The 72,089-nt window shown below is 40.5% G+C and overlaps 1 protein-coding gene across 1 annotated transcript; it reads left to right on the forward strand.

Moving 5' to 3' along the window:
• The first annotated feature begins 310 nt into the window (after positions 1 to 310).
• On the forward strand, positions 311 to 40,589 carry TRMT2B (tRNA methyltransferase 2 homolog B). The gene is given in 17 exon segments (XM_054572289.1): positions 311 to 362; positions 4,541 to 4,627; positions 4,630 to 4,792; positions 5,507 to 5,564; positions 7,621 to 7,647; positions 7,649 to 7,699; positions 7,701 to 7,725; positions 8,141 to 8,211; positions 23,863 to 24,008; positions 25,238 to 25,333; positions 25,669 to 25,887; positions 26,046 to 26,146; positions 26,914 to 26,961; positions 26,964 to 27,032; positions 30,705 to 30,804; positions 34,813 to 34,835; positions 40,327 to 40,589. Coding segments are annotated over 17 exon segments (1,446 nt in total). The 3' UTR covers positions 40,437 to 40,589.
• Positions 40,590 to 72,089: the final 31,500 nt, after the last annotated feature.

Below are 72,089 nucleotides of genomic sequence, written 5' to 3' on the forward strand. Positions count from 1 at the left end.
ATCTCCAGTCCATTGTGGATCTGATGCCTGCAATTCTACCATTAAATCTATTCTTTTGGTTGAAAGAGTTAAACTACAAGCACCCAGGAGAAGGTATTAACACTTTCTTGCGAATTCTTTGTGACTTTTGAGGCTTAACTAGATCCACCAACGGCACACTGCGGAGAGCAGGGGTGGGCTGGGTCGCGGGGAGGGTGGAGAATGTGGGAGGGAAGAGAAGGGGAATGGGGCAAGGAATGCTTCAGAAAGTCCCTAGAGAAGCGCCTCCTGCAGAGTAGAGAGACAGGCTCCAAGAGACTAGCAGCCCGAGATGGCCCGGCGGGCACCTGGGTGGAGCCGCGCGTCTCACTGCCCCCTCCCGGGTTGGTTGCCTGTGCCTTCAGATGCCCTGCGCACCAGGAAGTGACATCTCCAGCGGCAGCGTTCTAGGACATTCACTGGTTTTTCCGTTTACCGCCTGACATCTGTAAGAGGATTTATTGGTTACGAAGGTAAGGGGTTACAGGAAGAGCCTGGAAATCCCGATTTAACTGTTACTGTACTGAAAAATGCTGAGTGTGCCAAATGCCCGCAGAGCGGGGAATTGAGAAGGCTGGCACGGGTGGCGACTGGGACGGGACCCGACTCTCTGCTGGCTGCACAAGGTCGCCCGTAACCTTGAGTCCGCCTGTTCTCTGACTTCCTCTCCAACTCCTCCGTCCGGCTCTTCCAGACGTCCTGGGGCCCTGCACCCAGCCCAAGTTCAGTGGCAGCCTTTCCTAGTGAACCCTTCCAACAGACGGTGGGCAGAACTTGCCCAAAGGAGAGGCGAGTGGAGAGACTATAAAGGGTCTGGTGGGGAAAGGAAGGGCCTGATTGATTGCACGTGGGCTGCAGTCAAGACCAAGCAGTAAACACATCTGCCTGTTTGCGTTAGGTGGAACCTTGTCTGGGCACAGCCCAACTGAAGGACTTTGCCTATACTTGAACGTTTTGCTCCAAGGAGATCCTTGGCCCTGTTCAGATCTGCTTACCACATAGTCTCTGATTTGAACTTCTTTGAGCATTTCAGGCAGGTTAGCCATTCAAGCCCTAGAGAGTTAGCCTGTCTTTCTAACTAGCATCTCTGGACTCTGGGTCCCTTTCAGATTCCTGAAGCAGAAATAGAGCAGTTATCACACACTTTTTAAAAATATCCAAGTATTTATTTAAAACAGGAAACACTATTGTCAACAAATGCACCCTCTGACATGAAATAAAGAAACATAACTCACTTTGACTAGTATTACTCTCCTGCCTTGAAAAATGTATTTCACTACAGAATTTACTAAATATGATGAAAGGCCCTTTACTGGGAAAGATGGCTGGTTGGCACCCTAAAAAAATGGGATCCTATTTTAGATGATATCTGATAATTTGGAGGAAGAAACCTATGTTGAAAAGGGACCTTCTGCTGGGGTACAGGACAAGTAGAGTCTCATGGTAGCACTCACCAGTGAGAGGACCCACGCACTCACAAGAAAGTCTAAAAGTCTAAATGCAGCTGCCTCCACATTCCTCAGTTCCCCTGTCCCTTCTTTGCCAACCCCCAGATAGGCCTGGAGCTCCCCTCATCCTTCCCTGACAGCTGGAGGGACAGGGCCCTTTTCCTGGATCAGAACCACTCGCTCCCCCTTCAGTCTGGGCCTTCTTACCTGCAGTCAGCCCTCCCAAAAGAAACAACATTCTTTATTCTTTGTCTCCTGCCTCTTCACTCATTTCCTCTCTGGACTTTTTTTTTTTTTAATATTAAGTACGTACATTTGTCTCACTTGAGGAAAATGTCTATCACAGGTCACACTCTTTTGATAGTATCAACAGGTGGTCCCGGCAAGGCCTGAAGCTTACTATATTCCAGCGGACACTAGTGCAGAAGGTTAGGAAAGGGGTGTGTGTGTGTGTTGTTTTTTAAAGTTTCCCATATAATTGTACTTATCTTTGTACCACTTGCATACATTATTACATCTCTCCAGTTTTGCAGGTTGGACACGTTGAGGCACAAAGAAGTCAAGTGACATGCTTCAAATCAGAGTCTAAGGAAGGGCAGCGACACATGTTGAATGCTTTCCTTGTTAAACACAGTCTGAGCACTTTGTATATATGACCTTGTTTACTTCTCACCACAATCCTGAAAGGTAGGTGTTATCAGTCCTATTTTTATAGATTATCTCACTGAGATTCATAGTGCTTAAGCAACTTGCACAAAGTCACAGAGCTAGTGAGAAGCAGAGCTGGGATTACAACATGGCCTCAAAGTCCATGTTTTTAATGACTTGCCTCTTCCTGGGAGTTGGGTGAAGGATGCTATCACTAACATCTGAACTCTGGGACAGCTTAAATTTATTCTGTTCGAAATTTGAAATCCCCCCAAATGCTTTCATAGTATGATATTACTTTCTTAAGTACTTTTCAAACATACAAAATGGTGTATAGGCTAAATATTACAGCACTCATGTCTGCATTCTCTGTTACCTAGAGATCATGGCACACTAATTTAACAATAATAGAGGGAGCTATGGAAAATTTTTAGTTAATAAATCTATTACTTATATTGGACTTTTGAACAGATATTCTGAATTAAGGTATGACTTATATTGAGATGAAATCAGGTAGAGGGCAAGGGCAAAAGGCAGTGTCACATCAGATCAGTAAGGTATTTGGTCAAATCCATTCATATGTCCTGGGTACTCAAAAAAGTTCTGCAGCAATGAGTGGTCAGGCAACATAAGGTAAATGGGCTCTACAACACAGAATCCTGTGCTGGAGGAAGAGGGATTCCTTTTTTTCAAAGTGCCCCCTGCCCCTGTTCTAACTCTTCTAGCTTTTTCCTTAGTTATTCCCACTATTCCTTCCCCCTACTGTCCTTCAATATTGCCACTGCCACTCAGTCCCATATTGTCTTTAAACATCATGACGGTACTGAGTTTTTGCTAGGTACTGGACACTGCTCAGAGCTTTACAAACATTATTTTGATTTAATCTTCTGCTAAGTACTTTTTATTAATTATCCCTTATTTAACTCTTAAAACCAACATATGAAATAGTTACTGTTATTATCTCCATATTACAGATGAAAAAAAGAAGATGAGACAGAATGATTAACTTTTTAAAGTCCACCTAGCTAGTAAGTGGAGGAGCCAGGGAACTGACTGCCCAAGTCTGCCTGACTTCAGGGCCTGCATGCCTGAGATCTGAAAACTCATTTGTCCCTACTGTCTGCCACTCCCTGTTGCCTTACTTCCCTTCTTTCTTTGGCCTCAAGACTTACTAGATGTGTCAGTGCCTTCCTGAAAGACATCTCCCTTGGACTCCAAGCTCTACACTCTCCTGCTTCTGAGTCACCAGCATCTCTTTTTGCTTCCCAAATATTGCCTTTTTCCAGGTTTAGTCATTGATCTTTTGATATTCTCTTAAAAACTCTTTAAAAATCTTAGAAGTTGTCCTTCTTATAGACACTTGACCAAATCTCTAGCTCTGACTTCTCTCCTGACATGCAGTATTGCTTCTCTACTTATTAGATATTTCCATTTGGTTGTTTCCCTACCATTTCAAACACATGCCTCAAACATGAATTTGCTTTTTATTAACCTCCCTATTTTATCTTTAGTTCTATACATAAAGCCTCCATCAACTCACAAGAAAGTCTATATTTTATTCAGGCATTAAACTTCTTCCAGCCCTGGCCGGGTAGCTTAGCTGGTTAGAGCGTCATCTTGATACACCAAGGTTGCAGGTTCAACCTCTGGTCAGGGCACATACGAGAAGCAACCAATGAATGCATCAATAAGTAGAACAACAAATTGATGTTTTCCTCTCTCTCCCTCCCTCCCTCCCTCCCTTTCTTTTTCTCTCCAAAAATAGAAATAAAAATATTAAACAAAGTTCTTCCAGATCTTGCTCTCATGTAACTTTTCAGTCTTATTTTATCTATTCCCTAAAATAACTACCATTTTTGCCAGATCAGTCTAAGCCACTGTCCTCCAAATATCTGATTCACCTCCCTGCTATACCATAAGACCTGGTCCAAGGCTTCTTGCTCTGGGAGCCTTTCCTGAGCACTTATCAGGAACCAAGAATATGGTGTTAATTATAGTTTTTCCTGGGTCTACACTTGCTCTCCTCAATTAGATTGTAACCGTTATAAACTACTTCAGTATCTAGTGTGGTACAGTGCCTGGCATATAATAAGCACTTCCTGCATATTAGTTGATTGGTTGGTTGATGGGTGGGAGGGTAGAATATGGAGCGAGACTGGCCATAGGAGTATATCTAGAGAGTTGAACACTTTCCTGGAGGACAAAGATTATATTTTCCTCATCTTCTTATTTTGGAAGTCTAAGTGCCTAGCCTTCAGCAGTTCAGTTCTGCTAAGCAGGCCTGTTTTTACTGAGCATTGACTGTGCTAGGCACTCTGCTAGGAGCTGAGCTTGCATAAGGGTTTGTAAATGAATGAAGGGGTTTGGAAGTGGTGCATCTATTTCCCAGCTTCTGTTTGTTCACCGTTCATGCAAGTGAATCTCAGTGTTTTTGTGGTTGGCAGGTATAAAGAGAAGAGTCCCAGTACACAACCTGAGATGATTTCTCTCCAGAGTGGGTTTCTTCTCCAAACTTTACTGCTCTCCTGGTGTTCCAAAAAACCTCCAAGTTGGTCATAGCTCTTCTTGGGCTCATATGAGGGAAACTTCACTCATGTGATCACCTAAAAGTGTCAAAGAGGACAGAAAAGTCAGAAGAAACCAAGCCATCTTGGACCACTAGATAGTTCCTGGCAGGAAAGCTAAGACCCAAACTGATTTTCTTCCTCCTTAGCAAATCTGAATCTCTGGGTCTACTGAAATTCTGTATTCTGGATGTAACTAATATAGTATGGCAAGAATTCAAAGGGGTGCCTCAGGTAAGATACCCAGGACAAGCTTGAAGATATCCGAGGAATGTTGGGAGAAATGCTTTGGGATTACAGAAAATATTCTCCTTGCCTTTAGGTGTGGTTTTCGCAGGAAGGAGATATTAAACTGCGACCTTGTCTCTAAAAAGATCCATGGTGAGTGTACTAAAAACCAGGGACCCAGAGAGAGATTAGATGGACTGGAAATGAATAGTCCCATCACACTCATGCAAGCACACAAATATGCCTTATTTTATGCAATGAATGTATTTTCTAAGTCAAATTGTATTCTAAAAGCATTAGGGAGGTAGGCTATTTAAAGGAACTCAACAGCAAAGCCTTTTGTAATATGATTAATTATCTCCTGATAAATCTTGATTTTTTTTCTTATTTCTTATAGGTTTGCCCATCTGTTCTGCTTTGTTAAGTAGACAGCACAAAAATGGTCTCATCTCCCAGACTGTCTCCTCAGGGGCATGAGAGTTAGGTCTTCTGAATGACAAGAAAAATGCCGGAGAAAATGGTGGCAGGAAGTACTGATGCATAGTGTAGGTACATAATACATATTTATATAATGAACTAAGTGCATGAATTATTTTATTCAAGGCTGGCCGATGTTGTGACATCACTCTAGAGGCTGAGCTATGAAGAACAGCTCAAGGTTGGTATCCAGCTTCAGTCTTCACTCCTCTGTTCCATCAGGTGAATGGTGTTAGACTTGTAGGAAGATTGACTGGACAGCTCTGCCCAGACACCCCAAGGAGTCCTTAAACTCAATATACTAACTACTCTACCATTTTAACTTTAGGCCACTTATGTCTTCCAAACTCTAGAGCCATATATAAATGCTTGTTTCCTTTCTTCTTTGCTTTTTTTTTTTTTTGTGATTATTCTGACAGCTTTAGCTACATGTGGCTATTTAAATTTAAGTAAATCAATTCTGCTATAATACTTGCTTTGAAAATAGAAATTTGTTCCAACAGATTGATATATTAGGAAACAATTTGGACATAATACAAAGTTCACATTTGTTTAGAAGTGATTTCATCTGTGAGAAACACCAGACGAAAGAAGGAAAGTGCACCCAGCTGAACTGAGTTGCAAGAAAATACATAAAATGAACACACGCACACACCTCAGATATCTGCTGCTCTCTGAGTTCGCTGAGTGTGTTATGAGCCACACCCATTCACATCTGCTGTTGGAAATTTCCATTCCACTCACACAACCCTTCTTTCACTACCTCATGATAACTCACAGGTGGGCAGCTACTTCCACAAGCAAACTTCAGGTTTTTGTCAGGGCAAAGTGCCATCCTGTTATAGTTATTTATTCACTTTTTAGATATTTAACATGTAAAACACTATTTTTTTTTAGGTTCCTGTATTTCCTGTGTGTATTACTCACAGTTTTGGAATGTATGTGCCCAACCCTACTTTCCCCATGAACCCTGCCATTTCTTTTGTGTGATTTTGCATGGTATGCTGTAGGAACACTTATTGTCATATTATAGCATAGCTGACTGTATTGTTAATTAAAATTAAATAAGATTAAAAATTTAGTTCTTCAGTCACATGAGCCACATTTCAAGTGTTCAATAGCCACAGGTGGCTAATGACTATCATATTATGTAGAACAGAACACCAAAATAGAATATTTCCATTACTATAGCAAGTTCTATTTGACGGCACTTGTGTAGCATGAGTGTTCAGCCTGAAAGGTCAGAGGAAAAGATGAGCTTACGCAAGAGCTCACTCTTGATCTTTCCCCAATACCTTATTAGGTCTTTTGCTTTTCCATCATTCTGGATTCCTTACCTGCTGAGGCCATGACCCAAAATCCTGTGGGACAGCCTTCTCTTATCCTATTTGTTTTCCATTCTTTGAGGTATGTTGCAAAAGTCTTTTGTTTTATTGCGTTTCTTCTTTTGCAGGTGAAAATTGAAGCTCAGAAGAATATTTTACAAAGACTGGAGTGTTACCTGTGAATGATCAACGGACGCAAAATGACAACAGCCAGATGAAAATCGGAGGGGTTTTGTTGTCTTCTCCACCCTATTATACCCTCTGTAAGCCCTCACCTCCTCGTCTGTTGCTGGGGACCAGATCACCTGCTAAGTGATTAGTATGTATTAGTGTTTTGCTTACTGTTTACAGTCACTCTGGGGGTAAGCACTATCATTTTACAGATGAAGACATTGAGGCTCAGAGAGATTAAGTAATTTGCCCAAGGACACAAATCTAGAATGTACCAGAGCTGAGATTTACGCTTAGACCTATCTGATGTGAAACCCACTTTCAAAACCCACCTTAGGCCATTATCTGTCTTGCTGCTTGATTTTGTAAATAAAGTTTTATTGGAACAGCCAAGCTCCTTTGTTTATGCATTGTCTCTGGCCACTTTCACACTACAATGGCAGAGTTGAGTAGTTGTGACAGGAACCATATGGCCTGAAAAGCCTAAAATTATTTACCATCTGGCTCTTACTGAAAAAGTTTGCTGACTCCTGCTTTATGGCGAGATTGGAACTCCTTTCTACCATGAAGTGTCTATGGAGTATCTTGATCTTCTCAGCCATGGATTTTCACCTATGCCATACTTTCCAAGAAAACATCATTTATTTGTCCTTATCCAGAGAACAGTGTTTCATTCCCTGTATTATTGTCCTCATTGGTTTCATTTGACCTGTTTCCCCTTTCCTGTCCTGCCTCCTACAGCCTGTCATCAATGGGTACTGAAATAAGTCCATCCACCTTTTCTGTGAACCAAGTTCCAGATGGCAATCCAAAGATGGTGGGGTTACTACCTGGGAACTTAGAGAGGTCAGTTGATGACCATGGCTAGTAAAAATAGTAAACCAAGGATTGAGGGGAAAGGGAAGGGTGCAGAATTAAATGGATATATGACATTAGCATGCTATTATTCAGTAACAAAAAAACCCCAACAAATCCCATTATATTTTATTTCCTTTTGAAAATCTAAACAGAAAGTAGATATCATCATATTGCTTATCTATAGCATGAGGTAAAATATTGCATACTAGCTCAGAATAAGCTTCTTAATGGCTAAACTAAGAAACAGGCTGTCTCTTAAAAATGAGGTTAAAATAGGTACTTTGCTTCTCTGTATCTGTATATGCCTCTTTGAAAGAGGGAATTTGAGTTGTCAGACATTTTCTTTTAAATGATCTTTTCAGAAAAAAAAAACATATAAATCAAATTATTTTTCTTTCCATAGATGGAAACATCACCTGTGTACGGTCTAACCATCTGAAAAACATCCCCAAGAAACACAGTGAAGTGGCACAGGTAATAAGGAACAAGGGTTGGTTGAAGATGACCTGAGTCTTCCCTGATATTTTGATAATTGAGCTACTTCAGGGAGAGTGGGGCTCTGTTATGAAAGCATACCTCTTAATGTAGAGAGACCACTGTTGACATTTCATTTCACAGAGGGTGGAGAGGAGAAGAGCAACTGCATCTATTACCGCAATGTCAGGCATCCAAGGAATTTTAATAGGAGGAAAGTATTAGGAAAGAGAGGTACTGCTGAGGGCAGTAGAGCAAGTTGCAGGTATCTGAAATATTTGGGAGCCTAGTATTTTTGGCAGAACATATCGAGAGATGTAGGAGTGATGGTAAGGCATCTACATCATGAGGCTGGCTTCTGAGACATTTTTATATCCTTCTGTTTCATACGCCCACTATTTATTGAGTGCCTACTATGTGTCAGGCACAGTGCTTGTTGCTGGGGATCCAATGGTTTCCCAAATAGACAAGATGCCTGCCCTCATGGAACTTAAAAAAAGCAAAGAAAGCCTTACTTGTGAGGACTGATCAGAGCTCCCAGCTAACATTCTTATTACCTGTTTCTTATCAGCACCCATGCTCCTAATCATGCAGGTTTCTGATACTTGGGTGGTGCCTTCTGCTATGACCCCTTGTGATTTCCAAGATTTCCTTGCTAGGACATAGCTCCCTTCACAAGGTCATTTTTCAGAAATCTTCCTACCTGGCCCATGCCAGCTGCTTCTCCCATTATCTTCAGTGACTCTTCTAAATTCTCACCTCTCCCCAAATTTCTTACCCATTGCCTTTACCCATGCTTTTGGCAGATGACCATTCCTGGGTCTTCACTGGAAAATTAAGGCCATTCTATCTTACTGCAGCCTGAGGCTGGCCTATTTCTAGAATGCCCTCAGTTTTCTTTGCCCGGCTTCTACTTATGATCTAAGATTCATTTTAGAACATCAGATCCTGTAGAAAATCTTATCTGACTCCTCAGTCTGATTAGGGATTCCCCTCTTCTGCATTCCTGTGTCTACCTTTGCGTATCTCCTGTTGTAGCACTTGTTATACCATATTGCATTGTTGTGCATTGGTGCTTCCCACACTGGATTAGCAACTATGTATTATTCAACTTTGTAGCCTAGCATTTAACACAGATTCAAACACATAGTTGGTGCTTATCAAGTGTTTGGTGAATGAAGACCTACCTCTTTGCAATATTTACCCAAGTTTCTAGCCCTCTCAGCTTCTGTTGGGCAAATTTCTACCCTCTACATCCATCCAGAAGAATTCCTCCTTCCTGCAAAATTTGTTCTGGACCTTAGATCCAACCCAGTAGATATTCAAATACAGGCCAGATGCCTACTGTAATGACAATATGTATCAGTAGATACTACTGATACTATTATCAGTAGATAATGTGAGTAGAAACTAACAATAAATAGACAACACATGCGGGGCTATTCTCTGTTTATACATTTGTTTCTCTTTCCCTACTACTGGTGGTGTCATTCCATTCCATTAAGATGACAGAACAACCCTAGTCTGCCCCAATTTGAGGTTTAAACATCTACTCAAGGCATAAGTCAAAATGTGAATTTTATGAGGGCTGTCATCCAGAGCACCAACACCTAAGAAGGGAATCTTAAATATTATCAAAGAAATACAGGTACTTAGTTTTAAAAGTCAAATAGTACTACTAGGTTAGTAAGGAAAAATGGTGCTCCTTTGCCCCACCCCTCCTTATGCTTGAGTCTTGCTCCCCAGAAACAATAGCAATTGTAGCTATTTCTTCTGGTATTCCATATTTTGAAATAGTACATTATTCTGACATATTTTGATTTATCAAATTTACCTAATTATATATTGGCTTCAAGGTATGGCATATAAGAATTTCTATTTCTTATTTTGTCTCCCCTATGAAACTACCTGTATTATATGTTGATAGCACAATTTTTGGTTAAATTAATATTGAGTGTTTATATGGTTATGAATATGTGTATATTCACTCCCGATCCACAGAGATGTAGTAAAGTTTTACTTTCCTTTACTGTACACTTTTTTAAAAAGACTTTATTTATTTGTTTGTTTATATTTAGAGAGAGGGGAAGGGAGGGGTAAAGAGAGGGAGAGAAACATCAGTGTGAGAGAGAAACATTGATTGGTTACCTCTTGTACACACCCTGACTGAGGATGGAACCTGCAATCCAGGCATGTGCCCTGACCACGAATTGAACCAGTGATATTTTGCTTTGCAGGACAATGTCCAACCAGCTCAGAAACACTGGTCATGGCTGTACAATTTTTTCTTTCATTTTATATCATGGAAAATTCCAAACATATTTAAGTAGAGGGTGGTATAACAAACCAAATGTACCCATTACCAGTTTCAACAACATATCAATATGCATCCAATCTTATTTTATCTATATTCTCATACAGTTTCCACCAACTCCTTTGAATTAGTTTGAGGCAAATTCCAGACATTATATTATAAAAATGTAAATACTTGACTGTGAGTTCTAAAAAAAAGGATGGAATTTTTTTAATTTTTAAAATTTTTAAATCGTTTATTCTATTACAGTTGTCTCATTTTTTCCCCCTTTACCCCCTTCCATCCACCCTTGCCTCATTCCCGCAGTCAATTCCCACTCTGTTGTCCATGTCCATGTGTCTTTCGTACATGTTCTTTGGCTTGTCCCTTCCCCTTCTTTCCTCATCCTCTTTGCCCATCCCCTCTGGTCACTTTCAGTCTGCTCCATGTTTCCATGCCTGTGGTTTATTTTGTTCCTTAGTTTATTTTGTTGAATAGATTCCACTGATAGGTGAGATTATATGGTATTTGTCTTTCACTGAATGGCTTATTTCACTTAGCTTAATATTCTCCAGTTCCATCCATGTTGTCGCAAAAGGAAGGAATTCCATTTCCTTCCTTCCTTCCTTCCTCCCTTCCTTCCTCTTTCTTTCTTTCTTTCTTTCTTTCTTTCTTTCTTTCTTTCTTTCTTTCTTTCTTTCTTTCCTTCTTTCTTTCTTAAATGCAGACTAATTTTATTTTTTTTTACTGTCAAAGTCAATGATAAAATATTAAAAAATTTAAAACCTTTATAAAATCTCAGTAATTAAAACAACATGACACCAGCACAGAAATAATCAAGTAGATCAATGAAATATAATAGCATTCTAGAAACAAACATATATATCTGCCCAACAATGTAATATATGATTAAATTGATATTTCAGATCAATAAGGCATATTAAATTGATATTTCAGAATAAGGCTTATTCAAATAAGGTACATGGTCCACTATTACTTGAAATAAAACAAATATAGAGCCCTATTTCATGTATTATACAAGAAATATTCAGGTGAGTTAAATATCAATATGTGGAATCTAAGGAGTTTTAGGAGAAAATACAAACTAATATTTTTCTTACCCTGAAGTAAAATATTCAAACCCAGAAGCTATAAAGTAAAATATTGACAATATGACTATATTAAATATTTAAGACTATATAGTACTATACATATAAAAATAGTTAAAGGACAAGTAATAGAATGGAAAAGTATTTGCCACACATCTAAAAAAGGGCTAATATATTTTTTTTGTTATTTTAGGGGAAAAAATTCTACAACCTTTAATCAATAAATGGATAAAGAATACCGAAAGTCATTTAAAGCTTTTTAAAAATAATATAAATAGGCAAGAAATAAGAAAAAGGTTTAATTTCAACAAATAATAAAGGAAAAATTAAAATATCATTGTCAAAATCAGATTAATACACATTAAAATATTGGTAATATCAAGTATCGGTCACTCTGAAAGGAACTGGGTATTCATAAACTCTTTTTTCTTGATCTTAAAGCAGTCCCTTTAGCATATTTTGCAATGTTGCTTTGGTGGAGGTGTATTCTTTTAGCCTTCATTAGTCTGGGAAACTCCTTATTTCACATTCCATTTTAATTTAGAGCCTTGCTGGGTAGAGCAGTCTTGGTTGCACACCTTTGCTTTTCATTACTTAGAATGTTTTTTGCCATTCCCATCTGGCTTGCAGTGTTTCTGTTGGGAAGTCAGATGCTAGACTTATTGAGGCTCCTTTATATGTTACTACCTCTTTCTCCCTTGGTTCCTTTAGGATTCTCTGTTTGTCTTTGATATTTGCCATTTTCACGATGATGTGTCTTGGAGTGGGCCTCACTGGGTTCCTCTTGAATGGGACTGTCTGCACTTTCTGGACTTGTGTGATTTTTTTCTCTCCTCAAACTAGGGATGTTTTCCATCACTAGTTTTTCAAACAGGATCTCTATCCCTTGCTCCTATTCTTCTCCTGCTTTCTCTATTATACAGATATTATTACGTTGCAGGTTGTCCTACATTTTGCTAAAGGCCCCTTCATTCTTTTTAAGTCTTTCTTTTCATTATCTTGCTCTTTCTGGGAGCTTTTTTCTGCCTTATCCTCCAGCTCGCTGATTCGATCCTCAGCTTCATCTAGCCTGCTTTTGATTCCTTCTACTGTGTTCTTCAATTTAGAAATTGTATTCTTTATTTCCTGTTGTCTCTTATTGATAATTTCTATGTCCTTTTTTTATCGTGATATAGTTTGGAGTAATTTCCTCATAGTTTCCCTGTAGTTTTTTGTAATTCTCTCTGAGCTCATTGAGCTTCCCTAGAACCATTGTTTGGAACTCAGTATCTGATAGTTGACTTGCCTCTATTTCATTTTGTTCTCTTTCTGGGGATTCCTCCTTTCCCTTCAATTGGTAGGTATTTCTTTGTCTTTCCATTATGTCTGAGACTCTCCTTTTTTGCTTCTGCTTCTTCAATTGATCTGTCTTGATTTCCTGACTTTGTGGTGTGAAGTTCTATGGTAGGAGACATCTGTTTTTTCTTTCTGGACCTGCCTCTGATGATGTCACCTGTTGACCCTGTCTGATCTTAGGCAGTCTGTTCCAGACTTACAAGAATCTATTCTCTGTGCTTTCTCCTTGAGTTGTTAATCTAATCACTCTGCACTCAGCAGGCTGGCTTAGGCAGCTCAGATCAGGGCTATTGGATCCCCTCATGCTGCTGCCGCTCAGGGGAGTGGTCTCTGCCTGAGCAATATGGCTGCTGCTGTATGGGGGAGGAATCAGCACTGGGATCCTGCTGGCTTCTCTTCGTTCTCTCCCCGAAGGCTCCATCCTCAGTCTCTCCTCAGGTGTCTCTAGCCTACTCTGCCCCACCTTTTCCAAACACCATGGTAAGTGGCTGCAAAGAAAAATGTATACATTGGCCTATAAATGGCTCTTTGTATCTCCAGCTGCCCGTCTTTGGCGGAGAGCAACCCTGCCACTTTTCGCAGATAGTTGTTATCTGTGTGCTTTTTGGACTCTAGTACTGTAGGATGGAGATCCCTGCTTTTGGTTTAGACCCCGCTCTTCTCAGAGGGATCCAACTGACCCTTGCAGTATCCTCTGGTGCTGCCGACACCCAAACCCATGTGGATAAGAATTTGGGAGGGATATCTCAGGAGTGAGGAGTCCCAGACCCATACCAGGGCCCCCAGCCCAGGATTCCAGTGCCAGGAAGATAAGTCCCTACAATTTCTGGTGCAAAAACCAGTGGTGTTTGAGTCAGTGGAGAAGGCTTTGGAGCTTTAAGCAGTTCCTCTTGGAGAACCCACATATGGACTCACTCAGATTCTCTACCTCTGAGCTCCAGCACTGGGGTGGCAGCTTGGAGGGCAACAGTGGTATAGAGGGAGAGACTGAAGTGTTTGGCCTCAGGGCAAGTATAGGCAATATTTCCTTTGCTGAGCCTCCCCCCAACCACCAACACAGCCAATAAGCTGGTGCCATATCTGAGACTCCATCAACCTGGCTAACACTGTGTGACCCACCTTGGAGATCCACATAGTCTCCGTCCCACCCAATTTACCAGCTCACCCAAGCTGCTTTTCCATAAGAGTAGCTGGTTTTAGCTCCTGAATCCTATCAAACAAGCAACAGCTGGCTTCAGTGAGCCCTAGCGGCAGCCAGATTATAGTCACAGCTTGGCTTCACCCGGAAATCCCCAAGCCCAGCACAAGTAGCAGCCATCTCAGGTTGCTTTACAGCTCAGGCAGTGTGCCCTGGGCAAAACACAGGTGGGGGCTGACCTTATCCTGCACCATTCAGGGAGCTCCATGGCCAGTGCATCCCATGGACAGCTACAGACCATGTTGGAACACCACCACCCTACCCCTGCACTGCTGATCCTCCATGGAAGGAGGAGGTTGGTGCTCAGTTGTCCCATCCAGTTTCTGCAGCTGACTGGCCTGGGTAAATCCTTCCTATTGATCTGCCAGCAGCAACCAAGGCTCAACTACAAGAGGAAGGTGTACTCAGCCCACAGAAAGGGTACACCCTGAGTACTAAGCTTGTATTGTAGGGAAGGCTGTGTCACTGGACAATACAGGATACCTATGACATTAGGCCATGCTCCCAAGACAGGGAGTCAAAGAAGCTCTACCATAGAAGCTCTACCTAATACATAGAAACAAACACAGGAAGGCTGCCAAAATGAGGAGACAAAGAAACATGGCCCAAATAAAAGAACAGATCAAAACTCCAGAAAGAGAGCTAAATGAAATGGAGATAAGCAATCTGTCAGCTGCAGAGTTCAAAACACTGTTTTAACGATGCTCAAGGAATTTAGTGAGGACCTCAGCAGTATAAAAAATACCCAGTCAGAAATGAAAGATACACTAATTGAAATAAAGAACAATTTACAGGGAAACAACAGTATAGTGGATGAAGCTGAGAATCAAATCACTGATTTGGAACATAAGGAACCAAAAACCAAACACGCAGAACAAGAAGAAAAAATCATCCAAAAAATGGGGATAGTGTAAACAGCCTCTGGGACAACTTTTAGGAGGTTCAACATTCACCTCATAGGGGTGACAGAAGGAGAAGAAAAAGAGCAAGAAGATGGAAATCTAGCTGAAAAAAATAGTGAAAGAAAACCTCCCTAATTTGGTGAAGGAAATAGACATTGCAAGTCCAAGAAGTACAGAGAGTCCCAATTCTGTTTGTAAAGAAGCCCACTCCAAGAAACATCATTATTAAAAAGCCAAAGGTTAAAGATAAAGAAAGACTCTTAAAAGCAAGAGAAAAGAAGTTAGTTACCAGAAGATTGCTAGATGGGAGGGAGGACAGGGAGAATGGGTAAAGAGGTGAGGTGATTAAGAAGTACAAATAGGTAGTTACAGAATAGCCATAGGGATGTAAAGTACAGTATGGAAATAGAGAGAACTTATATGCATGACGCATGAACATGAACAATGGTGAGGGGATTGCCGGAGGAGTGGGGGGTGCTGGGTGGAGGGGAGGCAACGGGGAAAAAATCAGGACAACTGTAATAGCATAATCAATAAAATATAATTAAAAAATAAAATAAGGAAGAAGAGAGAAGATGGTAGAGGAGTGAATGGGAGTCACGCTGACCTCCTCCCAAGACCAAACTGGAATTGCGACTAAATAGTGGAGTAATCACCTGGAAAACAATGGAATGATGGTGGGAGAGGAGCCTTGGAGCCACGGACAGTGGATTCGACTCTCACACATCCCAACGGGTGAGAAGTGCGGAAGAGGCTCGAGAGGGTGGGCTGGGTGCCCATGGGCACTAGCACCAGAGGGACATTGAAACGGCCAGTTAGCTTCCCCCAAGAAGAATGGGGTCTGAATCATAAACAGGGACCCCTAAACTATAGCAGCTAAAACCAAGAAAATACAGACAAAACGCAACCCCGAAAACCTCAGGGGCGCTCTCTGCCAGAGACAGGTGGCTGGGGATGCAAAGAGACATTTAAAGGACCAACGCAAAAATTGCAGTGGCAGCCACCCTCTTTGATCTCTGGGTAGAGGCGGCAGCAGGTTGGGCTGGTACCTGGGAAAAGACTGGTGAGGAAAACTCTGTGAAGAGAACTGACATGGTGGTCGGTCGAGCCCAGGTGATAACGCACTTCCCACTCTGCAGCTATCATCTCACTCAGGCATAAGGGAATCAATTAACCTGCCTTTTGTGCGCTCTGCACACAGCTTCTACGCGTGTGAGCTGCGGTGCAGAGTGCAGACTGGCTGGGAGAGCCTTGAGGAGAGACTGGAGATGGACGCATTGGGGAAAGAACGGGAGGAGGAACCGGGGAGTCCCGACTCCCTCCCCGTTCGGTAGTCTCCATTGTGGGCTGGAAGGGCGCGACCCCAAAGAGGCAGAAGCGGGGCTCACATGAATGAGATTGCCTGCGATTGAAACGCAGTCCACACAGGGGGTGGATCCTTGGCTGAAGGGGTCATGGAACTGCCCAGAGACCCCTGAGGAGAGACTAGAAATGGAGGCATAGGGGAAAGAACGGGAGGAGTAACCGGGGTGTCCTGACTCCTTCTCCTTGCCATAGTCTCCATTGCATGGGAAGAGGCCACACCCCCAAAGAGACAAAAGCTGAAAAGCAAACATACACGCCCCAAAAACACCCAGTACAGGCGCGCGCACTTGTGCCGAGTGACCGGTGAGAGTTGGCGAGCATGTGTGTGACCCGCGCGGGCTGGCGAACGCTTACACTGGCTGGCAGGCCTCCCACAGATTGGCAACAATATGGCCTGCAAGGGAGTGTACAGAGCGGCAAGGGCAGGCGTAAATTGGCCCGCCTGCCCGCGATAGCGGAGTGGCCCCCAAAATTAGTAGAGCTGCCCAGAGTCCCTGGAGGACAGACCAGAGACAGGATTAATTGGAGAGTCCTGGAGCTGACTTCCTCCCATTTCCGTAGTCCCCATTTGGCGAGGGCAAGCAATGCACCCAAAGAGCCAAAAGTGGAGAAAACACATAGTAGAACACCCTAAACTGACCAGTGCCAGGGAGCTGGCCGGCCAGGGGAGGCAGATGTGTACGTGAGGTGGCGAATAAGCCCCCTGGTCTGGGGCAAGCACATGCGAGCCCAGGCAGGCGGGGGATCCTGCCGCGCCATGAGCACGCTCAAAGAGCCAGCGGGAGAGTGCAGAGAGATCCCAAAAAATAGCCCAGCCTGACCCAAGGGGTCACAGACCTGGCCCAAGCAGTAGTCAGACACAGACAATATACTCCTGGAAGGCTCAAACAAACAACCCAAGGTCATATAGGGTCAACAACTGACATCATCAGAGGCAGGCCCAGAAAGAAAAGTAAAGGACAAAAATACTTAACAGACTCTCACAAAAGTGGGAGGAAAAAGAAGGTCCCCCCAAATGAGTGGAAAAGGGGACTCCCCACAGAGAGAGCTCAATGAAATAGAGGCAAGGGAACTATCAGATACTGAATTCAAAACAATGGTTCTAAGGAAGCTCCATGAGCTCAGCCAGCTCAAAGAGAACTATGAGAAACTGCAGAGAAACTATCAGGATCTTACAGCAAACTATATCAGCCTGGAAAAGGACATAGAAACTATCAAGAAGATACAAGAGGATATGAAGAATACCATTTCTGCAGGGAAGAACATAGTAGAAGGAATCCAAAGCAGGCTGGATGAAGCCGAGGATCGAATCAGTGAGATGGAGGATAAGGTAGAAAGAAGCTCCCAGGAAGAAAAAGAAATGTAAAAAGGACTCAAAAGGAATGAAGAAGCATTTAGGGAAATGCAGGACAACCTGAAACGCAATAATATCCATATAATAGGGATACCAGAAGGAGAAGAAGAGGAGCATGGGATAGAGAAATTCCTCAAAAAAGTAATGATGGAAAATTTCCCTAATTTGAGGAGAGAAAGGCTCTCATGGATCCAGGAGGCACAGAGGACCCCACTCAAGAGGGAATCAAGGAGGTCCACTCCAAGACACATCATCATTAAAATGGCAAATGTCAAAGACAAAGAGAGAATCCTCAAGGCAGCAAGGGAGAAGGAGAAAGTAACATACAAGGGGGCCCCGATACGCCTAGGAGCTGACTTCTCAACAAAATCACTACAAGCCAGAAGGGAATGGCAACAAATATTCCAAGCCATGAAAAGCAAGGGCCTACAGCCAATGCTGCTCTACCCAGCTAGGCTCTCCATTAAAATAGAAGGGGAAATATGGAGTTTCCCAGACAAAAGAAAGCTAAAAGAATACATCTCTACTAAACCAGCACTCCAAGATATGCTAAGGGGACTGGTTTAAGCAGATGAAGGAAAAGAATGAGAGAGAGAGGAACACCGGAACAAAGAGAAAAGATGAGTAAGTTTCTATCAGTAATATCTCTCAGTGTGAATGGACTAAATGCCCAAATCAAAAGACACAGGGTAGCTGAATGGATAAGAAAACATGACCCACACATATGCTGCCTACAAGAGACCCAACTCAGGGCAAGAGACCTACACACATTGAAAATAAAGGGATGAAAAAAATATTCCAAGCCAATGGGCATGAGAAAAAGGCCAGGGTTGCCATCCTTGTATCAGTCAAAGTAGATTTCAAAACAAAGTCCATAAAGAGAGACCCAGAGTGGCACTTCATAATACTTAACGGAAGAATCTATCAAGAAGACATCAACATTGTAAACTTATATGGTCCCAATATAGGAGCCCCCAAGTGTATAAAAAATTGTTGGATGACTTCAAAACAGATATAGACAGCAACACACTGATAGTAGGGGATTTCAACACCCCACTGTCAAAAATGGACAGATCCTCCAAACAAAACATTAATAAACATATTGTGGCACTGAATGACCCACAGAATCAAAGAGACATAACTGACATATATAGAACCTTACATCCCAAAGAAGAAAAATGCACATTCTTTTCAAATGCTCATGGCAGTTTTTCAAAGATAGACCACATGATAGATCACAAAGCAAGCCTCAGCAAATTCGGGAAAATTGAAATAATACCAAAATTTTTCTCGGACCACAAGGGATTGAAACTGGAAATCAACCTCAAAGAGAAACTTCAAAAACTTGCAAACTCATGGAGATTGTACAGTAGACTATAAAACAATGAATGGGTCAATAATGAGATAAGGGAAGAAATGAAAAAATTTCTGGAAACAAATGAAAATGAACAGACAACAGTCCAAAACCTATTGGACACTGCAAAGGCGGTCCTGAGGGGGAAGTTCATAGCAATACAGGCTTACCTTAAAAAGATAGAAACATTTCAAATAAAACCTAACACTACAACTTCAAGAACTGGAGAAACAACAACAAATAAATCCCAGAGCCAGTAGAAGGAAGGAAATAGTTAAGATTAGAGCAGAACTGAATGACATAGAGACAAAAATAAATAAACAATTCAGAGGATCAACCAATCCACAAGTTGGTTCTTTGAAAAGATAAATAAAATTGACAAGCCTTTAAGCAGACTCATCAAGAAAAAAAAGGAGAGGACCCAAATTAATATCAGAAATGAAAGAGGAGAAATAACCAGTGATACCACAGAAATACAAAGGATCGTCAGAAATTACTATGGACAGTTATATGCCAAGAAATTTGAAAATCTTGATGAAATGGACAAATTTTTAGACAGTGTAATTTTCCAACACTGAAGGAGGAAGAAACAGAAAGCTTGAACGGACCAATAACAGCTGGGGAAATGGAAGCAATAATCAAGAAACTCCAGACACACAAAAGCCCAGGGCCGGACAGTTTCACAGGAGAATTTTACAAAACATTTAAGGAAGAGCTAACCCCTGTCCTTCTCAGACTATTACAAAAAATCCAAGAGGAGGGAAGACTCCCAGACTCTTTCTATGAGGCCAGCATCACCCTGATCCCAAAACCAGATAAAGGCCCTAAAAAGAAAGAAAACTACAGGCCAATTTCGCTGATGAACATAGACGCTAAAATCCTCAACAAAATATTGGCAAACCGCATCCAGCAATACATTCAAAAGATTATCCACCACGATCAAGTGGGATTCATCCCAGGGATGCAGGGATGTTTCAATATACACAAATCAGAAACGTGATACGTCACATAAATAAAAGAAAAGACAAAAACCACATGATCATCTCGATAGATGCAGAAAAAGCATTTGATAAGGTACAGCACCCATTTATGATCAAAACACTCAGCAAAATGGGAATAAATGGGGCATTCCTCAACATAATAAGGGCCATATATGAAAAACCTACAGCCAATATCATACTCAATGGGCAAAAACTGAAAGCTTTCCCCCTAAGATCGGGAACAGGATAAGCATGTCCCCTCTCACCGCTTCTTTTCAACATCGTATTGGAAGTCCTAGCCACAGCAGTCAGACAAGAGAAAGAGATAAAAAGCATCCAAATAGGAAAGGAGGAAGTAAAGCTATCATTGTTTGCACATGACATGGTAGTGTACATAGAGAACCCTGTAGACTCTACCAAAAAACTCCTCCACCTAATAAGTGAATTTGGCAAAACAGCAGGATAGAAAGTGAACATTCAGAAATCAAAGGCATTTTTGTATACCAGCAATGCAATAGAAGAAGAAAAAATCAGAAAAAAAAGTACCAATCGATATAGCAAGAAGAAAAATAAAGTACCTAGGCATAAATTTAACCAAAGACGTAAAAGTCCTGTACACAGAAAACTATACAGCATTGAAAAAAGAAATTAAGTAAGACACAAATCAATAGAAGCATATACCGTGCTCATGGATTGGAAGATTTAATATCATCAAAATGTCCAACTACCCAAAGCAATTTATAGATTCAATGCAATCCCTATTAAGATACCAATGACGTATTTCACAGAAATAGAACAGACATTTCAAAAATTTATATGGACCATAAAGGACCCCAAATAGCCACAGCAATTTTGCGAAAGGAAAACAAAGTAGGAGGGATCACAATACCGGACATCAAACTCTACTACAAAGCCACTATACTCAAAACAATCTGGTACTGGCAGAAGAACAGACCCATAGACCAGTGGAACAGAATAAGCCCAGGTCTCTTTGGGCATCTAATATTTGACAAAGGGGGCAGAAGCATAAAATGGAGCAATAATAGCCTCTTCAACAAATGGTGTTGGGAGAGCTGGATGGCTACATGCAAAAAATTGAAATTGGATCCTCAGCTGACACCATACACAAAAATAAAATAAAGATGGATAAAAGACTTGCATATACGTCACAACACCATCAAAGTCCTAGAGGAGAACATTGGCAGGGAACTCTCAGATATCCCACGCAGCAATTTTTTCACTGATATGTCTTCTATAGCAAAGGATATAAAGTAAAGAATAAACAAGTGGGACCTCATCAAAATAAGAAGCTTCTGCACGGCTAAAGAAAACATCAGGAAAATGAAAAGGGAGCCCACCATATGGGAAAATATATTCGCTAATGATACATCAGATAGAGGTTTGATCTCCAAGATATATAAAGAACTCACTCGACTCCACTCCAAGAAGACAAAAGATCCAATGAAAAAATGGGCAAAGGACCTGGGCAGATGCTTTTCGAAGGAGGAGATACAGAGGGCCCAGAGGCATTTGGAAGGATGCTTAGCATCACTAGCCATCAGAGAAATGCAGATCAAAACCACCATGAGGTACCACCTCACACCAGTCAGAATGGCCATGATAAACAGATCCACAAACAACAGGTGCTGGCGAGGCTGTGGAGAAAAGGGAATCCTAGTAAACTGTTGGTGGGAATGCAGACTGGTGCAGCCACTGTGGAAAGCAGTGTGGAATTTCCTCAAACAGCTAAAAATGGACCTGCCTTTTGATCCAGTGATTCCCCTGCTGGGACTATACCCTAAGAACACCAAAACGCCAATACAAAAGAACCTATGCACCCCAATGTTCATAGCAGCACAATTGACAATAGCCAAGTGTTGGAAACAACCTATATGCCCATCAGTAGATGATTGGATCAAACAGTTATGGTACATAGACACAATGGAATACTATGCAGCAGAAAAAAGAAGAACTACTAAACTTCGCGACAGCATGGATGGAACTGGAGAGCATTATGCCAAGCGAAATAAGCCAGTGGGAGAAAGACAAATACCATATTATCTCACCTATAAGCGGAACCTATCCAACAATACAAAGATGCAAGGAAAAGAAGACCAGCAACACTGAAAGGTAAAGAAATCAACAGAGACAAGAGGGAAGGAGTGGGGGCAGGGGAAAAGGAAGGGAAAGGGAAAGTCAAGGAACACATAGGAATGACTCATGGACAAAACCAAAGGAGAGGAGCTGAGGGAGGGAAGGAGGGAGGGGGCAAGGGAAAGTGGTGGGGGTTAGGCAGAGACATATGTATTTGAAAAAAATAAACTAAAATTAAATTAAAAAAGAATAAAAAATAAAATAAGAATGCAAAAAAAAAACCTGAACAAATTCTTATATAAAAAAGAAAATCATAAGGACGAAAAAATACATTTACAGTACTGTACATACTTACTGAAATGAATGTGTGTATAAGTGGACCTGTGCAGTTCAAACTTACCCATTATTTTCCAGGTATGGCTCAGTTTTTCAATTTCCCATCCTTCCAGGAATTCAGTGATATTTGAGTCTTGTTTCCAAGAAACATTCTTTGCCCACCAGCCAGTAGAACCAGTTTTTCTTTAAATCACCAATCTCAAAATTTCAAAAATATATTCAGTATAGTTAGGCATATCTAATATTGCATTTGTGTGAAATTATAGCTAAATTGATCAAGTGTAACCTTAATTGATTTTACCCTCGAAGGCAGCACTATTTTTTGCTGTAACTCCCTCTTCTATGTGTAATTTTGGGATTGTTTGAAAATACAGTGGACCTAGATTATGTATTATAAAAACAATGGGACCTAGGAAATCAGACAGGGTGTTGTTGTGGTAGCAACAAGCTCGTGTGTGAATAAATCAGGATTTCATTTGACTTGTGTTCACCAGGAGGAAAAGACAGAACTGACTGAACTATGCTATAGTTGGCACCTGGTTATATGAAGAAATATAGACAAGATGGGCTTATATCATGAAGTTATAGGTAGGAATAGAATCATAGCAACTGAGTAGTATATTAGGTATTGCTGCCAGGAGAAATTCACAGAAATGGAAGATTATTGTCTTCCATACTATATATATAATAACCTGAGATTGTACATACAAATAAAATACCTTTTCTGTTCATTTATGCCTTCTTTCAAAGATAATTATTGGGCAACTATTATGTGCCAGACTAAGGATATAGCTCTAAACCTTCATGCAATCTGTAAGGTCAAAGGGCAGGGGAAATGTTTCTCATATTTCTGTATTAGTCTTCTAAGGCTGCCATAACAAAATACCACAGACTAGGTGGCTTAAACAACATAAATTTATTTTCTCACAGTTCTATGGGCAACGTCCAAGATCAAGATGTTGGCATCTTGATTTCTTCTGAGGCCTCTCTCCTTAGCTTGGAGACAGCCATAATCTCAGTGTGTTTTCACATCATTTTTCCTCTGTGTATGCATCCTATTGTATCTTTGTGTGTCGAAATTTATTTTTCTTACAAGGATACCAGTCAGATTAGATTAGGGCCCACCCTAATGACCTCATTTGACTTAATCATCTCTTTAAAGACCTTATCTCCAATTGCAGTCACATTCTGAGGAACTGGGGCTTAGAGTGTGATTATATGAATTTTGGGGGGTAGTAGGTACAATACAGCCCATAACAATCACCCAGCATGGATAATCAACTGTGGAACTTGTTACTTTTGCCTGTGTAAGAATATTGTTTTCTTCTTAGTACTATGAATTATTCCTTTGACAGTCTGCAATGGAGCCCTGCCTCCTGTTTCACGAAGGTGGACACTGGCGTGAGCTCACTGTCCACACTAATAGCCAAGGGTACACAATGACCATCATTATTTTCCATCCCCTGGAATTAAAGCAGATGAGACTCACAGGATGCTAAGGAGCAGCTTCAGTAGCAACCATTCGTATTACCATGCTAGAGTGATTTTTGAAAGTTTCAGGACAGATAGGCGAATCTACACTTCCACTGAATATCTGTATGGGATGGGAAGAGGGGTTGGGGGTGAAAGGGAGGAAATGGCAAGGATACTCTTTAACCATGCTGCTGGCATAATCAAACCACAGATACTGAGGTGACATTACCAAGTTAATTATCCTGTGAGGACCCTTAAGTATTTTCACAAGAACTTTGTCCATGGAAGTTAATGCGTGCTCTACTAAATCCAAAAACCAATTTAATAGAGATTAGGATGTACGTCAGAATTTAATAACCCAAATACTACTTGACATTTGTAATGCATATGGAGCTATCAAACATTCACACATTAAATCATTTCTATACTTATGTGATCATCTCAACAAACTTGTGAAGTAGATGGGAGAAGGAGAGGTATTGTCATCCTCATTTCACAGATGGGTAAATGGAGGCCTAGAAGTATCCAAGGTTAAATAACCAGGATATAGCAAAGCTAAGGCTTGAATCCTGGCCTTTTAACTCTATAGTTACAACATAGTTTACTTTGATATATCCCTGCATCAAGCTAATGGTCACGCTTTCTGTAGTAATGTAGGAATTTTAAAAATACTCATTCTCTTCCTAGGACTTTTCATCTAGCACTTGTGTCCTGTGAGGTGGTGTTTGGGTGGGTGGGTGGGATATTTGAAGTGGATAAATATGAAGGGAATTGAAATGTTATTGCTTCCTCATGATGGGACAAAAGCTTAGTTTAGCTTCTGTTTAGAACAAGAATAACACATTTTCTTTAGAGAATGTGCCTTCTTTTTTTTTCTATCCTCACCTGAGGGTATACTTTTAAATTGATTTTAGAAAGAGTGGAAGGTGAGGGGAGAGAAAGAGAGACAGAGAGAGAGAGAAAGAGAGGTGTGAGACAAAAACATCTACCAATTGCCTCCCATACATGCCCCAGCTGGGGACTGAACTCACAACCTAGGTATGTGCTCTGACTGGGCATCAAACCAGCAACCTTTTTGTATATGGGATGATGTTCCAACCAACTGAGCCACCTGGGCAGGGCAGACATGTGCTTTCTTATTTGACTACTGCAGGGCTGATTACTGTAGAGCTAGGAGAGAAAATTTGTCACAGATGAGTCTTTGCTTGACTCCTGCATTTTGTGGTCTGGGCCAGAGGAGCTCTGTGTTCAGAAGGAGGCTGTAAAGGAGTTTTTAATCAAAGGGCCAGAAGTAGTTTGTGACTTGACATCACTTTACTTTCAGAAAAGGTAAACCTGGGACAGTCAAACAGCAAGCAGGAAGCTGATGGCTTGCCATAGTCTGGGCCATGGATTGGTGAGGTAGGGATGGTGTTTATGGAGGACCTGTGCTAAATGGGATTGGCCCTCATACACTACCCATATTCAGGAACACAGGCCAGGCGGTAGATGAGAGAATATCTGCATGTACCTCCATCCCCTGGGAAGTCCTTCAGAGTTCTCAGGGCCATTCCATAGATGCTGTGTCTCCCAGATGAGATGCTGGGACCTCTCTGTCCAACCAACCACTAGAGATAGAATGGTTTGTCATTGCAAGATGCTTTCTTCTTTTATTCTTTTTCCAGCACCATGACTCATTGTATCCATCACCAGCCCACCTTCCAGCTCCTGTGTGGGGAACCTCATATCTTCTAAGAATTCTTGGGCTTGAAGATCGGCATCTCTTCAGATGCCTTTTTCCAGATTAACACTGCTGGTGCAGAGATGCTGTGTTGGACTGTGGAGAAGCTGAGTGGAGTGAACTCTAACATCATCCTCCTTGACATCTGCTGTAGAACTGGGAAGTAGCACTCCAGGGCTGAATCTATGTGTTGCTTAGCTCCCAGATTCCATTCACCCAGCAGATAGAGTCCTGGATGGGGAGGTGATGGTAGTGGTGCAGGCATAACCTCATCAGCTTAAAACCCTAAAATATCCTCTTTTTTCCTCTTACTGCTCCAAGTGTTGTTGGTCTTCCTCTGGCTCAGTATACCTCCAAGGTCCTTGGACTTGAGTTGGTAGAGCCGGTGGTAGAGGATGCCAGGTGGACTGTAGCCTTCAATGGCACATTGCTCACCGTCTGGGGAGAAATCAAGAGCTGCAGTTGTTTCTGAGCTATGAACAGGGTTTGTGTGGGAAATGGCATCCACTATATCCATGACCTGTGGGGAGGAAGGGATCGTGTTCTGGAGTGGTCAGAGGTGAGTCCATGGTTTTCTGAAAGAGATCCAAATAGCTATTTTTTTTTTTTCCTATCCAGAAGCAAAGCCTGAGGGAGGAAATGAGTGTAATTGATAGGCAGGGAACTTGGCAAAACTTTGGATAATATAGAAGAACCTTCTTGACATTGGTCTCGTGAAGCATCATAGGATAATACAATATGATAGGTTTCAAACTATTTTTAGCAACCTTTTCTTCAAACAAAATCTCATGTCAAATTGCAATGTAGAGAACAGATCCCTTTGTCCCTCCACCTCAAACTACTTCTGAGGCTCTGGGTGAAAACCTTCAATGTAACAGAAAGCACTTGAATAAAAGTCAAAATTCTCTTCTTGGTGTAGGTACTAATGTGATGTGTGAGTCACAAGGTTGTAAAATAACACTGTCTAGCCTCTCAAGCTAAAAGGCCTACTGAGATATTGCAAAGGAAAGCACGCTGGAAAAATGAAGCAGTTCCAAAAGCATTTCTTTCATTGTTATTCAGAGGTATGATATATCTAAAGGAAGATGACAGAGCCCTGGCTCCTGAACATTTCTATGAGGCTGAAGCTCCCTGTACCCCACTGTTGGTATGAGTTTTCATTTATGTCACGTGGGTCTCTCTTTTGCAGGCATCACCAACTGTGAATTCTGTGCTGTTCAAGCAGAGAAGATTATGCCACATTGCTCAAGTCAAAGGCAGATGAGCAGCTAATTGTTGCTGTGGTGAACCCAGCCCAGGTGGGACTGTGTAAGGATGAATAGTTTTCCTGCTATAGAGCCAGCTGGGTATCCACGTGATGTCCCCCTACTTTAATCCCATTCCCGCACCATGCTAAGGGTTCTCCCAATGGACTGGCTCTGAACCTGTTTCTCTTCTATTCCTCACAAATCCTAGATGCTGGCCAGTAGGAAGTTTGTGATAACCCAGATCATGATAATTTAATTACATCAAAACAATACCTTTCTTCTTCTTCTTCTTCTTCTTCTTCTTCTTCTTCTTCTTCTTCTTCTTCTTCTTCTGCTATTTTTTAATATTTCTTTATTTACTTATTTTTATTTTAAAATCATGCTTATTCTATTACAATTGTCTCAATTTTTCTGCCTTTGGCCTCCACACTCATCCCACCCCGCCCCCTTTGCCTACAGTCAATTCCTACACTGTTGTCCATGTCCATGGGTCATTCATACACGTTCTTTCTTTAGTCCCTTCTTCTTTCCATCATTGTCCTCCTTCCCCATCCCCTCTGGTCACTTTCAGTCTGCTCCATGTTTCCTTGCCTGTGGTTTATTTTCTGGAATAGATCCCACATATAGGTGAGATCATATGGTATATGTCTTTCACCGAGTGGCTTATTTCACTGAGCTTAACATTCTCCAGTTCCATCCATGTTGTCACAAAAGGTAGAAGTTCTTTCTTTCTTTCTTTCTTTCTTTCTTTCTTTCTTTCTTTCTTTCTTTCTTTCTTTCTTTCTAATGCAGATTTTATTTATTTATTTATTTATTTATTTTAAATGTCAAGATCCATTATAAAATATTAAAAAATTTAAGTCCATTATAAAGTCTCAGCAATTAAAACACCATGACACCAGCACAGAAATAATCAAGTAGATAAATGAAATATAATAGCACTTTAGAAACAAATGTATATATCTGCCTAACAATGTAATATATGATTAAATTGATATTTCAAATCAATGAGGAAAATAAGGCTTATTCAATAAATGAGGTGCCTGGGCCACTATTACTTGAAATAAAACAAATAGAGTCCTATATGACACATTATACAAAAGATATTCAGATGAGGTAAAAATCAATATGTAAAATCTAAGGAGTTTTAGGAGAAAATACAAACTAATATTTTTCTTACCCTGAAGTAAATATTCAAACCCAGAAGCTAGAATGTAAGATATTGACAATATGACCATATTAAACATTTAAGACTATACAGTAATATACATATAAAAAAGTTAAAAGACAAGTAATAGAATGGGCAAGTATTTGCCACACATCTAAAAAGGGTTAATAGTTTTTTTTTTTCTTTTTTTAGGGAAAATATTCTAAAAACATTTAAAAAATGGATAAAGAATACCAAAAAATCATTTAAAACTTTTTAAAAATAATATAAATAGGCAAGAAATATACAAAAACAGGTTTAGTTTCAACAAATAATAAAGGGAAAATTAAAATAACATATCATTGTCACAATCAGATTAAGAATTGAAAATATTGGTAATACCAAGTATTGGTAATTGTGAAAGGAAGTGGATATTCATAGACTCTTTTTCTTCATCTTCTTAACAGACCCTTTAGCATATTTTGCAGTGCTGGTTTGGTGGAGGTGTATTCTTTTAGCCTTCATTTGTCTTGAAAACTCCTTATTTCACCTTCGATTTTAATTGAGAGCTTTGCTTGGTAGAGCACTCTTGTTTGCATGCTTTTGCTTTTTATGACTTGGAATATTTCTTGCCATTCCCTTCTGTCTTGTAGTGTTTTTGTCGGGAAGTCAGCTGACAGCCATATTGGGGCTCCCTTGTATGTTACTACCTCTTTCTCCCTTGGTTCCTTTAGGATTCTCTGCTTGTCTTTGATATTTGCCATTTTCACGATGATGTGTCTTGGAGTGGGCCTCACTGGGTTCCTCTTGAATGGGACCGTCTGTGCTTTCTGGACTTGTGTGATTTTTTTCTCTCCTCAAACTAGGGAAGTTTTCCATCACTAGTTTTTCAAACAGGATCTCTATCCCTTGTTCCTATTCTTCTCCTTCTGGTATCCCTATTATACGGATATTATTACGTTGCAGGTTGTCCTGCACTTTGCTAAAAGCCCCTTCATTCTTTTTGAGTCTTTTTTCATTTTCTTGCTCTTTCTGGGAGCTTTTTTCTGCCTTATCCTCCAGCTCGCTGATTTGATCCTTGGCTTCATCTAGCCTGCTTTTGATTCCTTCTACTGTGTTCTTCAATTCAGAAATGGTATTCTTCCTTTCCTCTTGTCGCTTATTGTTAGTTTTTATGTCCTTTTTCATGGTGATATGGTTTGCAGCTAGTTCCTCGTAGTTTCCCTGTAGTCTTTGGTAATTCTCTCTGAGCTCCCTGAGCTCATTGAGCTTCCTTAGAACCATTGTTTGGAACTCAGTGTCTGATAGTTTAATTGCCTCTTTCATTTAATTCTCTTTCTGGGGATTCATCCTTTCCCTTCGAGTGGGGTGTATTTCTTTGTCTTGCCATTGTTTGTGAGATTCATTTTTTTGTTTGTTTTTGCTTCTGCTTCTTAAATTGATCTGTCTTGATTTCCTGACTTTCTGGTGTGAACTTCTATGGTAGGAGACTGCTTCTTTTCTTTTTCTTTCTGGATCTGCCTCTGATGATGTCAGATGTTGACCTGTCTGACCTCAGGCACTCTGTTCCAGACTTCCAGGAATCTACTGTCTGTGGCTGCCTCCTTCAGCTGTTAATGTAGTCACTCTGCACTCAGCAGACCACTTAGAGACAGCGCAGGGTGGGGTCAACACCCTCCTGGGGGCGGGGTTAATGGGTCCTGTCAAGATACTGCTGCTCAGGGGCGTGGTCTGCCTGAACCAGATGGCTGCTGCCCTATGGGGGAGGAGTCAGCACCGGAATCTGGCCAGCTACTCTCTCCATTCTCTCCCCAAAGTCTCCATCTCCAGTCTCTCCTCCACAGTCTCTAGACCACTCTGCACCCCTTTTAGCCAGGGATCTACTCTCTGTGGTTGCCAGTGTGTATACTCAGCAGGGCGGAGTCCCTCCTGGCGGCAGGGCTATTGTGTCCTCCCACTTTGTTTGCACTCAGGGGTGTGGTCTGCCTGAGCAAGATGGCTGCTGCCAAAGGGAGAATGAGTCAGCACTGGGATTCCGTCAGCTAATCTCTCAGTTCTTTCTCCAAAGCCTCCTTCCCCAGTCTCTCCTCAGGCGTCTCTAGTCCACTCTGCCCCTGCCTTTGCTGGAGACCAGGGTAAGTGGCTGCAAATAAAAATTTATGCGTTGGCCCTTTAAATGACTCTTTGTGTCTCCAGCCGCCTGTCTCTAGCTGAGAGCAACCCTGATGTTTTTTGCAGTTGGCTGTGATCTGCGTACTTTTTGGGCTCTGGTGCTATACGCTGGAGATCCCCACTTATGGTTTAGACCCTGCTCTTCTCAGGGGGATCCAACTAATCATCTGGTGCTGCCACCCGTGGGTGCCCCGCCTACCTTCTCGAGTCTTTATCGCACTCCTTACAAGTTAGGTTGTGCTAAAGCTGATTCTTCTGTTAGTTGGAGGTTATAAGGCTCCTCTCTCTCGCTATAGTTTAATTGTTTGTTCCAGGTGATTTCTCCACAATTTAGTTGTAATTCCAGATTGGTCCTGGGAGGAGGTCAGTGTGACTTCCACTCCCTCCTCCATCATCTTGATTTCTCCTCTTCTGATTACAAGGTGGATCAAGCCATTTGAAACTCCAGGGCCTTCTGCACATTAATTTTTACTTCCTGTAAGCCTCATAGTGAAACAACAAAGAACAACTTTGAGTAAGTCTTGATGTATTTTCTAAATTATTTTTTCCTGATGATCAAAGTAATTGATACTTATTGGTAGAATTTGGAAAATGCAGAGAAATATAAAGAAATAGAAAAAAGTCATTACACTGCCACAAAGAGTCAATCATAGGGCTCTATCTTGGGTGAGGCAAGTAAAGCAACTCACTTTGGGTGTAAAATTAAAGGAGTACCCAAAAGCTCAGTAATCAAGACACATTTTAAAGCAGTATTTTCAAAGCTCAAAATCAGTACAAAAATCTAGAACAAAATATTAAGATTGTTTAGAAAGATGAGATCCACTCCTGCGCTTGTTAAACCTTGCCTCATTCACCTTACCCTAATCCTGGCCCTGGTTCCAATAAAACTTTATTTACAAAAGTAGCAGCTAGCCTGAAGGCCATAGTTTTCAAATTTGATATTCCAAAGTAAGGTATCCAAATATTATGTGTCTTGATTACTGAGATTTTTTTTTTTTTTGGCATCCGCTTAAATTTTGCATCCAAAGTGAATGCCTCTTGCTTCATCTCAGTTATGGCACTGATCAATTCTTTTGGCTTTTGAAACATTTTCTTTTTGTAATCAATCTCTCTCTCTCTCACTCTCCCTGTCTCTTTCTCCCTTTCTCCTCTCTCTTTTTCTTTTTCTATAAATAATACAATTTATTTGTAATATTTAAATCACGTAGAATAAAGTACAGACGATATGACTGGATAAAACAAATGAGATTTAAAAGTAAATGAATTGATGGGATTAAGCAAAAAACCCCAAAAAACCCTCATAAACACAGACAACAATATGGTGATTATCAGAGGGAAAAGGGATGGGGAGGTAGAAGAGGGTAAAGGGGGGATAAATGGTGATGGATGGAGACTTGACCCAGGGTAATTAAATCACAATACAATATATAGATGATGTTATTAATATTATAGAATTGTACACCTGAAACATAATTTTATTAACCAATGTTACCCCAGTGAATTCAATAAACAATAATTTAAAACCAAAAATAAAAGAAAAGTAAATGAGCCCTGGCTGGTTGGTCTGGCTCAGTGGGTTGGGCATTGTCCCTGAAAATGAAAGGTCGCTGGTTCGATTCCAATCAGGGCACATTCCTGGGTCACTGTCCAGGTTCCCAGTTGGGGGCGTGCGAGAGGCAACCAATTGATGTTTCTCTTGCACACCAATGTTTCTCTCCCTCTCTTTCTCCCTCCCTTCCCCTCTCTAAAAATAAATAAAATCTTTAAAAAGATTTAAAAATAAAAATAAATGAATTGAGCTTTCAAGTCAATGAACTAGAAAAAGAACAATAAACCTAAAAGAAAGTGAAGGAAATCAATAATGTTAAAAAAATTCAGAAATTAATGAACTAAAAAAAATACAAAACAAAAACCTGTAGACTTGACAAATAAACAAGAAGGTGTTATTGGAAGAAGAAAATAAAATAGGTATATAAACCTAATAAAGATTATAAAGGAATAAAATGTAAAAATATAAAGTCTTGAATGAGAAAATGAGCATAACTACAAATATGAAGACATTTTTAAAAATGAGCAGAAAGTACTTTGTAGAATTCCCTTGCAATACATTTGCAAACCTAGATGAATGTTTTTGTGGGAACATTAAAATGGCTAATACTAATTTTAGAAGATATAGTAAACCTAAATTAGACCAGTAACCATGGAAACAAAATTGAGGAAGTTGTGAAAGATCTCCTTCTACCCAAAATAATAGCATGAGGCCAATTTGTTTTCAGAGTCTTATTACTTTGTCTATCCTTGCACATTTATGCTTCCATTTGTACTTATTTTACTTTATTATCCTGTTTATATTTTTTTGAATATATGATGAAATTGGAACCTCAGATCAATGGGAAAAAGATGGACTATTCAATAAATGACAATGGACAGCTGGGTAGCCATAGTGAAAATAAAAGTTAGATTTGTATCTCACACTGTATACTAGGATATATTATAAAGAAGTCAAAGATTTAAATGTAAAAAGGGAAAACCGTAAATGTACCTCAGGAAATCATCAAGTTTCTTTATAATCTTGGGGTGCAGAAGCCCTTTCTAATTATGAAAATTCAGAAACCATATAATAAAATGTTGTTAAATTTGGCTACATATAGAATAATATTTCCCTTCATTATACCATGTACAGAAATGAATTCAAAATGAATCATAGAATTAAATGTAAGCACTAAAACATAGGAGTGAGTCATTGTAACCTTGGGTTAGGCAAAGCTTTCTTAGATATGACATTACAAACCCAGACAATAACAACAAATAAATAAAAACAAGCATAAGTTTGTGTGTGTGTGTAATTGAACATCATCAAAGTTAAAGAAACTTGTGCCACAAAAACTTTTATGGTTTATAAACACATTTATAATATTTTCTTTTCATATCATTCTGTATATTTTTCTTTTGGGCTGTTCTTTTTTCCTTTTTATCGATTTCTAGGAGTTTGTTATAAATTAAGGAAAAAGGCTTTGTCTATGATATGAACTGCAAATTTATTTCCAGTGTGTATGTTGTCTCCTGCTTTGAGTATTAGTGCTTTTTAATCACACAAGTTATCAATTTTTTAAACTGAGATATAATTCACATATCATATAGATCACCCATTTATATAGCTCATTGGTTTTTAGTATATTTATGGAATTGTGCAGCTATCACAATAATAAATTGTGGGACATATTCATTAACACAAGAAGACATCAGGCACTCCATTTCTCCCCAAACCCCACATCCTCAGCTCTAAGCAACTACAAATCTACTTTCTGTCTCCACTGAATTGTCTAGTCTGAACATTTCCCATAAATGGAATCCTATGGTATGTGACCTTTCGTGTCTGGCTTCTAGTTACCAGTCCCTTATCAGATAAATAATTTGCAAATATTTTCTCCCATTCTGTGGGTTGTCTGTTCACTTTCTTGACGGTGTCCTTTGAAGCCCAAGAATATTTAATTTTGAATATGTCCAGACTACTTTTTTCTTCTGTGGCTTGTGATTTTGGTTCTAAGGTATATAACTAAGTGGAAATAGCCAAGTGTACAAAAATTGTTTATATTTTAGTAAACTATCTTTGCAAAAAAAAGTACAAAGGATGAGAATATAGATTTTTGTATAGCTATAGAGAAACTGTTAAGTTATATAAGAAACTGATGACAGTAGTTATCTCTGGTAGTGGAAAACTGCAGAGGTGGGAGTCACAGGTGGGAAGGAGATTCACCATATACCTTTTTATGTTACTTCATTTTAGAAAAAAATGAAAATATTCATTATGCAAAACAAGAGTAAACCTAGGATTCTAACATTCATACTGCATGAAACAGTAAACATGCAATATGTTTCCTCAAAAAGGCAATAATATTTATTTTGACAAGACAGTATATGCATACGGTAGAAAAAATACAAACAGAACAAGAGTGAGCAGTACATAATGAGTCTCCTTCTTATTCCTGACCCCTAGTCCTTCAGATTTCACCACTCTTAACCCGGTTCTTGTGTAGCCTGCCAGAGATATTCTGTGACTATACAAGTGTGTGTGTACACATGTACATGTGTGTGTACATATCACACACAGACTATTAAAATACAATAAAATACAAACAGACTATTAACACTGTTGTGCACCATGCTTTTCAGTCAACAATAGATTTTGGAGATTGGCCTACGATGATGTAGAATCTGCATTAATGCTTTTAAGCCTACTTGATTTTTTAAATGGACTATATAGTGTTTTTTCTCAAAAAGTCCAACACACGCAGGAAATTTTATTGAAAAGAATAAAATACAGAAACACTAGATTCTCATTTTAAAGTAAAATTCACAGTATTTTCCAGAACTATCCTTGTACTATACCATTCTTTTTTTCTTTTTTTATATTTTTATTTTTTTATAAATTTATAAATCATGTTTATTCTATTAGAGTTGTCTCAATTTTTACCACTTTACCTCCCTCCACCCATCCCACTCTCATGCCCCATTCCCACAGTCAATTCCCACTCTGTTGTCCATGTCCATAGGTCATTCATACATGTTCTTTGTCTAGTCCCTTCCCCTTCTTTCCACCATTGTCCTCTTTCCCCATCCCCTCTGGTCACTTTCAGTCTGCTCTATGTTTCCATGCCTGTGGTTTACTTTCTTTGTTAGTTTATTTTGTTGAATAGAGCCCACTTATATGTGAGATCATATGGTATTTGTCTTTCATCAACTGGCTTATGTCATTTAGCTTAATGTTCTCCAGTTCCATCCATGTTGTCACAAAAGGTAGCAGTTCCATCTCTCTTTCTCTTTCTTTCTTTCTTAAATGCAGATTGATTTTATTTATGTTTTAAATGTCAAAGTTAATTATAAAATATTAAAAAAATTTAAAACCATTATAAGGCCTCAGCAATTAAACCAGCATGACATCAGCACAGAAATAATCAGGTAGATCAATGAAATAAAATGAGCATTATAGAGACAAATGTATATATCTGTCTAACAATATAATATATGATTAAGTTGATATTTCAAATAATGGGTAAAATAAGGCTTATTCAACAAATAAGGTGCATGGCCCACTATTACATGAAATAAAACAAATATAGAGCCCTATTTCACACATTATAAAAGAAATATTCAGGTGAGTTAAAAACCAATATGTAGAACCTAAAGAATTTTAGAAGAAAATAGAACTAATATTTTCCATGACCTGCAGTAAAATATTCAAACCCAGAAGGTATAAAGTTAAATATTGACAATATGACTATATTAAACATTTAAGACTATATAGTAATATACATATTAAAAAAGTTAAAGGACAAGGAATAGAATAGGAAAACATTTGCAACACATCTAAAACATGGTTAATAGGTTTTTTTGGGGGGGTTTCTACAAACATTTAATCCAAAAATGGGTAAAGAATACCAGAAAGTCATTTAAAGCTTTTTCAAAAATAATACAAACAGGCAAGAAATATACAAAAACAGGTTTAATTTCAACAAATAACAAAGGAACAATTAAAATAACATAATTGTCACAATAAGATTAATGAGTATTAAAAATATTGGTGATATCAAGTATTGGCAACTCTGAAAGGAACTGGGTATTCATAGAAACATTTTCTTCATTTTAAAGCAGTCCCTTTAGCATATTTTGCAGTGCTGGTGTGGTGGAGGTATATTCTTTTAGCCTTCTCTTGTCTGGAAAACTCCTTATTTCGCCTTCCATTTTTATTGAGAGCCTTGCCGGGTAGAGCAGTCTTGGCTGCACACCTTTGCTTTTCATGACTTGGGATATTTTTTTTGCCATTCCCTTCTGGCTTGCAGTGTTTCTGTTGGGAAGTCAGCTTCTAGACATATTAGGGCTCCCTTATATGTTACTACCTCTTTCTGCCTCGCTTCCTTTATGGTTCTCTGTTTGTCTTTGATATTTGCCATTTTCATGATGATGTGTCTTGGAGTGGGCCTCACTGGGTTTCTCTTGAGTGGGACCCTATGTGCTTCCTGGACTTGTGTGACTTTTTCTCTCCTTAAATGAAGTAAGTTTTCCATCATTACTTTTTCAAACAGGTTCTCTATCCTTTCCTCATCCTCTTCTCCTTCTGGTATCCCTATTATATGGATATTATTACGTTTCAGGTTGTCCTGCATTTCCCTCAATGCCCCTTCATTCTTTTTGAGTCTTTTTTCATTTTCTTGCTCTTTCTGGGAGCTTTTTTCTATATTGTCCTCCAACTTGCTAACTCGGTCCTCAGCTTCATCTAGCCTCCTTTGGATTCCTTCTACTGTGTTCTTCAATTCAGAAATCGTATTCTTCATTTCTTCTTCTCTGTTATTGATAGTTTCTATGTCCTTTTTCATGCAGATATCATTTGCAGTAAGTTCCTCGTAGTTTCCCTGTAGTTTTTTGTAATTTTCTCTGAGCTCACTGAGCTCACTGAGCTTCCTTAGAACCCTTGTTTGGAACTCAGTAACTGATAGTTGTCTTACCTCTATTTTATTTAGTTGTCCTTGTGGGGATTCCTCCTTTCCCTTCTAGTGGGGGATATTTCTTTGTCTTCCCATTATTTGTGAGACCCTTCTCTTTTGCTTCTGCTTCTTAAATTGATGTGTCTTGATTTCATCTCTTTGTGGTATGAACTTCTATGGTTGCAGAGTGCTGTTTTTAATTTCTGGACCTGCCTCTGATGATGTCAGATGTCATCCTTGTTTGACGTTAGGTAGTCTGTCTGAGACTTCCAGGAATCTACTGTTTATGGCTGTCTCCTTCAGCTGTTAATCTAGTAACTCTGCACTCAGCAGGCCCCCTTAGACAGCTCAGGGCAGGGCTGAGTCCCTCCTAGGGGCGGGGTTATTGGGTCCTCCCATGCTGCTACCCTATTGGGGAGGAGTCTGCACTAGGATCCTGACAGCTACTCTCTCTGTTCTCTCCCCAAAGCCTCCATCCCCAGTCTCTCCTCAATTGTTTCCAGACCTCTCTGTGCCCCCTTTAGCCAGGGATCTGCTGTCTTTTCCTGCCACTTTGCACTCAGCAGATGGCTTACACAGCACAGGGCGGGGTGGAGTCCTACTTGGGGGAGGGGCTATTGGGTCTGCTGATGCTGGTGCTGCTCAGGGAGAGTGGTCTCTGCCTGAGCAAGATGGCTGCTGCTGCATGGGGGATGAATCAGCACCGAGATCCCACCAGCTACTCTCTCAGTTCTCTCCCCAAAGCTTCCTTCCACAGTCTCTCCTGAGGTGTCTTAAGCCTACTCTGCCCCTGACTTTGCCAGAGACCAGGGTAAGTGGCTGCAAATACAAATTAATGTGTTGGCTCTGTAAATGGCCCTTTAAATGATCCTTTGCATCTCCAGCTGCCTGTGTCTGGCAGAGAACAACCCTGCCCGTTTTTGCAGTTGGCTGTTTTCTGTGTACTTTTTTGGGCTCTGGTTTTTGGGCTAGAGATCCGTGCTTTTGGTTTAGACCATGCTCTTCTCTGGTGCATCCAACTGGCCCTTTCAATATCCTTCTGGTGCTGCCACCTGTGGGTGCCCCGCCCGCCTTCTCGAATCTATACTGCACTCCTTACCAGTTAGATTGCTCTCAAACCAATTCTTCTGTCTCTGAGGTTATAAGGCTTCTATCTCGCTATTGTTCACTTGTTTGTTCCAGGTGATTTCTCCACAATTTAGTTGTAATTTCAGGTTGTTCCTGGGAGGAGGTCAGTGTGACTACCACTCACTGCTCCGCCATCTTGTTTCTCCCTCCCATTCTTTTCACTATTAAAAAACAAAACCAAGTTCCAGATCTAAAATAATGAAATTGCTTGTAAACATTCTCCTCATAAATGTCATTTTATTAGGCCCATACTAATGAGTTTTAACGTTGTTTGTACTCTATTGTTACAGCAGTTTTGTTGTCAATATCCTTATACATATATATTTGCACATATGTGCAATGTTATTTATATGTGATGAATAACTGTATGTGATAGTATATATATTAGGTGAATCCCTGATATGGAATTGCTGGGTTAAGGGATATATATGCTTTTAACATGTCCATGTATTTTCTAAGAGCTCTAGAATCAACTTATCAAAAATAGTCTTTTGGGATTGTGATTAAAAGTATACTGAATTTATTATTTAATTTAGGGAGAATTGAAATCTTTACAATATTTTTTTTTCTGTCTAGATATGTGGTACATTTCTTCAGTTACTCTAGTTTTATGTAAAATTCTCTAGAGATACATACACGTATGTACATATATATAATTTCCAATATTGGTCTTTCTTTTAAGGTTAATATAAGATATTGTAAAGCTTTTATTGCTATTATAAATGGGACCTCTTCATGATATTTTCTTTTTTAAGATTTTATTTATCCACCTTTAGAGATGGGGGAGGGAGAGAGAGAGAGAGAAAGAAACATTCACTGGTTGCCTCTCACACACACTTTGACCTGGGACCAAACCTGCAACCCTGGTATGTGCCCTGACCGGAAATTGAACCAGTGACCTTTCACTTTGCAGAATGACGTCCAACCAACTGAGCCACACCTGTCAGGGCTTCATGACATTTTCTGACTGATTATTGTCAATCTTATGTCTGGCTACCTTACTATTTTATTAGGTTTATTTTTTTTTCCAGTTGATTCTCTTGCATTTTCTTGGTAGCTGGTCATATGATTACAATATAAAAACAGTTTTATTTTCTTCTGATTTTTTTCCTTATCATATTGGATAAAACAAACATTCTATTGTAGGAGTGACAGTGAAAATCTTGTTTTGTTCCTGATTTTTAAAGTTTTTCTTTTACTTTTTGTAAATCAATAGGCTTTATTTTTACAGTAGTCTTAGATTTACAGATAAACTAAGCAAAAAGTGCAAAATAATTCCCATATATTCCCCCCACTATGCCACAGTTCCTCCACATTGGTGGTTACATTTGATAAAATTATATAAATCAATATTGCTACATTATTATTAACTAAAGTCCAAAGTTTACCTTAGAGTTCACTTTTTAAAATTAAATTTATTGAGGTAATATTTGTTAATAACATTATAAAAGTAACAACCTTAAAAAAATTGATCCTTATTTTAATGGGACAGTGCTATTTAAACTATTGGTTGCTAGCCAGGGAAATAACTATTCTGCTTTGTTGGTTTGAGTGTAACTTGTTACAACCTTTATGGAACAATTTAATGGTACATTTATTAGGGCCTTAAAAACATATAGTCCCTTCAACTCAGCAGTTATACTAAATAATTAAAATGTGTGGAAATATATAACTATAAGAATATTTATGAAGGGACTCTTTGAAATAACCAAAAGATAGAAACAGCTTAAATTTCCAATAGCAAGTAATTAGTTAACTAAATTGTGTTCCATTTACTTAATGAAATACTATATAGCCAATAAAAGCTATACACATAATGTAGTGAGGAAATGCTCATAATGTATTATTAACTGAAGAAACTGGTTGTAAAGCAGTATGTACAATGTACACAGTGTGACTCCATTTTAAGAAACCAATTTAAATATACACTTTTGGAAAGATATATTCTGAAAATTAGCAGTGGTTTTCCTCTGAATGGTGAGTTATAGGTAAATTGCTGTTTTCATTTTTGCTTGACTGCCTTTGAAATAAGTGAAAAAGATAATCTACTTTGAAACATTTTAATAGAATAATTTAATTCAATAATATTATTTATTAATTACCTATTGTGTGCAAATCATACAGAAAAGTGTGACCTATTTCCCTTGCTCCATTCACTATCAAACCCCTACTCTGTGTCATACAATGGGAACACAGAGATGAATAATAAGCAGGTTTTGTCTCATTTATACCTTCAAAAAGATTATACTCCAGTGAGGAAGATGGTTAAATAAACAGGTAGTTACATTAACTATGATAAATGCTGTTAAAGGAAGAAACACAGGGGGCTGTGGGAACACAGAGGCAGGGCCTAAAATGTAAGAAATTGTGTTCCTGGAGGTTCTTGGTTTCGAGGAACTGATGTTATGATATTTTTTTTTTTACAGGAAATTCAGCTAAGAAGCTTCTTGGTGAGCCTTTTGTGCTGAGACAAGCTGTGCCTGTGGATCTGTTCCCCCATACCCCACACAGCGAGCTGGTGTTCTTTCCTCAATAATCAGCCTGCTACAAGACAGTAGGCTCTTTTTTAAGGCTGAAATTTCATTAATTTCCAGGTTGGGCACATTGTTACATTCCAGATCCTGAGAGCATTGCTGGGGAAACCGATCTTTGGATCATGAGCAGGAAGAATATAGTAGGCCTTCCTACATGGGCCAGATCCATAACCTTAGTTTTCAGGTTCCCTTGACCTCATATGTGTTTTCTGTAACCACTCCTTGGCCCTGTTTCTGGACTGGATTGCTCCTTCCTTCTGTTACCAACCTGTCAGGTTCCCTTGGTCCTAGTTTCTAGTCTCGTTTCCTCTGTCTGACTCTGCCTGTAGTGTGGTGACAACTAAGCTTTTCTCAGCAGCTGATAATAATTTCACATTGCCTCTGGTCTCTGTATTTGCCCAGAGACTTTGTAAGATATGTTTTGTGGTCATGAGGTAGCCAAGAATTAGAACTAGAAAAAGGTCTAGCCTTTTTTTTTTTTTTTAAAAAAGCAGATTAAGCAATAAAGTGATTGCAGAGTGATTGCATGAACTCAGTAGAGCTTCATCTGTTTGAATTTTCTAGGCTTTGAGGCTTCTACAATACCCTTTAAAAATCTGGTTACTCCTAGGAGCAATAGCACCAATTAGTTCTCACCTGTGGAGGGAGAATTGGTCAGAGTAGAGATCCTATGGGAAAGGAGATCTTCAGAGAAGAGACTACCTATAATTTTGCTGTGTAGTATGGTGGCAGAAAGGTCCAGAACCCCCTAAAGATCCAGTATATGTTATATTAAACTGTATATTGAAACAGACATTCTCTGGTACATGATTACTTTATTCAACTCTGTAGTTGTTCTTGGATACTTACACAACAGTTTAGATTGTTCTCAAACTTTTAATAGCCTCAGGATGTGTAACTTAGCAAACACTGTCTGATATACAAAATTATATCATGCCAATTAGTATTTTAAATTCTTCTCAATCCTAAATACTTCTAGAGAAGCCTCCTTCTCAGAAAAACAGTTTACTAAAGCTAATATATAAATATCCATTTAAAAATATTAGAGAAAATAATAGGAAGTGTTGATACATGGTAGCTACATAGATTTTATTTCCATTTCTCTATATTTCATTTTCTGTAATGGGGTTACTTCATAACTTAAAATATTTAAATGTAAAGTGATTGTTATTTTCTCTTCCTTTTTTCCCCTTATCTGTAAGTGGCAATCCCATCTATTAGTTATCTAAGTTGGACCCAGAGTTATCTTTCTCATTCCTGTATCCAACTGCCTACAAGGTTTATTCCAACTGGATATATTCTAGCTCCTAGTTTGGTATTCCAAACTCAACATATCTCATGCTGAATGTTTTACATCTTTTCTCCAAATCTGTTCTTGCTCTCATATTTCCAATCTGGATGAATATACCAATCTACGCAGTCACTCAAGCCAGAAGCCTGGGAATTCTGAGTCCTGATCTTCTATACCCCCACCAACATCTAGTGTATCACAGAGTCTCCATCCCTGCAGGTTACCATAATCTCACCTGATTATTATTGAAAAGGCCATCTTCCGAACTGCTGCTGCTCTCTCCACTCTGGCTCCAATCCATTTCATTACCTACAACCAGAGTGAGTTTTCTAAAATGCCAATCTCATTGTGTTTCTCCAATTCTTAATATTCATCTCACATTGGCTTTTTATTGCTTTTAAAATAAAGTCCCAAGTTCTTTCATTTAAAGATTTTATTTATTTATTTTTAGAGAGAGCAGGAGGAGAGGAGAAAAAGAAACATCAGTGGGTGGTTGCCTCTCGTGTGCCCCCTACTGAGGACCTGGCCTGCAACCCAGGCATGTGCCCTGAGTTGGAATCAAACCAACAACCCTTTGGTTCACAGGCCAGCACTCAATCCACTGAGCCACACCAGCCAGGGCTAAAGTCTGAAATTCTTGATGCACCCTTAAATCCTCTTCATAATCAGATAGCCTCATTTCTATACACATTGAATTCCTTTCCCTGAAAAACAACTTTTCCCCATTCTGGCCCTTTTCACATTCTGCTTCCTCAGCTTGGAATATGCTTTTCCTTACCTCTTCTGGCTAATTCTAGTCATCTTTCTGTTTTTAATTTAGATGTTCACCAAGGGATATCAACTGAATAAATATAGAATTGGCTGTTGATAAGCAGCTTCCTGATAAGTCTGTCAGTGTTATACCTTTTAAGTCAGATGGTTTTAGAATCATGCTTCATTATTTTTTTGGCTGTCAATGGTGACATTTTAATGTGCATATTTCCATCTGAATTATTAAACTATTAGCTATTTGACACAGACAAACCTTCTAAGTATTCCTTACTTTTCTCTATTTTTAAAAAATGAGACAGCACATTAAAAATCAATACAAAATCCAAACAGCGTTAAATCACTCATTTAGGCTGTCAGAAAACTTCATGTCGAATTATAATGTTGTACACCTGGAACTTAATGGCATAAACTAATGTTACTTCAACTAAAAAAATAGAAAACAATTTACCAATAAAAAAGGAAATCTCACTTGGGGCTAGTTTGAATGTTACATGGCAAAAAGCCTGTGGTCTTTGTTCCCAGTTTCAAACAGAAATTCTTCCCTGTTTCATTTTGCTTCCTTTGTTTTTATCATGAAACCTTTCAAACACACAAGAAAGTTGAAAGAATAGTACAATGAACACTAGTATATCTATCACCAAGGTTCAACAAATGTTAACATTTTGTACATTTTCTTTGTATTTGTGTGTATGTTCTTTGATAAATCTACATTGTAACACTTCAATTTCATTTGGAAATGAGCTCTAGACATTGTAACGCTTCACCTTTAAATACCACAGCATGCATCTTCTAAGCATAAGGACATTTTTCTACATAACCAAAATACCATAAACCCTGCTTAAAAAACATAACAGTACCTCACTTATCTTCATGAATATGATCTATATATACTCCAGTGCTTCCTGAAGTGTGGTCCACATATTGCTTGCTGGCTCACAGAGAGATAATGAGCTTGCACCAGAGTGTGTAATGGTGCATGGCATCCTTCATTGAGTAAGTCTTGTTACCATAAAAATGTCAGCCAAATTAATGTACCTAGTGACATAATTCATTTACACTGATGGGCTGGCTGAGTAGCACTGCTCTATGTTCAGATTTCCCCAGCTGTCCCCTAAATGTTATTTGATTCCAGTTCACATGTTGCATTTGAATGTGGTGTCCCTTTAGTCTCTTGTTTATTTACTTATTTATTTAATTATGTATATTTTTAATCCTCATTTGAGGATATGTTTATTGATTTAAGAGAGGCAAGGAAGGAGGGGGAGAGAGAGTTGAGAGAGAGAGAGAGAGGAACATTGATCAGTTGCCTCTTGTGCATGCCCCGATTGGGGATCGAACCTACACCTTAGGAATATGCCCTGACTGGGGATGAAACCCATAACCTTTTGGTGTATGGGATGATGCTCCAGCCAGGCCAGAGCTAATTTTATTTTTAATTAGAGGTTTTTTTTGTTTTTTTTTTTTTTTTTGCTATTGTGATTGGATGTTTTCTGCTACTTTATCTTCCAAATCCATGATTCCACCCTCTGTTTCAACTGATCTACTGTTGATTTCTTCTAGTGTATTTTTCATTTAAGTTATTGTTTTCTTCATTTATGACTGGTCCTTTTTTATGTTTTATATCTCCAATTTTATGTTCCCTATCTCTTTTTTGACGTTCTCACTGAGTCAGCCTATTCTTCCCCTGCGTTCATTGAACATCCTTATAACTAGTGACTTTAAATTTTTTTTTTCAATTATACTTTACATTCAATATTATTTTGTATTTTGGGTGTACAACATAGTGGTTAGACAGCCATATACATTACATTGTGTTCCCCCGATATTTCCAGTACCTACCTGGCAACATATTGTATATAGTTATTACAGTATTATTGACTATATTCCCTATGCTGTACTTTACATCCCCAGACTAATTTTATAGCTGGTAGCTTATACTTCTTAATCCCTTCCTCTTTTTTGCCCATCCCCCATCCTTTTTAGCCTATTAGTCTAGAATAGTCTCCATACTTTTTAAAATTATACTGACTTTCAGAGACCAGTTCTGCTCCACATTAGGAATCTGTCTGAATGTAGTGTGACCAACATTCCTGGTTTGCCTGGGCCATTCCTGGTTCTAGCACTGATTCTGCATCCCAGGATACCCCTCAGTCCTGGGAAAACCAGGATGGTTTCTATGCTTACAGTCATAAATCCTTAGCTCCTTCCTCCAGCCCTCAGATTTCCTGTAAACTGGAAATTTTTGGATCTAGAGACTTGATTAGATTCTTATTAAATCATTTTTGACAAGAATGCCCATAAGACATGCAATGTATTTTATGTCACATCACGTATATTACTGGAGGCACGTAATATTGTTGTCCACTCCTGTTTAAAGTGATGGTTAAGATGATGGACCACAGAACTCTCTATGTAATTTTCTCTTTATAATTAACAAGAAATCTGTGGAGTGGTACTTTGGTACCATGTAAACTGTCCTGTTCCCCAATAACCTCTCACCTGAAGATTTTAACATTCATTGATTATAGTCTCCTGACTCAGTAATTGTTTTTTCTAATTTTTAGACTGTATTTCCTGACTTGATGATTTAGTTGGGAATTTCAAAATGGTAATTTCCTGGCCAGCGCACGCCCTGCAATATGGTGGCTGCTGGTACCGCTGGGAAAAAAGCAAACAAAAACAAAAAGAGAATGGTAATTTCCTAATTCTGCCATCCATTCTTTGTTTCTTAGCTGGCATTTTTTTCGGTGAAGATAAGCTTTTTCTCATCTATATGATATGAACCAAGAAGGTGAGGTAAAAGCCTAATTCATTCCCCAATAATACCAATTTTCAGAGCAAGAACTTTATACAATAGTTACTTCCAATAGTAGGAAAGTAGCTTTATATTTTTTTTTGAATATCACTTGACTTGATGTTTTTCTTATTTATTTTAAATTTATTTTTATTATAGTTGGCACGAAACAGGGAGATCACTGGGGAGAAGGGAGGGGTTACAGGAAATGCCAGAGGCAGCGGTAATGAAGCCACAGTGCAGTGCATGGCAGATTTATGAACCCTAGAGGTGGCACGGGAGAGGCTGCTTCCTCAGGTAAAGGGTAAACAAACCAGCACTGCAGTCGAGCTAGAGTGGCACATGATGCCCTGCCCCAGGCAGAGATACTGTATATGGCTAGCAATAGTGATTGACAGAGGTTAGCCCTCTTACCCCAGTTCTGGTTCCTGACTGAAGGGGAAACAAGAGGTCACAGAGGCACAGGTACCTAAAGGTTAACATACGGGCAAGGGGGCGGAGCCGACCTGCCAGTCTAGCCTGTGGGATTGAGTGGGGGGCTGGACACTTATGGAGCATGTGGAATTTAGGTGCCTAGACATTTAAATGGAGGAAAGGCAGAGTCTCGCCCTTCTCTTTCCCTTTGCTTGCCTTGTCGGGGGTCTTGGAGCATTCAGAGAACGTTGGGCCCTAGAAACCACTTGGTCTGGCAGTGGCCCCAAGCCCCCGGACATGGGAAGCAGCTGAAGTGTGGCAATGGCAGCCCTGGTCCCATGTATGAACTCCAAGGAGGGATCCTGAAGCCCAAGAGGTATCAGCTTAGCTGCCTCATGGTCCAACAGGCAGATCAGAATGGAGGGCATTTTTCTGTAGATGTTTTAGAAGGTAGGGGCTCTGAGGCAGAAGACTTCCATTCTTTCAAAATTGTGTAGCTTTTGAATAAATGACTTCTTTTGTTTTTCACCAAACCTCTGCCTCCAGAGTTTGCCTATGGACAGTGGACAGTAGAACCACATTTCTGTTTGGTAACAGTAATGGCACCCAACATGGAGCCCGATCTGTCTGTAGCATGGCAATCCCCCCAAGAGTGGGATTGTGGGTCTTCCCACTTCCTGGGAATTTCTCTGCACACCCACTGGATGTGTTGGCTGACTAAACACGCCTGGAAGTTAAGGGAAATGGGTATGGGAAAGAAGGGGACTCTAAGAAGGGGTGAGGATAACCTGAGGTTTGGGGCCAAAAACCAAAGTCTGGGTGAAAACTGAATGAGTTTTAGGGGGCTACTGTTTGTGAGATTGGTTGGCAGAAGAGTGCTTGTGAGCACCTATTTGGAATAATGGAGTTGTGGATTTAAGTTTTGTTCATATGTTCTCATTTTGTCTGGGCTCCTCCTCCTCTTTTTTTTGAATATTTATTTTGTTTGTTTGTTTTATTTTACCTCACCAGCCCCTGTTGTTTCTTAATTTGTTTATGATGGCCATTCTGACCAGTGTGAAGTGGCATCTCATTGGGGTTTTAATTTGCATTTCTCTGATGGCTAGTGATGATGAGCATACTTTCATGTCTCTTGCCCTTTTTATGACCTCCTAGAAGTGTCTGTTCAGGTCCTTTTCCCATTTTCAAATTGGATTGTTTGTCTTCCTGGAGTGGAGTCATGTGGAGTCATGTGAGTTCATTACATATTTTGGAGATCAAAACCCTGTCTGAGGTATCATAGGGAAATACATTTTCCCATATGGTTGGTTCTTTTTTCATTTTGATGATTTTTTTTAGCCATGCAGAAGCTCCTTATTTTGATGAAGTCCCATTTGTTTATTCTATCCTTTATGTCCCTTGCTCTAAGGGACATATCAGTGAAGATATTGCTGTGTGGAATATTTGAAAGGTCCCTGCTTGTGTTTTCCTCTACCACTTTTATGGTGTTGCAACTTATATTTAAGTCTTTTATTCATCTTGAGTTTATTTTCATGTATGGTGTAAGTTGGTGGTTCAGTTTCAATATTTTGCATGTAGCTCTACAGCTGCCCCAACTCCCATTTGCTGGAGAGGGTATTTTTGCTCCATTTTATGCTTCGGCACCCTTTGTCAAATATTAATTGACTATAGAGACATGGGTTTATTTCTGGGCTTTCTATTCTGTTCCATGATCTATGTGCCTGTTCTTATGCCAGTACCAGACTGTTTTGATTACAGTGGTCTTGTAATATAGTTTGATGTCAGGTATTGCAATCCTACTTTGTTCTTCTTTCTCAAAATTGCTGCAGCTATTCAGAGTCATTTATGGTTCCATATCAATTTTTGAAATGTTTGTTCTATATCTGTGAATGTGTCATTGGTATTTTAATAGGGATTGCATTGAATCTACAAATTCCTCTGGTAGTATGGATATTTTGGTGATGTTAACTCTTCTAATCCATGAACACAGTATATGCTTCCACTTATTTGTGTCTTCTTTAAGTTCTTTCTTCAGCATTGTGTACTTTTCTGAGTACAGGTATTTTACCTGCTTAGTTAGGTTTATTCCTAGGTATTTTATTTCTTAAGTTGCTAGAGCAAATGGGATTTTTTTTCCTGATTTCTGATTCTGATATTTAATTGCTGTTGTACAAAAATACCTTCAATTTCTGAATACTGATTTTGTATCCCGCTGTCTTGCCAAATTCACCTATTAGTTTTAGTAGTCTTTGGTGGAGTCTATGGGGTTTTATATGTACACTCTCATGTCATTTGCAAATAACAACAATTTTACTTCCTCCTTTCCAACTTGTATGCATTTTCTTTCTTTCTTTCTTTCTTTCTTTCTTTCTTTCTTTCTTTCTTTCTTTCTTTCTTTCTTTCTTTCTTTCTTTCTTTCTTTCTTTCTTTCTTTCTTTCTTTCTTTCTTTCTTTCTTTCTTTCTCTTTCTTTCTTTTTTCTTTACCCGTTTCTTTCTTTTTCTTTCTTTCTTTCTTTCTTTCTTTCTTTCTTTCTTTCTTTCTTTCTTTCTTTCTTTCTTTCTTTCTTTCTTTCTTTCTTTCTTTCTTTCTTTCTTTCTTTCTTTCTTTCTTTCTTTCTTTCTTTCTTTCTTTCTTTCTTTCTTTCCCCGTTTCTTTCTTCCTTTCTTCATTTCTTCCTTTCTTCCTTTCTTCCTTTCTTCCTTTCTTCCTTTCTTCCTTCCTTTCTTTCTTCCTTTCTTCCTTTCTTCCTTTCTTCCTTTCTTCCTTCCTTCCTTTCTTTCTTTCTTTCTTTCTTTCTTTCTATTTACTTTTTAAATACATTTGTCTCTGCCTCCCCCCGACCTCTTTCACTAGCCCCCTCCCACCTTCCCTCCCTCAGCTCTTCCCCTTTGGTTTTGTCCATGAGTCCTTGCTATATGTTCCTTGACTTTCCCCTTCCCTTCCCTTTCCCTGCCCCCCCTTCCCTCTTGTCTCTGTTGATTTCTTTTCCTTTCAGTGTTGCTGGTCTTATTTTCCTTGCATCTTTGCATTGCTGGTTAGGTTCTGCTTATAGGTGAGATCATATGGTATTTGTCTTTCGCCCCCTGGCTTATTTCGCTTAGCATGATGCTCTCCAGTTCCATCCATGCTGTTGCAAAGTTTAGTACTTCTTTTTTTCTTTCTGCTGCGTAGTACTCCATTGTGTATATACCATAATTTTTTGATCCAATCATCTACTAATGGGCATTTAGGTTGCTTCCAAGACTTGGATATTGTAAATTGTGCTGCTATGAACATGGGGGTGCATAGGTTCTTTTGTATTGGCGTTTTGGTGTTCTCAGGGTATAGTCCCAGCAAGGGAATCGCTGGATCAAAAGGCACTTCCATTTTCAGCTTTCTGAGGAAATTCCACACTGCTTTTCATAGTGGCTGCACCATCTGCATTCCCACCAACAGTGTACTAGGGTTCCCTTTTCTCCACAGCCTGGCCAGCACCTGTTGTTTGTGGATCTGTTTATGATGGCCATTCTGACCGGTGTGAGGTGGTACCTCATGGTGGTTTTGATGTGCATTTCTCTGATGGCTAGTGATGCTGAGCATCCCTTCAAATGCCTCTGGGCCCTCTCTATCTCCTCCTCAGAAAAGCATCTGCCCAGGTCCTTTGCCCATTTTTTTGATTGGATCGTTTGTCTTCTTGGAGTAGAGTCGAGTGAGTTCTTTATATATCTTGGAGATCAAACCCCTATCTGATGTATCATTAGCAAATATATTTTCCCATATGGTTGGCTCCCTTTTCATTTTGCTGATGTTTTCTTTAGCCGTGCAGAAGCTTCTTATTTTGATGAGGTCCCACTTGTTTATCCTTTCCTTTATGTCCCTTGCTTTAGGAGACATATCAGTGAAAAAATTGCTACACGGGATATCTGAGAATTTCCTGCCAATGTTCTCCTCTAGGACTTTGATGGTGTTGCGACTTATATTTAAGTCTTTTATCCATCTTGAGTTTATTTTTGTGTATGATGTCAGCTGATGATCCAATTTCAATTTTTTGCATGTAGCCGTCCAGCTCTCCCAACACCATTTGTTGAAGAGGCTGTTATTGCTCCATTTTATACTTCTGCCCCCTCTGTCGAATATTAGATGTCCATAGAGACCTGGGCTTATTTCTGGGCTTTCTATTCTGTTCCACTGGTCTATGGGTCTGTTCTTGTGCCAGTACCAGATTGTTTTGAGTATGGTGGCTTTGTAGTAGAGTTTGATGTCCGGTATTGTGATCCCTCCTACTTTGTGTTTCTTTCTCAAAATTGCTGCGGCTATTCGGGGTCGTTTATGGTTCCATATAAATTTTGGAAATGTCTGCTCTATTTCTGTGAAATACGTCATTGGTATCTTAATAGGGATTGCATTGAATCTATAAATTGCTTTGGGTAGTATGGACATTTTGAAGATATTAATTCTTCCAATCCATGTGCATGGTATATGCTTCCATTTATTTGTGTCTTCCTTAATTTCTTTTTTCAATGTTGTATAGTTTTCTGCATACAGGTCTTTTGTGTCTTTGGTTAAATTTATCCCTAGGTACTTTATCTTTTTTCTTGCTATATGGAATGGTATTTTTTTTCTGATTTCTTCTTCTTCTATTGCACTGCTGGTGTACAAAAACGCCTTTGATTTCTGAATGTTGACTTTGTATCCTGCTGTTTTGCCAAATTCACTTATTAGGTTGAGGAGTTTTTTGGTAGAGTCTACAGGGTTCTCTATGTACACTATCATGTCATCTGCAACCAGTGATAGTTTTATTTCCTCCTTTCCTATTTGGATGCCTTTTATCTCTTTCTCTTGTCTGACCGCTGTGGCTAGGACTTCCAATATGATGTTGAAAAGAAGCGGTGAGAGCGGACATCTTTGTCGTGTTCCCGATCTTAGTGGGAAAGCTTTCAGTTTTTGCCCGTTGAGTATGATATTAGCTGTAGGTTTTTCATATATGGCCTTTATTACGTTGAGGAATGCCCCATTTATTCCCATTTTGCTGAGTGTTTTGATCATAAATGGGTGCTGTACCTTGTCAAATGCTTTTTCTGCATCTATCGAGATGATCATGTGGTTTTTTCTTTTCTTTTATTGATGTGCTGTATCACGTTTACTGATGTGCGTATATTGAACCATCCCTGCATCCCTGGGATGAATCCCACTTGATCGTGGTAGATAATCTTTTGAATGTATTGCTGGATGCGGTTTGCCAATATTTTGTTGAGGATTTTAGCATCCATGTTCATCAGTAATATTGGCCTGTAGTTTTCTTTCTTTGTAGGGTCTTTATCTGGTTTTGGGGTCAGGGTGCTGCTGGTCTCATAGAAGGAGTCTGGGAGTCTTCCCTCCTCTTGGATTTTTTGGAATAGTCTGAGAAGGACAGGGGTTAGCTCTTCCTTAAATGTTTTGTAAAATTCTCCTGGGAAACCGTCTGGCCCTGGGCTTTTGTGTGCCGGGAGTTTCTTGATTACTGCCTCAATTTCCCCAGCTGTTATCGGTCTGTTCAAGCTTTCCGTTTCTTCCTCCTTCAGTGTGGAAGATTATACTTTTCTAAAAATTTGTCCATTTCATCAAGATTTTCAAACTTCTTGGCATATAATTGTTCATAATAGTTTCTGATGATCATTTGTATTTCTGTGGTATTAGTTGTTATTTCTCCTCTTTCATTTCTGATATTATTATTTTGGGTCCTCTCCCTTTTTGTCTTGATGAGTCTGCTTAATGGCTTGTCAATTTTATTAATCTTTTCAAAGAACCAGCTTCTGGATTGGTTGATCCTCTGAATTGTTCTTTTTGTCTCTATGTCATTCAGTTCTGCTCTAATCTTGACTATTTCCTTCCTTCTACTTGCTCTGGGATTTATTTGTTGTTGTTTCTCCAGTTCTTGAAGTTGTAGTGTTAGGTCTTTTATTTGAAATGTTTCTATCTTTTTAAAGTAAGCCTGTATTGCTATGAACTTCCCTCTGAGGACCGCCTTTGCTGTGTCCCATAGGTTTTGGACTGTTCTCTGGTCATTTTCATTTGTTTCCAGAAATTTTTTTATTTCTTCTCTTATCTCATTATTGACCCATTCATTGTTGAATAGTGTACTGTTCAGTCTCTATGAGTTTGCAAGTTTTTGAAGTTTCTCTTTGAGGTTGATTTCGAGTTTCAAGGCCTTGTGGTTTTAGGAAAAGTTTGGTATTATTTCAATTTTCCTGAATTTGCTGAGGCTTGCTTTGTGTCCTATCATGTGGTCTATCTTTGAAAATCTGCCAAGAGCATTTGAAAAGAATGTGTATTTTTCTTCTTTGGGATGTAAGGTTCTATATATGTCAGTTAAGTCTCTTTGATTCAGTGTGTCATTCAGCGCCACGATATGTTTATTAATGTTTTGTTTGGAAGATCTGTCCATTTTTGACAGTGGGGTGTTGAAATCCCCTTCTATCAGTGTGTTGCTGTCTATATCTTTTTTGAAGTCACCCAACAATTTCCTTATAAACTTAGGGGCTCCTATATTGGGAGCATATAAGTTTACAATGTTGATGTCTTCTTGATAGATTCTTCCTTTAAGTGTGATAAAGTGCCCCTCTGGGTCTCTCTTTATGGCCTTTGCTTTGAAATCTACTTTGTCTGATACAAGTATGGCAACGCCAGCCTTTTTCTCATGTCCATTTGCTTGGAATATTATTTTCCATCCCTTTACTTTCAATCTGTGTAGGTCTTTTGCTCGGAGGTGGGTCTCTTGTAGGCAGCATATGAGTGGGTCATGTTTTCTTATCCATTCAGCTACCCTGTGTCTTTTGATTTGGGCATTTAGTCCATTCACATTGAGAGATATTACTGATAGAAACTTACTCATCTTTTCTCTTTTACCTGTGTTCCTCTCTGTCTCATTCTTTTCCTTCATCTGCTTAAACCAGTCCCCTTAGCATATCTTGGAGTGCTGGTTTGGTAGAGATGTATTCTTTTAGCTTTCTTTTGTCTGGGAAACTCCGTATTTCTCCTTCTATTTTAATGGAGAGCCTAGCTGGGTAGAGCAGCCTTGTCTATAGGCCCTTGCTTTTCATGGCTTGGAATATTTGTTGCCATTCCCTTCTGGCTTGTAGTGATTTTGTTGAGAAGTCAGCTCTTAGGCGTATCGGGGCCCCCTTGTATGGTACTTTCTCCTTCTCCCTTGCTGCCTTGAGGATTCTCTCTTTGTCTTTGACATTTGCCATTTTAATGATGATGTGTCTTTGAGTGGACGTCTTTGAGTCCCTCTTGAGTGGGATCCTCTGTGCCTCCTGGATCCATGAGAGCCTTTCTCTCCTCAAATTAGGGAAATTTTCCATCATTACTTTTTCGAGGAGGTTCTCTATCCCATGCTCCTCTTCTTCTCCTTCTGGTATCCCTATTATACGGATATTATTGCGTTTCAGGTTGTCCTGCATTTCCCTAAATGCTTCTTCATTCTTTTTGAGCCGTTTTTTCATTTCTTGTTCTCTCTGGGAGCTTTTTTCTACCTTGTCCTCCATCTCACTGATTCCATCCTCAGCTTCATCCAGCCTGCTTTGCATTCCTTCTACTGTGTTCTTCCCTGCAGAAATGGTATTCTTCATATCCTCTTGTGTCTTCTTGATAGTTTCTATGTCCTTTTCCAGGCTGATATAGTTTGCTGTAAGATCCTGATAGTTTCTCTGCAGTTTCTCATAGTTCTCTTTGAGCTGGCTGAGCTCATTGAGCTTCCTTAGAACCATTGTTTTGAATTCCATATCTGATAATTCCCTTGCCTCTATTTAGTTTAGCTCTCTCTGTGGGGAGTCCCTTTTCCACTCATTTGAGGGGAACTTCTTTTTCTTCCCATTATTGTGAGAGTCTGTTAAGTATTTTTGTCCTTTACTTTTCTTTCTGGGCTTGCCTCTGATGATGTCAGTTGTTGACCCTATACAGCCTTGGGTTGTTTGTTTGAGCCTTTCAGGAGTCTAATGCCTGTGTCTGACTCCTTCTTGGAGCAGCTCTGTGACCCTTTCGGTCAGGGCTGGGCTATTTCTTGGGATCTCTCTGCACTGTCACGCGGGCTCCTTGAGCGTGGTCCCAGCGCGGCACGGTCCCCCACCTGCCTGGGCTCGCATGTGCTTGCCCCAGACCAGGGGGCTTATTCGCGACTCGCGTACTCATCTGTCCTCCCTGGCACGTGAGCTTCGCGGCACCGGTCAGTTTAGGGTCTTCTATTGTGTATTTTCCTGGCTTTTGGCTCTTTGGGTGCGTTGCTTGCCCTGGCCAAATGGGGACTACAGAAATGGGAGGAAATCAGCTCTAGGACTCTCCGGTTAATCCTCTTTCTGGTCTGTCCTCCAGGGACTCTGGGCAGCTCTACTTATTTTGTGGGCCGCTCCGCAATCGTGGCGGGTAGGTCAATTTACGCCTGCCCTTGCCCCTCTGTGCTCTCTCTCGCAGGCCATATGGGTGCCAGTCTGTGTGAGGCCTTACCGGCAGGTGCAAGCGTTCGCCAGCCCGCGTGGGTCACACACACGCTCGCCAACCCTCGCCGGTCACTCGGCGCAACTGTGCGCGCCTGCTCTGGGTGTTTTGGGGGTGTCTATGTTTGCTTTTCAGCTTTTGGCTCTTTGGGGGTGTGGCCTGTTCCCGCGCAATGGAGACTACGGCAAGGAGAAGGAATCGGGATTCCCTGGTTCCTTCTCCCTTTCTTTCCCCAGTGCCTCCGTTTTTAGTCTCCCCTCAGGGGCCTCTGGGCAGTTCTGTGACCCCTTTGGCCAAGAATCCAACCCCTGTGCGGACTGCGTTTGAATCGCAGGCAGTCTGGTTCATGCGCACCCCACTTCTGCCTCTTTGGGGTCGCGCCTTTCCAGCCCACAATGTAGACTACCGAATGGGGAGGGAGTCGGGACTCCCCAGTTCCTCCTCCCGTTCTTTCCCCAACGCCTCTGTCTCCAGTCTCTCCTCAAGGCTCTCCCAGCCAGTCTGCACTCAGCCCCGTAGCTCACACGCGCACAAGCTGTGTGTGGAGCGCACAAAAGGCACGTTAATTGATTCCCTTATGCCTGAGCGAGATGGTAGCTGCAGAGTGGGAAGTGCGTTATCACCTGGGCTCCACCGGCCGCCGAGTCAGTTCTCTTCACAAAGTGTTCCTCACCAGTCTTTTCCCAGGCACCAGCCCACCCTGCTGCCACCTCTACCCAGCGATCAAGGAGGGTGGCTGCCGCTGCAACTTTTGCGTTTGCCCTTTAAATCTCTTTTTGCATCCCCAGCCACCTGTCTCTGGCAGAGAGCACCCCTAAGCTTTTTGGGGTTGCGTTTTGTCTCTATTTTCTCGGCTTTAGCTGCTGAAGTTTAGGGGTTCCTGTTTATGATTCAGACCCCGTTCTTCTCGGGGGGACGCTAACTGGCCGTTTCAATGTCCCTCTGGTGCCAGTGCCCATGCGCACCCAGCCCACCCTCTCGAGCCTCCACCACAATTCTCACCCGTTGGGATGTGTGAGAGTAGAATCCACTGTCCGCGGCACCAAGGCTCCTCTCCCACTATTGCTCCACTGCTTTCCCGGTGATTACTCCATTATTTAGTTGCAATTCCAGTTTGGTTTTGGGAGGAGGTCAGCGTGACTCCCTTTCACTCCTCCGCCATCTTTCCAATTCTCCTCTTCCTTCCTTCCTTCCTTCCTTCCTTCCTTCCTTCCTTCCTTCCTTCCTTCCTTCCTTCCTTCCTTCCTTCCTCCCTCCCTCCTTCCCTCCCTCCCTCCCTCCCTCCCTTTTCTTTTCTTTCCTTCCTTTCCTTTCCTTCCTTTCCCTCCCCTCCCCTCGCCTCCCTTTCCCTCCCCTCCCCTCCCCTCCCCCTCCTCTCCTTTTGTCTGATTGCTGTGGCTAGGACTTCCAATACTATGTTGAAAAGAAGTAGTGAAAGTGGACACCCTTGTATTGTTCCCATTCTTAGTAGGAAAGAATTTAGTTGTTGCCCATTGAGTATGATGTTGGCTTTAGGTTTTTCATAAATGGCCTTTACTACATTGAGGTATGCCCCCTTTACTCCCATTTTGCTAAGTGCTTTTATCATAAATGGGTGCAGTACATTATAAAATGCTTTTCCCACACCTATTGATATGATCATGTGGTTTTTGTCTCTCCTTTTGTTTATGGGGTGTATTATATTTATTGATTTGCAAATATTGAATCATCCTTGCATCCTTGGGATGAATCCCACTAGATCATGGTGGATGATCTTTTTAATATATTTCTGGATGCAGCTTGCCAATATTTTGTTGATGATTTTAGCGTCTATGTTCATCAGCGATATTGACCTGTAGTTTTCTTTCTTGGTTGTGTCTTTAACTGATTCTTGGATTAGGATGATCCTGGTCTCATAGAAAGAGTTTGGGAGTCTTACCTCTTCTTGGATTTTTTGGAGTAGTCTGAGAAGGACAGGTGTTAGCTCTACATTAAATGTTTTGAAAAATTCTCATGTGAAACTGTATAGTCCAGGGCTTTGGTGTGGTGGGAATTTTTTTGAATGCTGCTCCAATTTCACCAGCTGTTATCAGTCTATTTAGGCTTTCTGCTGCTTCTTCATTCAGTGGTGGAAGGTAATATTTTTCTAGAAATTTCTCCATTTCACCAAAGTTTTCAAAGTTCTTGGCATATAATTGCTCATAGTAATTTCTTATAATGCTTTGTATTTCTGTGATATCAGTTGTTATTTCTCCTCTTTCATTTCTGATATTATTTACTTGGGTCCTCTCACTTTTTTTCTTGAGGACTCTTCTTAAAGGTTTGTTGATCTTGTTGATCTTTTCAAAGAACCACTTCCTGGATTTGTTGATCCTGTGAATTGTTCTTTTAGTCTCTATTTCATTCAATTCTGCTCTGATATTGATTATTTCCTTCCTTCTACTCACTCTGGGCTTTGTTTGTTGTTGTTTTTCAAGTTTTTGAAGCTGGAAGGTTAGGTCATTTATTTGAAATGGTTCTATCTTTTTTAGGTAGGCCTGTATTGCTATGAACTTCACTCTCAAGACTGCCTTCACTGTGTCCCATGGGTTTTGGACTATTGTGTGTTCATTTTCATTTGTTTCCAGAAACTTTCTGATTCCTTCTCTTACCTCAATATTGACTCATTCATTGTTTAATAGCGTGCTATTCAGTCTCCATGAGTTTTAATGTTTTTGAGTTTTTTCCTTGAGGTTGATTTCCAGTTTCAAGCCCTTGTGGTCCGAGAAAATCCTTGATATGATTTCAATTTTCTTGAATTTGTTGAGGCTTGTTTTGTGTCCTATCATGTGGTCTGTCTCTGAAAAAGTTCATTTTCAAAAGTAGCATTTGGAAAGAATGTGTATTTTGCTTCTTTGAGATGAAAGGTTCTATATGTCAGTTAAGTCCATTTGATATAATGCGTCATTCATTTCCACAATATCCTTGTTGATAATTTGTTTGGACGATCTGTCCATTGTTGACAGTGGGGTGTTAAAATCCCCTACTATCTGTGTGTTGCTGTCTATATCCTTCTTGTAGTTGTCCAAGATTTTCCTTATATATTTGGGTGCTCCTATGATGGGTGCATGTATGTTTACAATGTTTATGTCTTCTTTATGGATTTTTTCCTTTGACTGTTATGAAGTGTCCTTCTGGGTCTCTTTTTATGGCCTTTGTTTTGAAATCTATTTTGTCTGATATAAGTATTTTACCCCTCCTTTTTTTCTTGTCCATTTGCTTGGAATATTTTTTCCATCCCTTTACTTTCAGTCTGTATAGGTCCTTTGTTCTGAGGTGGGTCTCTCATAGGCAGTTATATGTGCATATCATTTTACATATCCAGTCAGCTACCTATGTCTTTTGATTGGGACATTTATTCCATTTGCATTTAAAGTTATTATTGATAGGTACTTATTCATTTTTTCCCCTTTGTACCTGTGTTCCTCAATTTCTCACTTTTTCTTCATCTTATTAAAGCAGTCCCTTTAGCAGATCTTGCAGTTCTGGTTTTGTGGCAGTATATCCTTTTCGCCCTTTTTTTGTCTGGGAGACTCCTTATTTCAGCTTCCATTTTAACTGAGAGCCTTGCTGGGTAGAGCAGTCTTGGTTGCAGGTCTTGTCTTTGCTTTCATCACTGGGAATAATTCTTGCCATTCCCTTCTGGCTGGAGTGTTTCTGTTGAGAAGTCAGCTGCTAGCTGTTTCAGGGCTCCCTTGTAAGTTACTAACTGTTTCTCCCTTGCTGCCTTTAGGATTCTCTGTCTTTTATATTTGCCATTTTAATTATGTTGTGCCTTGGACTGGACCTCATTGGGTTCCTCTTGGAATGGGACCCTCTGTGCTTGCTGGCCTTGTGTGACTTTTTCTCTCCTCCTACTACAGAAGTTTTCTATCAGTATTTTTCAAACAGGTTCTCTATCCCTTGCTCATCCTCTTTTCCTTCTGGTATCCCTATTATATGGATGTTATTACATTTCAGGTTGTCCTGCATTTCCCTGAATGCCTCTTTTTTTCTTTTTGAGTCTTTTTTTCATTTTCTTGCTCTTTCTGGGAGCTTTTTCCTACTTTGTCCTGCAGCTCATTGATTCAATCTTCTGCTTCATTTAGCCTCCTTTGGATTCCTTCTACTGTGTTCTTCAATTCAGAAATTGTATTCTTCATTTCGTCTTGTCTCTTATTGATAGTTTCTATGTCCTTTTTCATGCTAATAGGTTTTGCAGTAAGTTCCTTTACTTTTTTTCCTTTACAGGAAAAGTAGTTTTCCTGTAGTTTTTTAAAATTCTCTCTGGGCTCACTGAGCTCATTGAACTTCTTTTGAATCATTGTTTTGAACTCAATATCTGATCGTTTACTTGCCTCCATTTCACTTAGTTCTGTTTCTGGGAATTCCTCCATTCCCTTCGATTGGGGGTTGTTTCTATGTCTTCTCATTATTTGTGAGACTCTTTATTTGCTTCTGCTTCTTAAATTGATCTGTCTTGACTTCTTGACTTTGTGGTATGAACCGCTATTTTAGGAGACTTGTGTAATTCAGTTGTGGAGTCTCCTTGATCTCCTGAACTTTCTGCTCTTTATATGCTTTTTATTCTGTTCATGTTGACTCTCTGAAAGCAACTGGGTTTTGATATTTGTTTGGTCTTTAAGAGTTGGCCCTTTAAACACCTCTTTGCATCTGCAGCCACCTGTCTCTGGCAGAGACCCACCCTGCTGCTTTTCGCAGCTGGCTGTTTTCTTTGTATTTTTTGGGCTCTGGTGCTATAGGCTGGGGATCCCCGCTTATGGTTTGGATCCCAACCTTTTCTTTGGTGGGTCCTACTCTCCAACAGGTTGACTGAGGGTCACTCTGCTGACCATGTCTTCTGTGCTTTTGTGCAGTGCTGCCAGAAGAAAATCACAAAGCCCAGAAACAAATTCACATCCACAAAAATAACTCCCCTCTGCCATCCTACTATCAACAGCAATGAACCAGTGTTAATAAGGGTGTAAAGAGATTAAGACTGTTTTAAGAAAGGAGAGAAATAAACTATTAGTATAAGATCTAATTACTTAATATGCACACACTTGATGGACCCTAGATAAATGTTATAAAATTATGTAGTAATGAAAATATTGGAATTCATGGAGAAGACCACAGTGGATTTCATCTTGGTAACCTCTAGTATTTATTGCTGTTGTTTTCTTTTTGTATTTGCCTTTGACCATGTCAGATGTTGACCCTGCCTGACCTTAGGCAGTCTTTTTGAGACTTCCAGGAATCTATTGTCTGTGGCTCTCTCCTTCAGTTGTTAATCTAGTCACTTTGCACTCAGCAGTCAGGCTTAGGCTCTATAGGGTGGGGCAGAGTCTCTCCTGGTGGCAGGGGCTATTGTGTCCTCTCACTGTGTTGCCACTCAGGGGAGTGGTCTGCCTGAGGCAGATGGCTGCTGCCTTATGGGGGATGAGTCAGCACTGGGATCTCAGAAGATACTCTCTCTGTTCTCTCCCCAAAGCCTCCTTCCCCAGTCTCTCCTCTGGCATCTCTAGCCCCCTCTGCCCCCAACCTTTGCCAGAGCCCAGGGTAAGTGGCTGCAAATAAAAATTTATGCGTTCGCCTTTTAAACACCTCTTTGCATCTGCAGCTGCCTGTCTGGCAGAGAGCCACCTTGCTGCTTTTCGCAGCTGGCTGTTTTCTTTGTATTTTGGGCGCTCTGGTGCTATAGGCTGGGGATCCCCGCTTATGGTTTGGGCCCCAACCTTTTCAGGGAGATCCAACTAGCCTTTTAGATATCCCTCTGGCACTGCCACCTGTGGGTGCCTAGCCAGTCTTAACGAGTCTCCACCGCAATCTTTACCAGTGAGGTTGTGCTAAAGGTGATTCTTCTGTCCATCCAAAGTTACAAGGCTCTTCTCTCGCTATTGTTCAGTTGTTTGTTCCAGGTGATTTCTCCACAATTTAGTTGTGACTCCAGATTGGTCGTAGGAGAAGGTCAATATGCCTTCCATTCACTCCTCTGCCATCTTGTCTCCCTCTCAGCTCTTCTTTTGGTTATAGTTTTAGGCCTGTATGTCCAGGCCAACAAGTGCAATTCTGTTTTGGTTCCTGGAGGGAACCCACTGAGTTGAATTTTAGCAGACCGAGCTAGGTACTGTCATTATCCAATGTCTATGGAGAATTGGTTCTTTATTGAAACACTGTGTGACTTATATATATTTTAGACTGTGGGGAAAATGACTCCTAAATGGTTTCCTAAATTCCTTTTCCATCACGCAGTTGGAACTCTATTGCCAAGGGTTAGGCAAATGGGACAAAATCTAGTATGTAAGGCATTCGTATCATTACTTAATAGGGTTTCATCAGAGACAGAGAACAACTTGATGGTGCAGAGAAGGGCAGTGGCCTCAAAACACCTCGCTGATAGCAGGATGCAGAAGGAAAAGGAGAATGGGTAATTAAGTTTCATTAATCCCTGAACACAGGGGACACAATATTTGTAGCAGGAAGACCTCCTTGTTACCACCCTCACCACAGCTACCCCTGAAATAGGGTCCACAGAGCCAACGGCTCCACCGAAGTATGACAAGGGAAGGGTCTCCCCATCAAAGATCTTTAAGAGCATTTTAAAATACTGATACCTGGGCCTTTGCCATTCCAATTTAATTGGTTTAGGGAGGGGCTCAGGCACTAGTATTTTAAAAATGGCCCCAGTGATTTCCATCTATCGCCAAGGTTGAGAACTGGTAGTCTAGGTGGTCTTCACCTTTCAGAGTGCAGCCACTGGACTTGTTAGAAATGCAAACTTCACCCTCTACTCCAATTGGATCAGAAACTCTGGGGGTAGGGCCCAGAAATCTGTGTTTTTACATGCCCTCCTGGTGATTCTGATGCATACTCCATTTTGAAAACCACTGATACTCTGGTTTAATTTGTCTTGGGTATAGCCTATGCATCTGAATTTTTAAAAGATCACCCAAGATGCTTGGAATGTGCAGCCATGGTTATGATCCTTTGATTAGGGCTAAGGTTCCCAAACATGTCTGCACTTTAAAATCCCCTGGGGATCTTTTAAAGCTTCCCAAACCCAGGCCATGCCCTAGGCCAATTAAATTATGACAGTCTCTGAGGGTTGGCAATTTTGAAGTTTTCTGTTGATTTCAATGTAAAGCCAGCATTGAGAACTACTGTGTTAGGGTATTTGATTATTTTGGGGTTAGGAGGAAGAAGACAATGATTGGTGTTTGCTGAGATGTAAGTCTTCCAGCCCTTCACCTTCAAAATCACATTGCCAGTTTACAATTTAGAGGGCCATCATTGTCATTTTTTAAAGAAATATATTTTAAAATGGTATGCCCATGAAGTGCAGTTATGAACCAGTTGAAGCTCTTTTAGAGCTCACCAATTAATGCAAATACAAAAAGACAATTGAAATGTAGTATAGTTACTATGTCCCAGACTTAGAAGATTTCAGTCAGATGATTTGAGTCCATCATTACATGTATTTCCACATTATGCTTCCTATTGTCCCTCCTCAAAGGAGACTAAATAGAGTAGCAATGCCAAAATCTAGCCAGAGCCACACAGTGGAGGAACATATCAATATCCTCAAGTCCATTCATAACTGCTAGGGATCTTTAGGGTATGTGGAGGGGAAAGTCTTTGCTTTGAGGACCTAAAAAGGAATTTAAATATTTGAAGGTGTTGACATTTAATGTTTTCCTTTATTGATGACCTTTGCTTGTAAGCAATTCAAGGAATGCTTGAGAAGAAGAGAGGGCTACATAGCATTGGGTTGGTCAAAAAGTTCTTTTTTTTTTTTTCCCCGTAAGGTGGCTCTAGTAGCACTTAGTTGTATTTAACTTCATTCAAAACAAATTTGTTAGATTGTAATGTGACAGCTGTCATATCAGCGTGCACTTAAAAAACTTATCAAAATTGGTGAATTTCTGTGTAGCCATTTTAATATTAAAGCTGGAAGAAAATACATGATATTTTTGGCATATTATGCTTTATTATTTCAAGAAAGTTAAAAACACAACTGAAACACCAAAAAAGATTTGTGCAGTGTATGGAGAAGGTACTGTGACTGATTGAATATGTCAAAAGTGGTTTGTGAAGTTTCATGCTGGAGATTTTATGCTGGGTGAGGCTCCGAGATCAGGTAGACCAGTTGAAATTGATAGTGATCAAATCTAGACATTAATTGAGGAAAAATCAATGTTCCACCATGCAGGAGACGGCTGACATACCCAAAATAACCAAATTAAGTTATTGATGAAAATGAAAAATGTGTCTTTTATTTTACAGAAAAAGCCACACGAACTTTTTGGCCAAACCAATACTTAGCTGTTTAATCATCTCTCTCCTCCAGTTAGAGTGTAAGGCTTGAGAGAATAAAGGCTATATCCTTTCTGTTCACTATTGCAGCCCTGCCTAGCATCAAGCCCAGTATCTGAAATGTAGCAAGTTCTCAGAGTGGCAATACAGCATACTGGCCAAGAAGAGCAAGTTTGCAATCAGGCTGACCTGGCTCCTTCACTTACATGATCTGTGACGTTGGGAAAGTTACTTAACTTTTCCAACCTTCTTTTTCCTGCTTCTTTCCCTATGAAAGAAGGGTAATAATCCTGCTTACCTTATGGGATCGTTGTGACCTATTCAGTGAAACAATATATGTAAAGCACTTTGCAAATTGCCTGGTACATAGTTGGTATCCATTAAGTGGGAGTTATTCTTAGTAATGAGATTATTTGTTGAAGACATGGATATCATATCCTGCTTTTTGTTCCCTCTCTTGAGATTATGAAGCCAGAATAACCTAATCAAGTTGATTTCTTTATGATTTCAATACTTAATTTCAGGCACACAAAACAAACACATTGGAAAGAGTCCCTTCTCTGTTCGTGTGGGTGTTTCTCAGCATTTATCTTGTCAAATATTACAGCTTGTAGTAAAAAGTTTAAATACATTTTGAAGAAAAATGAAGCATAGAAAACAGATAAGACCATCCCTCTCATTTTGTCACCCTCATAATGTTGGCTGTTAAAATAGGCCACTTGTCAAATCCCCTTGTACTACTGTGAGAAGTACTAATATAAGACATGTTTTCTGACAATAACTGTGATGAGGCATGAAGAATTAACAGCTTTGTTATGGAAGTGATGGGGTTCTCCCTACCTTTTGCAACAATATGGATGGAACTGGAGAATATTATGCTAAGTGAAATAAGCCAGTTGGTGAAAGACAAATACCATATGATCTCACCTATAAGTGGAATCTGTTCAACAACATAAACTAACGAACAAAATAGACCACAGGCATGGAAACATGGAGCAGACTGACAGTGACCAGAGTGGAAGGGGAAGGAGGGCAATGGTGGAAAGAAGGGGAAGGGACTAGACAAAGAACATATATGAATGACCCATGGACATGGACAACAGAGTGGGAATTGACTAGGGGAATGGGGGTTGAGGGTGGGATGGGTGGAGGAGGGCAAAGGGAGAAAAATAGAGACAACTGTAATAGAATAAACATGATTTAAAAATGAAGAAAAAAATAAAATGGAGATTAAAAAAATAAGTGATGGATTTCCCTTCTGAGTAGCATAGCTCTGGATCATTTCCCAGAACATCTATTGCCTTACCCTTTACATTCCCTAAAAGGAAACTTGTTTTAGGGGTGGATTTTTATAAAACTAAGCATACTATAAATGCTACATGGGATCTTGGATTAGATCTTGGTCAGAAAAAGGGCACTAGTGGTAAAAACAGATAAAATCTGAATAAAGCCTGTCATTTAGTAAATAGTATTGTGCTAATGTTAATGTCATAGTTTTGATCAATGTACCAAAGTTATGTGTGGTGTTAATGTTAGGGGATGCTGGGTAAAGGGTATATGGGAACTCAGTGCTATATTTACAACTCTTTTATAAATCTAAAATTAGTTCAAAATCTAAAGTAAAGAAACCTCTAAACATTGAAAACTAATTCTAGAAAAATCAAGTCTGGGCAGGTGTTGAGGCCAGCGTTCCAGGGAGAAAATAGAGATCACTCAGATACCCAGATATATGCTAGATGTTTGAATGTAAGCACTGTCCTTGACAAGGTGACGGGGGAAAGGGTAGCATGAGGCAATTCTCTCACATTAAAGGATTTTTGGCAGTCTATCAAAGTCAGTTTCTTTCTTTGTAAGCTAGTCTGGTTGAAAGCACAGCAGTGTGACTTAAAAGAGGTCCAAATACATGTTTTTCTAACTACTATTTTAGAGTTTGGTTGGCTGGGTGTTTGCAAGGAATTTATCATTGTAGCCCTAAACCTGAAATGGTGATTGTGACCTGAATATGAAAAGGGGAGCAGGAAGAAGAAGGATCCTGCTCATTTTAAAACACCACCCTATTTTATTTTATTTATTATTTTATTTATTTTTTTAATCCTCACCAGAAGATGTTTACTAATTTTACAGAGAGAGGAAAGGACGGGGGGAGAGAGAGAGACAGACAGAGAGAGAGAGAGAGAGACATCAAGAAACATCCATGTGAGAAAGAGACATTTCTCACCGATCAGTTGCCTCCTACATGCACAAGCCTCAACCTGGTATCGAATCCACAACCAAGGTATGTGCCCATGCTGGGGACTGAACCCACAACTTTTGGGTGTACAAGACAACTGAACAACCCAGCCAGAGCAAAGCACAAGTTCATTTTAAACCTCCAGCCCCCCTTAACATTCAGTTTTTCTCTATTCTGACTCAAATGATCTGTAGAGATAACTCCTGTGTCATTTTAACAGGAGTGTCTCAGCAACCAAGCGTGACTAGCATGACAATTTTGAAAAATGTGTATTATTTTTTAAATTATATTTTACTGATTATGCTATTACAGTTGTCCTCATTTCCCTCCTTTGCCCCCCTCCACTTATCTCCCCAAATTCCCTCACACAATCCCCCTACCATTGTTCATGTCCATTGGTAATGCATACAAGTTCTTTGGCTACTCCATTTCCTATATTGTACTTTACATACCCATGCTTATTCTGTAACTATCCATTTGTATTTCTTAATACCCTCACCTTCTCACTCATTCCCCCACAACCCTCTTCCATCTGGCAACCATCAAAAGGTTGACTGTATCCATGATTCTGTCTCTGTTCTTCTTGTTTTCTTAGTTTATTTTTTAGATTCAGTTGTCAACAGATATGTATTTATTGCAATTTTATTGTTTATAGTTTTGATCTTCTTCTTTTTCTTAAATAAGTCCCTTTAACAGTTCATATAATTGTTTGGTGATGATGAACTCCTTTAGTGTTTTCATGTCTGGGAAGCTCTTTATCTGTCCTTCCATTCTAAATGATATCTTCTCTGAGTGGAGCAATCTTGACTGCAGGTCCCTGCTTTTTCATGACTTTGAATATTCCTTACCAGCACCTTCTAGCCTGCAAAGTTTCTTTGAAAAATCAGCTGAAAGTTTTATGGGAACAACCCTGTTAGTAACTAACTGATTTTGCTGCTTTTAAGATTCTCTCTTTTTCTTTAACCTTTGGCATTTTAATTATGATGTGTTTTTGGCTTGGGCCTCTTTGCATCCATCTTGTTTGTGACTGCTTTCAGGACTTGCATGTCTATTTCCTTCACCGAATTAGGGAAGGTTTCTTTCATTATTTTTTCAAATAGATTTTCAATATCTTGTTCTTTCTCTTCTCCTTCTGGAACCCCTGTGATAAATGTTGGATCTCTTGATGTTGTTGCAGAGGCTGCTTACACTATCCTTATTTTTAAATTATTTTTCTTCTTGTTCTGATTGGTTTTTTGCTTCTTTATGTTCCAAATCATTGATTTGATTCTAAGCTTCATCCACAATACAGTTTTTTTCCCTGTAAATTGTTCTTTATTTCAGTACATGTATCCTTTGTTTCTAACTGGATCTTTTTTATGCTGCTGAGGTCCTCAGTAAGTTCCTTGAAGATCCCTATAACTGGTGTTTTGAATTCTGCATCTGATAGGTTATTCATTTCCATTTTGTTTAGTTCGTTTTCTGGATTTTTACTCTGTTCATTCATTTGGGTCATATTTATTTGTTTCCTCATTTTGGCAGCCTCCCTGGGTTTGTTTCTATGTATTAGGTATAGCTGCTTTGACTCCCTGTCTTGGTAGTGTGGCCTAATGTAGTAGGTGTCCTGTAGGGTCCTTTGGCACTGCCTCCCCTATGACCCAAGCTGGGTACTAGAGGTGCACCCTTAATGTGGATTGAGTACAGCCTCCTCTTGTAGTGGAGACTTAATTGCTATTGGCAGTTCAATTGGAGGGATTTAGCCAGGCTAATCAGCTGCAAGGAGTGGCTGTCCCCACTGACCACCAACCTCCACCATCCATGGAGGATCAGCTGTGCAAGGGCAGGGTGTTGGTGCTCCAATATTGTCTGTAGCTGTCCACTGGGTGCACAGGCTCTGGGGTTTCCCAGATGGTGCAGACCAATGCCATCAGCCACCTGTATTCTGATTGGGGCCACCCTGCCTGAGCTATAAAGCACTCTGAGATGGCTGCTTCTAATGCTGTGCCTGGAGATTCCCAGGCAAAGCCAAACTGTGAATTTGGGCTGGCTGCTGCCAGTGCTGGGCCTGGGGCAACTTAGTAGTAGGTACAGGGGCTGGGGGCTTACTGTGGCTGGCTGTTGCTTCTTTGATAGGGTTTAGGAAGTTGTGAAATGAGTCATGACCAGCCATTCATATCTTGTGTGGGCCCATGAGTTGGGTGGGAAAGGGTCTTAGGGGATCTCCAGGGTGGGGCAAACAGTGTTAGCTAGGCTGATGGACCCTCATATATGGCATCTCCCCTGCCTGCTGTGTGGCTCTATATGGGGAGGGTTTAAGAAAGGGGCAAGAGCCTCTGCCCCCATTTCCATTTGAGAGAAAGTTGTCTTCCATTACCATCTTGATGCCAGACACTTCAGTTTCTCCCTGTATTAACTGATGCCTTTCAAGCTGCTGCCCTGGTGCTGTAGCTCGGGGGGCATGAGTCTGAATAAGTTTATGTGTGGGTCCTTTAAGGGGAACTGCTTGGGTCTCTAGAAGTTTCTTCTGCTGACTCAGTCCCCACTGGTTTTGAAGTTGTGGGAACTCATCCTTTTGACACTGGAAACCTGGGCTTGGGGTTTGATGTGGGGCTGGGACTCCTTGCTCCCAAAATATCCCTGCTTAGTTTTTATCCAGCACATGTGGATGTGGGACCAGCCCGCTCCATGTCTCCACCCCTCCTATCAATCTGGATGGATGTGGTTTCTTTAATTCAGTAGTTTACAGACTTGACTCAACTTGATATCTGAGAGTTCTGAGTGATGATTGTTCTATATTTGAGTTTTAATTTTGATGTGGTTGTGTGTGGAGGTGAGCCGTGTTTACCTATGCCACCATCTTCACCAGAAATATTTGTTGGTTTACTTTGTTCGTTAGATTCTTCTTATAAGTGGGATCATATGATATTTGTCTTTCACCAAATGGCTTATTTCACTTTGCATAATAGTCTCTAGTTCCAATCATGCTGTCACAAAATGTAGGAATTCCTTTTTTTCTGTGTTGTGTAGTATTCCATGGTGTAAATATTCCACAGTTTTTTAGTCCACTCCTCCACTGATGGGCAGTTAGGCTGTTTCCAGGACTTGGCTATTGTAAATAGTGCTGCTATGAACATAAGGGTGCCTAAGTTCTCAGAATTCTTAGGGTATATTCCCAGCAGTTTAATTGTATCCAAACAACCAGTGGGGTCCCACTGCCTGCTGTCCATAGGCAATAACTGTAGAGACAGAGGCCAGCAGAAAAGAAAATGGAATATTTATATATAATATAAATCTGGATGGATGTGGTTTCTTTAATTCAGTAGTTTACAGACTTGACTCAACTTGATATCTGAGAGTTCTGAGTGATGATTGTTCTATATTTGAGTTTTAATTTTGATGTGGTTGTGTGTGGAGGTGAGCCGTGTTTACCTATGCCACCATCTTCACCAGAAATATTTGTTGGTTTACTTTGTTCGTTAGATTCTTCTTATAAGTGGGATCATATGATATTTGATATAATATAATCAATAATATATAAATAATATAAATAAATATATATATATAAATATATTTACATACACATGCAGATTACTTGATGCCCAGCCCTGTCCTACTGCCTGAGGAGCAAGCAGGCTTGCTGGTGGTTCGCTGTGCCTTCGCAGGAAGGGGAGGGACGTGGGGCTTGTTGCTTGGCTGCACCTCTGCTGGGGATCCTCTGGCCCTACTTTCCTTTGCCTAACCTACTGCCCCCTTCCAGCCAGCCTTACTCCTAGATCCGGCAGTGTTCCTAGTCAGGCACAAATGCCTTGGGCCTGACCCTACCCAGCTGTACTGTGGCTTAGCTGACTGATCCACACAGGCGTGGACGCAGGCAGGTGGCAGCCACAGGAACTTCCTGCCTAGGGGAGGGGTGTGGGGCTTATTAGGTGCACGCGGGAGGCATTGGCTGCAGGCATCAGTCACCATGGCTTCCCTGAGCTCTCTGTTACAGCCTCCTCCAACCCTGTCTTACCAGAGCTTGCTGGCTTCAGGCCCACATTGGAACACTCAAGGAAGGTCCCAAGAAAACACTTCCAGGCCTCCTAGTCCCCAAGGTTCAGGGCCCAGGAACTTTAGCACCCATCAGTCCAGAAAGAGGGGAGAATCTGAGAGAGAGGTGTTTCCACACACTCTCCTTTTAAGGTTCCCCTTGGAATTCCCTTCATGGTAAAAGCAGATGGGAGGGTTTGTCCTTCCCAACCAATCATCTTCTGGTGTTTGGGGCCAGTGTTGAGTCTCTTTTCTTGGGGTGTTTTGCACACGTAGTCCCGATTGCCAGGGTGACCCATGCATACACGGTCTTTTTTTGTTTCCCCAAACTTTTCCCCCAACATTGCTATTCATTCATTCATTCATTCATTCAATCATTCATTCATTCAAATTATACTTATTCTATTACAGTTGTCTCAATTTTTCCCCCTTTGCCATCCCTACTCATCCTACCACACCCACTCTCCCAGAGTAAATTCCTTCAGTTTTCCGTGTCCATGAATCATTCATACATGTTCTTTGTCTAGTCCCTTCCCCTTCTTTCCACCAATGTCCTCCTTCCCCATCACCTCTGGTCATTTTCAGTCTGCTCCATGTTTCCTTGCCTGTGGTTTATTTTGTTTGATAGTTTATTTTGTTGAACAGATTCAGGGTCAGATGTTGACCCTGTCTGACCTTAGGCAGTCTGTTCGAGACTTCCAGGAATCTACTGTTTATGGCTGTCTCCTTCAGCTGTTAATCCATTCATTCTGCACTCAGTAGGCCACCTTAGACAGCTCAGGGCAGGATGGAGTTCCTCCTAGGGGTGGGGTTATTGGGTCCACTCATGCTGTTGCCATATGGGAGAGGAGTCCGCACTGGAATCCCACTGGCTAATCTCTCCATTCACTCTCCAAAGCCTCCATACCCAGTCTCTCCTCAAGTGTCGCCAGACTTCTCTGCATCCCCTTTAGCCAGAAATCTACTGTCTGTGGCTGCCACTCTGCACTGAGCAGGCAGCTTAGACAGCAGAGGGCGGGGTGGAATACCACCTGGGTGTGGGGCTATTGGGTGCTTTGACACTGGTGCCGCTAAAGGGGAGTGGCCTCTTCCTGGGCAAAATGGCTGCTGCCGCATGGGGGGTGAGTCAGCAACGAGATCCCACCGGCTACTTGCCCAGTTCTCTCCTCAAAGCCTCCTTCCCCAGTCTCTCTTCAGGCGTCTCTAGTCCACTCTGCCCCGCCTTTGCCAGAGACCAGGGTAAGTGGCTGCAAATAAAAATTTTGCATTGGCCCTATAGGAGGCTCTTCGCGTCTCCAGCTGCCTGTCTCTTGCAGAGAGCAGCCCTGCCGCTTTTTGCAGCTGGCTGTTTTCTGTGTACTTTTTGGGCTCTGGTGCTGTGGGCTAGAGATCCCCACTTTTGGTTTAGACTCCGCTCTTCTCAGGGGGATCCAACTGGTGGTTTCAATATTCTTCTGGTGCTGCTGCCCATAGGCGCCCCACCTGCCTTCTCAGGTCTGTACCACACTCCTTACCAGTTAGATGGCACTAAATTCGATTCTTCTGTCTCCAGGGTTACACTGCTCCTCTCTCGCTATTGTTCAGTTGTTTGTTCCAGGTGATTTCACCACAATTTTGTTGTAATTCCAGTTAGGTCCTGGAAGGAGGTCAGTGTGACTTCCACTCACTCCTTCGCCATCTTGATTCTCCTAGTTGTTGTATTTTGATTGTGCCTTCTAACCCTCTTGCCTAATTTGTCACTTCCAGAACATGACAAGGGTGCCAATTTGCCCAGTAAAGCCATCCTTTGGACATAACACATGCCATTTTCCAGGGACAACTAATTGACCTGGACTTTGCAAGATCCAACTCCCTCATGTGAAGGCTTCCCTTGACTCCAGACACCCTTTGTTAGGGACCTCTGAACCAAGGGATATGTAGAACTAATCACTTGGTCCGCAGGAAGTAGTTACAGAAGAAGAAGGAGACCTTCGTCCATTTGCCCTTGTAAGATTGCAAGTGTCCAGAGTATTAAAGGTGAGAATAGTAATGGTGAAAACTCCTGCCCAGAAATATGTAGGGTGGAGAAGCACCAAAGACAGTGCATGCATAGCTCAGTGGATTGAGCCCCAGCATGCAGATCAAAGGGCCATAGGTTTTGTCCCAGTCACGGCACATGCCTGGGTTTCAGTCCAGGTCCCCAGTGGGAAGGGGGCACGCATGAGAGGCAACCACACATTGATGTTTCTCTCCCTCTCTTTCTCTATCCCTTCCCCTCTCTCTGGAAATTAAAAAAAATTAAAGACAGTGTAGGGGGAGAATCAAGATGGCGGAGGAGTGAGTGGAGGTCACATTGACCTCCTCCCATGACCAACCTGCAATTACAACTAAATTGCGGAGAAATGACCTGTAATGAACAACTGAACAACAGCAAGAGAGGAACCTTATAACCTCTGAGAGACAAAAGACTCAGGTTTAGCACAACCTAACTGGTAAGGAGTGTGGTAGAGACTCGAGAACATCAGCACCCACGAGTGTCAGCACAGAAAGCATATTGAAGCAGCCAGTTGGATCCCTCTGAGATTAACGAGGTCAAAACCATAAGCATGGATCTCCAGACTACAGCCCCAGAGCCCAAAAACACACAGATAACAACCAGCTGTGAGAAGCAGCAGAGCTGCTCTCTGCCAGAGACAGGTGGCTGGAGACACAAAGAAACATTTAAAGGGTCAACACATGAATTTTTTTAGCAGCCACTTACCTGGGGCTTCAGCAAAGGTGGGGGCATATTGGGCTAGAGATGCCAGAGGAGAGACCGGGGAAGAAGGCTTTGGGGAGAGAACTGAGGTAGTAGCTCACAGAATCCTGATGTTGACTCATTCCCCATACAGCAGCAGCCATCTGGCTCAGGCTGACCAAACCTCTGAGTGGCATTAGCCTGAGAGGACCCAATAACCACGCCTCCAGGAGGGACTCATTCCCGTCCTGTGATGTCTCTAAGCCTGACTTCTGAGCACAGAATGACTAGATTAACAGCTGAAGGAGACAACCACAGACAGTAGATTCCAGAAAGTCTCGAACAGACTGCCAGAGGTCAGACAGGGTCAACATCTGACATCATCAGAGGCAGATCCAGAAAGAAAAAAACAGCGGTCTCCTACCATAGAAGTTCACACCACAAAGTCAGGAAGTCAGACAAATCAATTTGAGAAGCAGAAGCAAAAAACAAGAGTCTCACAAATAATAGGAAGAAAAGAAACACCCCCGCCCCCGCTGATTGAAGGGAAAGGAGAAATCCCCAGAAAGAGAACTAAATGAAATAGAGGCAACTAAACTATCAGATACTGAGTTCCAAACAACAGTTATAAGGAAGCTCAATGGGCTCAGTGAGCTCAGAGAGAACTA

This window comes from Pteronotus mesoamericanus, unplaced genomic scaffold (assembly GCF_021234165.1).
Source record: "Pteronotus mesoamericanus isolate MK-2021 breed Mesoamerican mustached bat unplaced genomic scaffold, CSHL_Meso_final contig_227, whole genome shotgun sequence".
Classification (NCBI taxonomy): domain Eukaryota; kingdom Metazoa; phylum Chordata; class Mammalia; order Chiroptera; family Mormoopidae; genus Pteronotus; species Pteronotus mesoamericanus.